At 39.1% G+C, this 72,089-nt stretch overlaps 1 pseudogene; it reads left to right on the top strand.

The window, feature by feature from the left end:
* Positions 1–12,709: 12,709 nt before the first annotated feature.
* On the top strand, positions 12,710–67,782 carry LOC113911129 (annotated as a pseudogene).
* Positions 67,783–72,089: the final 4,307 nt, after the last annotated feature.

The raw sequence follows: 72,089 nt of genomic DNA, 5'->3' as shown, positions 1-72,089 counted from the left end.
ATTTTTAAATGAGCAAAAGTGCCAAGTAAATTCTTCTCTAAGAAGCTATGTGGATGAGAAATAACCACATGAAAAAAGGTTCAACCTCACTAGCAATGTGAATTCAAGACCACAATATAATTGTGCTTGTGATTGTGATCCAAGACTGCTGTGTAGCCATTAGAATGGCAAATATAAAAAAGAAATACCACTGATGCGGATGTGGAGCAATGGGACTCATACATTACTGGTGAGAAGGAGAAATAGCACAACCACTCCGAAAACCAGTTTGACAGTTCCTTGTACAAATGCATCCTTACCATGTGACCCAGCCAACTCACACCCAGTTACGTATCCTGGAGAAATAAGAACATACAGTCACACAAAACTGTTCATGGATGTTTATAGCAACCCTATTCATAATTGTCCCAATGTCCTTCAACAGGTGAATAGATAAACAAATGTAGTAAATCCTTGTGTAGGAGAGCCAACGGCACTCTGCCCAAAATGCACCACAATGGCATATTGATCATTTTGAATTGAAGCTACTTGGGAAACAGCCAGTGCAAGGACCGTCAGACCCTCCTCTGTCCCCCTGAAGGCAGGAAACAGATCTCCCATATGAAAAATACCCTCCCTGTACTCAGAAGTAAAAGACATTCCTCGCACCAAATATAAGGACCTTACAGTCAAGAAAACCATAAAAACAAGCCTTGTTATTTTTTTTTCCTCATCTACTACCTCAGTCTAAATTCTGCTTAGAATTCCTTACGAATTAAAGCCCCCAAACACCTGTTTTCTTTATCCTGCCCATGGCTCACAAATTTATTGTCTCTGTATCTAAAATGTATAAAAACTGCACACGTTGGTTCTTTCTTTAGGTCTCATTTTAATTTGGGGGGGGCCTCCCAGCTCAGGTAATAAAACTTTCTTTTCTCCTGTTAATCTGTCTCATATAAATGTACTTTTTAGTCCAGCTGGAAGACACTGAAGAAAAGAGAATTTTTCCTTCCTTATGCATACAATGGGATACTATATCACAATAAAAAGAAATAAATCATTGATATGCTAAGCAACTTAAATGGATCTCAAAAGCATTATTCTAAGTAACACTCTATGTAATTCCATGGAGAAGAGATCCGTGGTCCACCAGGGTTAGGCATAGTCTGACTGCAAATAAGTCTCGGTGGGGACAGAGGCATTTCTGGTGGTGATGGGGCAGTTCTGTATGCTGCTCCTAATGGTAGTTACGTAAGTCTGTACATGTTTTATAATTCATAGGCTTGTACACAGAAAAGTCCATCTTACTGTATAGTAACTTAAGCAGTTTAATTTAAAAACTCCTCTTATGAAACAATCCTTTTTCTACTGTCACTTTAAGACTTCTGGATAACAATCATCTGCTGCAATTGGAAAGGTGTTCAGGCTGGAATTTTATTTATTTATTTTTTTCTAATACACTAATACCGACATTGAATTCTAACTCAGGCACCAGGCTTCTCATCTTTCGATCAAATAACTTTCCTAATCGGTGAGGTGCCCCCTCCACCATCTGCTGCTGCTTGTAACTCCCAGCACTTTATGAGAAAGCTACACAGTTGTCTTTCTTGTTAGCAGGTAATCAAACACAGAGAACCCCAGAGAAAGTCTGAGTCCTGTGCACAGAGAATCCTCAGGATGGTGGAGGTTTAGGACTGGCTGCACTCCAGAACGAACCGTTCCGCTGCACTGTCTAGGCGCTGCCCTATGGGCTGCCCTCTGCTTCCATTGGGCACGTCTCCCCCAGGTGCTCCCTTTCCCCAAGCACCAGGCCCCTGGCCCCTCTGGAGTGGTTTGCCACAGTTTCCAAAACAAAACACAACACAACACACAGCAAAACTGCTTCCTCCTGTGTCCTCTCACCTGCTCGTGGCACATCACTTCCCAAGGGTACCAGCTTCTGAGTATGGGCACCTGCAGGGGCTGACCCGGGAAATGAAGAGCAGAGGGCCCCGTGTGGAATCCCCACAGTGAAGAAATGGGGGAAGAAGTGAGCCTTACATTGCACACATTTGGGGGCTGTTTGAAAAAAATAAACAGAACTTTCACACTTCTATTAACACTCTGCTACCAGCTAGCATTTTTTTTTTTAAGAGACACAGAGAGAGAGAGAGAGAGAGCACCAAAGGGGCGGTGAGGAGGGGCAGAGGGACAGGGAGAGAGAGAGGGAGAGAATCTCATTCCCAGCAGGGACCTGATGCAGGGCTCGATCTCACCACCCTGAGAGCATGACCTCAGCTGAAATCAAGAGTCCAGGCTTAACCGACTGAGCCACCCAGGCACCCCTGCAAATTCTTAATTCCTATTATACAAACAATAAAACATAACAAAACATTTCTTCTTTCCTGACATGAATTGTATCCAAAAAGTCTATTTTCTATTATTTCTTGTCTCTGGATGGGACTTGCTTCAGGGAAAGTCAGAGAAGAGCATGGGGAGGGGGGTGATAAAAGTCACCCCCCTTCCTTTTCCTTGAAGCTACTGGAGGGTCCACATGGGTGGTGAAAGCTGATCTGGACACGCAGATGCAATTAGGGGCAGTATTTGGTGGCGATTAGGTCCGGGCTGACTCAAAAGCTGCAGCATCGAAGGCATTGTCAACAGCCTCTTTGCCGTCCATAACAATGTCCCCATAATATCCATAATTAGAAGGATCTCATTAAAATTAGACTGTATAGTGACGTGGCATCAGGGTTTTCTTCGCTGCGGAATACATCAGCTGGATGTTGTTTACTGACATCAGGAACATGCTACTTGGCACAAATGACACAGTTCCAAGTTTAGGTAAAGTTCTAGAAAAGATAAAATCAAAGCCCTACTACGATTTTGTATTTCCAAATACTCCCCTGGGCTGCCTCATTTTCCCCCTTTCTCTGATAGATCTCTTTTTTGCCCCGTGCCTCATCCTATCAGGTTTTCATTTGGCCCACCCTGTTTGCTCTATGCATCCTGTCTGCTCTACCCCTCTGCTAACGCTGTGGTTCTCGGGGGAGGTACTCCCACCTTCCGGGGTGGGGTGTGAAAGCCCGAGTGGCTGATTTAGTTTTTCTCAGTAATTGGGATGGAATTGGGCTGCTGGCTGGCATTGCTTGCGCCCATGTAAAATCACTGTACAGCCAGCAATAATACAGGCAACAGTGTGCTTATATTTGTTGTCGGAGAAAAGAGGCAGAACCGAAATAAAACAAAAGTGTTTCTTTGGGGTCTCAGAATGGCAATCCAGGAAGCACAGACAGAGGTAGTGAACCAAACTGTGTCCCACTAGGGGACAAAAGTCAGGGCTTTTTGCCATCAGAAATGATGAATACCCACCATTTGCATCAGCATGATTGGGACTGGAGATGATGCTAAGTGAAGTAAGTCAAGCAGAGAAGTCAATTATCCTATGGTTTCACTTATTTGTGAACATAAGGAACAGCATGGAGGACATTAGGAGAAGGAAGGGAAAAATGAAGGGCGGGAATCAGAGCGGGAGATGAACCATGAGAGACGATGGACTCTGAGAAACAGAATGAGGGTTCTAGAGGGGAGGGGGGTGGGGGGATGGGTGAGCCCGGTGATGGGTATTAAGGAGGGCACGTGCTGCATGGAGCACTGGGTGTTATACGAAAACAATGGATCATGGATCACTACATCAAAAACTAATGATGTAATGTATGGTGACTAACAACATAATAAAAAAATAAAAAATAAAAACTACTATCTTCTAAGAAAAAAAAGGCAGGGCTTTTTAAAGACAAAGGGGAGAATGAAGGGGGAGAAATCGGAGGGGAAGACGAACCATGAGAGACGATGGACTCTGAAAAACAAACTGGGGGTTCTAGAGGGGAGGGGGGTGGAGGGATGGGTGAGCCTGGTGATGGGTATTGAGGAGGGTACGTTCTGCGTGGAGCACTGGGTGTTATATGCAAACAATGAATCATGGAACACTACATCAAAAACTAATGATGTCATGTATGGTGATTAACATAACAATAAAAAAATCAAAGAAATAAAAGACAAAGGGGAATGTTAGTGCATGTTGTTTACAAGGAATTGTGATTGGTGTTGCTGGCAGGAAACTAATCTTGGCTACATGGAATTGGCTGCTAAGGCTCCCATGAAGCATCACTGTAGCAAATAGCAGGCGTTCCTCCAGAGTTCTTGGAATATTTTCGGTTTGGCCCAGTTCAAAAGTTCGTGGTTTCACGGGTGAGGACTTGCCTAGGACCCATTTCCTTAATGGCCTCCTGGCTCTATTTTAAAAACCTTTGACCTAGTGAATCCATTTTCTTTTTTTCTTCTTTTTAATTTTTATTTTATTTAAATTCAATTAATTGACACATAGTGTATTATTAGTTTCCGAGGTAGAGTTCAGTGGTGAATGCATTTTATTTCACCGGTCACATAATTATCCGTGTATAAAACAAAACTCTACATGTTTCTGTATCAACACAACATATCTTGCCCAATTTCAATCAACTCAGTCTTCCACGAATGCAAATACCATTTAAATTGAGGGAAGTCTGTACCTTGTTTTATTACAAAATTATAACAAGTCTTGGTCACGACGTCAGAATAAAATCACACTGCTAGCAGAAATACCTTCCACACTTCGAGCTGCCTGTCTGAACATTTGTGATGCTCTGGTGCAGTACCTGGCTTGATTCTTTGTTTACCAAATTTCATCTCCTCCTCTTCACTGTCAAACAGTTAACCTGATTTCCCAGCCTCCCCAGACTCAGGTGGGCTGTGTGGGCCTTTCTCACCAACACCTGCCTTCCCTGGGCACTGTAAAGCAGGTGTGTCTTCCCCATCTGCTCTCCCTGCTATCTCCTGGCCAGAAGCAGAACCTGCAGCTAACACTGAGGCCTGGAGATATGGAAGCCACGAGGTACAAAAGGCTCGCGAGCCTACACAACTGCATGGGGGGTCACTGACCCTAGAGAGAAACCAACCTGTATCCTTTTAAGCTACTGTGATTTAAGGAACGAGCACTTCAGCACCGTATTACTAATTCTTATTAACATAAGGAGTAAGCATCAGAATAATTCACTATGTCTTCTAGGGTAGCAACGCTTTGCAATTTGCTAGCAACGCTTTGCAATTTGCATGTAAAATTATGCACTGTTTTACTATAAATTACTTTCATATTATTTTTCCTTTGTATTAGAATCGAGTAATTATGTATTTTTAAAATTATGTATTTTTAAACTACGCTTCTACATAGTTTATATAATCTGTGATTTCATTTCAGAAAAATAAATGGGGTATTACATATATTTGTTATGAACATAGTGTGGATTAACCAGAGTCCTAAATATAGCCCTGTTTTCTCCTGTGGTAATCTCATGGCTGATTTAGATAACTATCTAATTTAGACTGGCCACTCATGTGGTTAGCAAGCAGGTGTTTGTAATACATGTCCTCCTTCAGAAACAAATATCAAAAACCCAATTTACCCTCTTGAGGAAGTAGAGCATGACTCCCCACTACTTAAATGTGGGCTGTGCCTGGCGTTTTTCTTCCAAAGAGTGAAATAAACATAAGGGTAAAATAAAGAATAACTTTGCAGTGAATAAACCTGGCAAACACTCTCTCAGCCAGATGATCAAGGTTAATGTCAACTGTAGTAAGTCATGCTGATCACGCTAGTCTTGATATGAGGTGATAAGATGACAATCTACCATGTGTGGTCTTCCACTCCCAAACCCTTAACCCCAGTGGATTCATGAGAAAAAGAAAAGACAAACCCCAGTGGAGGGACATTCAACCTAACATGTGATGTGCACTCCTCAACACTGTCAAGGTCACCAAACACAAAGAAAATCTGAGAATCTGTTACAGTTTGGAGGAGCCTAAGGGGACATGGTGACTAAATGCGATGTGGCATCTCCGATGGAATTCCAGAACAGAAAAAAGGTCATGTAATAAAAACCAAGGAAATCTGAATAAAATATGGTCTTTATTTAATAATAAGGGATCAATATTGCTGCATTACTTGTGAGAAAGTTACCATCCTAAGGTAAGGTGTTAGCTACAGGAGAAAGTGGCTGTGGGGTCATACAGGAACTCTCTTCACCAGCTTTGCAACTTTTAGGTAAAACTAAAATTACTCCAAAATTTAAAAAGTGTATTCAAAAAAATCTTACCCTTTCTCCATTTTGCGTTCCTTTATTCCGTTCCTGTTTATCTGTTAATAGTTAAATCTCTACCCAGTAAGCAGGACACTTTGGGTACACTATAAAACTTAACCTTGCCCTTCACTCTTCTCCATGGCTTGAAATTCCTGTCAAATCTATAACCACATTGTCTTTTTTTTTTTACATGCATTTCATCCTCTTTTTTCTAGTAAGAAAATATTTTCTTCTTATCTGAATGATTTCAATTTCCTTCTACCTGCTGCCTTAATCATTTTCCCACATTGGGTTAGTCTTATTAAATATTGACATGTATTGCTTCTCCTATTTAGGAGAGTCTTAATGTTTGATGCAAGCTGACTTTTCTCCCTACTGGCCCACTCTTTTCTGTGCTGTCTGCTCAAACTGATTCAATGTGAGGCCCTGCTACCCCTATGGTTCCTCATCTCGAGATTACAATTATGACAGTGTCTCTGTCGGGATCTCTTCTCTTTCTAATCCCATAGATTCTACTTCCAAAACTTCCCTTTCTGTAAAAAAAAAAAAAAAAAAAAAAAAAAAAATCCAATGTTCCTAGCAAAAAATATTTTGTATATTTCTTTTCTCATAGTGCTTATATTTTTATCATCCCTTAACATAGCAAAGTTCATATTTTCACGTTAAACTATGTTTATCAACGTCTGGTTGTCTCATACAATTTCCCAATGTACCATGCACATAATGGGTGCCTAATAAATGTTTGTTGAAAACAAATCAATAGTTAATAATTAAATAGGTTAATGGTGGAAATATGGATAAGTTATGCTTATTACTTTATAACCTCCTATATTTTGATATATTTTCCAAGAGTCTTAAATAAAAATTCATCATTTTAAAATTAGAAATAACAATAAATCTCTTGTAAATTCAGTTTTAAACTGTGTGATGTCATGCTCATCTCTTGAACTTAGGCATAGATTCTATGCTGGTGGATGGAAGACAATGAGGGGGAAAGAGGGAGATGTAATTGGAAAGTAAATGTAGAGTGAAGCATGACCAGAAACTGGGTGAATAAACCATAAAACAGATGAAAAAATGTTACCAAGTGTGTTGATACCTGAAGGTTCCTTCTCCATTACTCTTACTGAGTTATATTTTCATGGACTCTTACTGACGGTGATGGATCTGATAGAAGGCCCTAGAACACAACTCTTTGTCTCTATCGATTTTTTTCATATTATTAGAAAGCTGTAATTTGATATTATCTGATTCAAAATTCCTTCTATCAATAACCATTCATTACACACTTTGGAAAATTAGGCTCTAAGGACATAGCCAATTTCAAAGTGGAGAAATGATTTTGATGTCGGCCAAGACAACATCATAGTCCATGTTATTTTTCCAACCAAAGTAACAATTTCAAATGGATACAGAAGTTTTGTCTTCAGTTCTCTTTTTGGCAGAAATTCTCTCAGAAAACATCAAAATGCTGATGAATCATTAGGAACATTCCCAATTGTAATACTTTTGCATAAAAAGTGTTTAGGAATATTACTAATTCAAATGGAAATCCTTTGCTCAGTGAAACAGAAAATGTTCTTGATGGACCAGCATTTGGCCTGAAAACCCATGCGGGCCCCAGGAAAAGATGTGATGTGTTTCAAGTCCCCTAATGTTTGTGGTGTCAAGAGACAAATTATTTTGCCTCTTTGATCTCAGAATCTGATGGCAGTTACCTTTTCAGTATTTTGTTTGTTATTGTGCCTAACATATCTGCAATGTACTGGTTTGGGGAGTTTCAATTAATATAGATCATCTCAAACCTGACACAATCAAGGTAGCCTCACTGGAGAAATCTGCTGCCCACAGATAAAAGGGAAAAATAAAATAGGTTCCCTTTTCCATTAAAATAAAAAGTTAGGTGCATGACCGCAAATGAATTACATCCTTCTGTTTTTCTTCCAAAAGTGCACATATAAAAATCCTGCTGATTTTCAATAATTCTAGCACAACAGAGGTTCCCAAAAACTTCCAAAGAGCCTAGGCAAGTTCTAAGGGCAGGTGGGGCAATAAGCATGATTCTACTTCAGTGAACTGAGGATTCTTTCCTCGGGGCTGCCCACACCACATGAAAATCTCACTTGGAAGTTACAGTGAGTCCGTGCTGAGTTTTGGCATTAGGTGAACCTTATATCTCAAATAATGCCCCGTTTTTAAAGAACCACATTTGCTTCTGAAAGAGAAATTGGAAAATTTTGAGAGTAAGAGACTGGATATGGAATAAGAGAGTATGAATCCTGCTGCTGTAAGAAAATTGCTATGATTTCTTTCCTTAACTAGATGCTCAGAGAGAGAGTGAGAGAAAGAGAGGGGGAGGGAGAAACCTACTTCTTTACCCTTTACATAATCTGATGGAAGAGCTGGGTTACCTTACTTTGATATGCTACATGTGATCAAACATGGCACTTCGTGAAGTAGAATCTCAAAATCTCAATCTCAGAAGAATCTTAGAAAAAAAATATACCTTTGGGACAGGCATGAGTATGAAGCTGCCCATCCAATAGAGGAATATTGAGAAATAATAGGAACACAGGAGAGTGGTTTATGGCAATGGATGCAGAGCTGATGTGCAAGCACTTCTACATTCCTTCTCCCTCCCAAGCTGCTAACCCTTGTGATGGCTTGATTTAAAATCACATAAAGAGGGGCTGGTAGGTGGCTCACTTGGTTAAGCATCTGCCTTCGGCTCAGGTCATGGTTCCAGGGTCCTGGGATCGAGTCCCACATAGGGCTCCCTGCTCAGCGGGAAGCCTGCTTCTCCTTCTCCTCCCCGCTTCTACTATCTCACTGTCTTGCTTTCTCTCTCTCTCAAATAAATAAATAAAATCTTTAAAAATAAAATGACATAAAGATTTTTTTTAATTCTAAGTGTCTTGCATCATCTCCGTTTCTTCTGGAAGGATCAGATTGTCTTTCTTTCTTTCTTTCTTTCTTTCTTTCTTTCTTTCTTTCTTTCTTTCTTTCTTTCTTTCTTTCTTTTCTATCTCTCTCTCTTTCCTCCTTTCTTCTCTTTCCCTGTCTCTTTCTTTCTCTTTCTTCTCTCCCTCTCTCCCTTTTTCTATTTCTCTCTCCCTCTCCCTCATTCTTTCCTTCCTTCCCTCATTTCCTCCCTCTCTTCTTCTCTCCCTCTCCTTCTGAACTAGCTAACTTATGTGTGTGTTACCAGAAAATCTCCTTTAAATACGATTTACAATGTTGGTAATTCTATCTGCTAAGCTAAACTTAACACTGATCTAGAAAAAGGACAAAGCCCAAAGTTAGTAGAAGAAAGGAAATAACAAAGATTAGAGTAGAAATAAATGAAATAGAGACTAAAAAGACAACAGAAAAGATCAATGAAACTAAAAGCTGGTTTCTTGTGAAGATAAATTAGCAAACATTTATTTAGCCTGATTCATCAAGGAAAAGAGAGTACTGACATAAGTTAGAAACAAAAGAGGAAATATAACAGATACCACAGAAATACAAACGCAGACACTACTATGAACAATTATATGCTAACAAATTGGACAAACTAAAAGAAATGGAAAAATTTCTAGAAACATATAACCTACCAGAATTAAATTATGATGAAACAGAAAATCTGAACAGACCAATTATGAGCAAGTAGATTGAATTGGTAATCAGAAAGCTCCCAACAAGCAAAAGTCCAGGACCAGATGCCTTTACTGGTGAATTCTAACAAACATTCAAAGAATTAATACCAATCTTCCTCAAACTCTTCCAAACAGTAGAAGAGGAGGGAACTCTCTCAAACTCATTTTACAAAACCAGCCTTACCCTGATACCAAATCCAGACAAGGATGCCACAAGAAAAGAAAATTATAGGCCAATATCCCTGATGAACACAGATGCAAAAATTCTCAACAAAGTCAGCAAACCAAATTCAATACATTAAAAGGAAAATACACCATGATCAAGTGGGATTTTTTCCAAAGGAGGCAAGGACGGCCCAACAGCTGCAAATCAGTCAATGTGATATGCTGCATTAACAAAATGAAGGATAAAAATCATATGATCATCTCAATACATGCAGAAAAGGCGTCTGACAAAATTTCTGATAAAAGTTATTTTTTAAAAAAAAAATTTATTTATTTATTTGACAGAGCAAGAGAGCACAAGCAGGGGTAGCAGTAGAGGGAGAGGGAGAAGCAGGTCCCCCGCCAAGCAGGGAGCCCAATGAGGGGCTCAATCCCAGGACCCTGATATCATGACCTGAGCCGAAGGCAAGAGCTTGACCATCTGAGCCACCCAGGCACCCCTCTGATAAAAATTCTTAACAAATGGGTATAGAGGGAACATACCTCAACATAATAAAGGTCATCTATGACAAGCACACAGCTAACATCATCCTCAATAGTGAAAAGCTGAAATCTTCTCCTCTAACCTTAAGAACAAGAGAAGGATGCCCCTTCCTTCACCTTTATTCAACATACTGCTGGAAATCCGAATCAGAGCAAATAGGAAAAAGAAAAAAAAAGAAAAGAAAAAAAGAAAAGAAATCCAAATTGGAAAGGAAGAAGTACAAGTGTCACTATTTGCAGATGATATGATATTATATAGAGAGAACTCTAAAGACTGTATCAGAAACTGTTAGAATAAGCCAAATTAGTCAAGTTGCAGGATACTAAATCAGTACACAAAAATCTGTTGCATTTTTATATGCTAATAATAAACCATCAGGAAGAGAGATTAAGAAAACAATCACATTTATATTTGCATCAAAAGGAATAAAATACTTAGGAATAAATCTCATCATGTTCCCTGATTTCAAACTATATTACAAAACTCTAGCAATCAAAACAGTATGGAATTGGCATAAAAACAGACAAAAAGATCAATGGAACAGAACAGAGAGCCCAGAATTAAACCCATGCATATATAGTCAATTACGTTATGATCTCTTCAATAAATGGTGCTGGGAAAACTGGACAGCTACATACAAAACAATGAAACTGGACCACTATCTTGTACCATACACAGAATTCCATTAAAAATCACTCCAAGTTACAAAAATTAACTCAAAATGGATTAAAGACTTGGATGTAAGACCTGAAACCATAAAAATACTAAAAGTGAACATAGGTGGTAACCTCCTTAACATAGATCTTGGTAATGACTTTTTGACACTGACACCAAAAGGCAAAGCAACAAGAACACAACTAAACAAGTGGAAGCACATCAAACCAAAAAGCTTCTGAACAGCAATGGAAACCAACAGAAAAAAAAAAAAAAAAAAAACCTACTGCATGGGAGAAGATATTTGCAAAACATATCTCTGATAAGGAGTTAATATTCAAAATATATAAAGAACTCATACAACCCATAGCAAAAATACAAATGATTGATTAAAAAAGATCAGAAGATCTGAATAGACACTTTCCCAAAGATATGGATGGCCAATAGGTACATAAAAAGATGTTCAACATTACTAATCATCATAGAAATGCAAATCAAAAACACAATGGCTAGGGCGCCTGGGTGGCTCAGTTGGTTAAGCGACTGCCTTCGGCTCAGGTCATGATCCTGGAGTCCCGGGATTGAGTCCCGCATCGGGCTCCCTGCTCGGCGGGGAGCCTGCTTCTTCCTCTGACCCTCTTCCCTCTCGTGCTCTCTATCTCTCATTCTCTCTCTCTCAAATAAATAAATAAAATCTTTAAAAAAAAAACAAACACAATGGCTATTTTCACAAAGACTAAAGGTAATAAATGTGTAAGGATGTGGAGAAAAGGGAGCCCTTGTGCACTGTTGGTAGGAACGTAAATTGATACAGCCACAGTAGAAATACACAGTTTCCTCAAAAAAATGAAGAAAGAACTATCATATGATCCACTAATTCCAGTTCTGGGCATGTTCACTGAAGCATTATTTACAATAACCAAGTTATGGACACAACTGGATGTCCATTGATGAATGAATGGATAAAGAAACTGGTATACACACACACACACACACACACACACACACACACACACACACACACACACAGTGGAATACTACTTAGCCACTAAAAAAGATTGAACTCTTACTTTTAGAAGCAACATGGATGGACCTTGAGGGCTTTATGCTAAGTAAAATCAGTCAGGCAGAGCCAGATGGATACCATGTGATCTCTCTTATATGTGGAATCTAAATATATCTAAATTTAATAGATATTTTATATACATATATTATGTATATATATTTCTCAAGCTCATGATACAGACAACAGATTATTGTTTGCCATAGGCCAAGATGGGAGGTAGGAGAAATGTATGAATTTTTTTTAACTTAAATGAATTGAATTTAAAAAATACTTTTATTTTCATCCTTTCCTGGAATCTGATAGACTGTAGCAAAATCTAGACATCCATAGATTCCCAAGCAATCAATGAGTGAATGTAGAGAACAATTTCCAATGTGGTCGTGGAGGTCTCCAGCAAGAAGATGGAGCCACAGACATGGGGGCCCAGGGCTGTCAGGCAGCCTCACAGAGCTTTGGATTGTGAGGAGGAGGGTCACCATGGTGGCTGAGGGGGTGTCAAAGGCAAAAGATGGCCGAAGAAAGGTGCCTGAAAAGTCCCTTCAGTACAGTGCAGAAGTCATAAAGAAACAAATGAAAGAGAAAATAAATAAAAACTAGTCAGACATTGGCAAATGTAAGTCTGTCCTACCTATTTTGTACCAAATTATCACTAACACTTCTAAGCTGCTGACAAATTACAGGGACAACAACAGAGTATTGGTTTTAGTCTTGGAAAGTGAAAATTCCAAAGTGAGAGAAGAACAGGATGTCCTTTTACAGATGAGAAAATAATGTTACTACTTCGTACATGTCAGCTATGTATGTTTGAAAAAAATCTTACTTCGTAGTAGACAGAATAAACTTCTCAGACCCAAGGGCTTAGTGAATCCCTCTGGAGAAAACTCCAGTAGTGATTGTACTGCTAGGGATTTACTGGTCAAGGATTTTTAAGTTCCTCTTCAGGAAGCTGGCCTTCCAGGACAGGGAGAATCATTCCCAATAGAAAAGCAAATATCTGCTATTCCTCAAGATAGATTCGATTTTGCAGTTTCTAGTTCAGGTGAAGGTAGGTGTACTGATGACGATGTCTTACTTAGAACTGTATCTGACCAGGGTGCCTGGGTGGCTCAGTCAGTTAAGTGTCCGACTCTTGATTTCAGCTTAAGTCATGTTCTCAGGTTTATTGGGTCAAGCCCTGCACTGGGCTCCATGCTGGACGTGGAGCTTGCTTAGGATTCTCTCTCTCACTCTCCCTCTGCACACCCTCACCACCCAGCATGAGCTCTCTATAAAAAACAAACAAAAACAAAAAACAAAGAAAAAATGTAACTGCCCACCTCAGTTTAAAGGAAGGTTTTACCAATCTATGTAATATGCTACATTGGGTGACTCGGAGACCAATCATTAGGCAGAGGAATGTTTTGAATTGGATAAAATTAGATTTGCAGATCTGCTAGGACATAGATACTTCTTGGAAATGTAGAACAGATGTTTGTCAATGGAATGACGACCAAATTGACTAATCACCAAAGCTAATCCTCACAGGAAGGATTACTCAATCAGGTCATGTTAGAGTCTAACTCTGAACAAACTAAAACTAAGCACAGAGAGGCAAAACGAAGAAAACGAAGAAGGAAAAGCTAATAGAGAAAGGAAATTGAAGTCTATATCAAAGCATTAAGGGAGCAAAAGTGAAAATTAAACCAAACCAAACCAAACAAAACGCTATTTAAAAAAAATGGAAAGATATGTCAGTTCAAGTATTGCTAACAATTTCAATTTGACATTGGACGTTCATCTCACTCTTCTCAGGCAAAATAAAATGAGCAGGTATTCTAAAAAAGAAGAAAGCAACAACAAGTCTGAAAGGAGTGTCTATGAATCAAGTACTTTGGGAAGTGATTCCGATGACTTCTACTGGCCCTAAAAACACTACAAATACATTCAAAAATCTCACCAGCCAATCACGCAGGAGCCCAACCTCCAAGCCTTGATCTAAATGAGCATGAAAATGTATCCACTAGGGACGCTTGGGTGACTCAGTCAGTTAAGTGTCTGCCTTCTGCTCAGGTCATGATCCCAGGATCCGGTGATGAAGCCCCACATTGGGCTCCTTGCTCAGCAGGGAGCCTGCTTCTCCCTCTGCCTGCCGCTCCCCCTGCTTGTACTCTCTCTCTGACAAACAAAATAAATAGAATCTTAGAAAAGAAAAGAAAAGAAAATGTGTCCATTAAAAAGACTGCACATGGGATATTAGGCGTGATCAGTGGAGCCCTGAAGAGTGGCATTTATCAAGAAGCTCTCTACAGGACCCTACAGGATCCTACGGATGACCTATAACCCTTTAAAAATATCTTTTAAAAAGACTCAGACGTCTCTGTACTGAAGGGTTGAAAAGGCAAAAATGCAGGGCGCCTGGGTGGCTCAGTTGGTTAAGCGACTGCCTTCGGCTCAGGTCATGATCCTGGAGTCCCAGGATCGAGTCCTGCATCAGGCTTCCCGCTCAGCGAGGAGCCTGCTTCTCCCTCTGGCCCTCCCCCTTCTCATGTGCTCTCTCTCTCTCTCTCATTCTCACTCTCTCAAAATAAATAAATAAATCTTAAAAAAAAAAGAAAAGGCAAAAATGCATAAATCAGGAACAGATACATAGAGATTAAAAAGAAATTTAATTAGGAGAAATTCAAATGCTAATGAGTAAATCAGTATATTCGACAATACTTGTCCATAATGTCCATTTTGCAGCATGCCAATAAATCCCTAGAAACCTTCCTAATGAAATAACTGAACCATTCTATCTCAAAAGCATGAGAAATCACTTAGGTATATCCTATTCAAGACCAGCACTGGCTGCTTTGCTTGGAAAATCCCACAATCTGCAAGGCAATGATTGGATTTTAGCAAATCACTTTAGATACTTCACTTCCTCCAGTTTATGAAATGTGGTGTTTAGACTCTCTGAGACACACATATATTGAGATGTTGCTGTGTTGTCCAGGATATGGTCTCATCTCAGTGTCCCCAGCACAGGTTTTAGGGAAACGAGAGAGATCTGCCTTCATGAAAACAGACAAACAAACAAACAAGCAAACAGAGAGAGATGGAATGTTCCAAACAAAAAAAACCCTGCCACCCCACCACCAGACACCTCACTAGTTACCTCGTCTTTACCTAGAGGTTATCACCAAGGTCTCCTTCTCCCCTCTACTGAAAATCAGAAAATATGTTTTTCCTCCAAAAAACAATGAAGAAAATCCAGCAGTGTCTTTGCCTAAGAATAGGTCCACAGCTTGTGTGAACTAGAAGACAGAGAAGAGGAGATTCTTTTTTTTAAAGATTTTATTTATTTATTTGACAGAGAGAGACCCAGCGAGAGAGGGAACACAAGCAGGGGGAGTGGGAGAGGGAGAAGCAGGCTTCCCGCCGAGCAGGGAGCCCGATGCAGGACTCGATCCCAGGACCCTGGGATCATGACCTGAGCTGAAGGCAGACGCTTAACCAACTGAGACACCCAGGCGCCCCAAGAGGAGATTCTTTTATAGAGTTATGTTTCTTGAATTCTATTTTCAAGACGAAAAAAGACTCTAAACAGAGTTCTAAAAAAAAAAAAATTACAATGAAGCTTTTTTGTTGGATGCCATTGAAATTCATCCCACCCACCCCCCCCCCCCCATTTCTCAAAGAAGATTCTGTAAGAGAGCACAGGTGGGTCCAGTTATTGCCATACAATATTCTCTTGACTGACTTCTACAGATCATGAACATTACTTCAAAACTATACTTAAACTTGGGGCGCCTGGGTGGCTCAGTCGTTAAGCGTCTGCCTTCGGCTCAGGTCATGATTCCCGGTCCTGGGATCGAGCCCCACATCGGGCTCCGTGCTCAGCAGGAAGCGTGCTTCTCTCTCTCTCTCACTCCCCCTGCTTGTGTTCCCTCTCTCGCTGTGTCTCTCTCTGTCAAATAAATAGATAAAATCTTAAAAAAAAAAAGACTATACTTAAACAATGTTGTTTTATTTTAAACCTTTTATGGATTTAGGCTACTTTTCTTTTGAATAATAAATGTTTCCTTAAGCACTGTAATAGTTTCAATTTCTTTTAATGCTCCAAATCCTTAATTTTAACTGAAATGAATCTTCTACAACTGTTTTGGGGAAGTGATAATGATTATTAAAATGAAGATATTTTAATTATAAGCTCTTGGAATCCTTATTTTTCCCTGAAGTGGGGGAGCTAAAGCGAATGATTTTTGAAGATAGATTGAGAATCTTTTGAAACTCTGTACTGTAATATTGGGGAAAAATAAATTGTTGATTTTTACTCTTTGTGACACAAACATCACTGTGTCTAAGATTATCTGGGCTGCTATAACAAAATGCATGGACCGGGTGGCTTACACCAGAGAAACTTATTTCTCATGGTTCTGGAGGGTGAGAGTCCAAGATCAGACAGGGTTCCGGCAGCTTCGGTTCTGGTGAGACCCCTCTTCCTGGCTTCCAATGGCCATCTCCCTGCTCTGTCTTCATAAGGCAGTTCCTTGCTGTGTACTCTCACAAGCCGGGCAGGACACTCAGTATCTCTTCCCATAAGGACTCTAATCCTATTGGATCAGGGCCCCACCTTTGGCCTCATTCAACCTTAATTTCTTCCTTACACCAAAAATAACCACACTTGAAGTTGGTACTTCAATATATGCAGTTTGTGGAGGGTGGGAGTGCCAGGGGACAAAGCTTCAGTCCATAACAGAGATTCTGGTCAGAGAACTTAGCTAGGGCTTGGCAACTGGTGTAGGACCACCTCTGAACCCTAAGACTTAAGTGTCCATTATTCAAAGTGATCCCTCAGCAAAAATTATGAATTACTATACCAAAGATTTTCAAGATACTGCCCTTATGTAGTAAAAAAAAAAAAAAAAAGAAAGAAAAAAATTCCAGTATGAAAATGTTTGAATGTCAAGGACTTTTGAATTTGTTTTATATAAAGTTTTTGATCAAGTAATGATAGGGTATTCATTCAGTTTAGAAAATTGATAGCCTACATTTGTATATATCTTTTTAAACTTTTAAGCAATTATAGTCTATCCATTCTTAAAGAGTGATACAGTTCTGTATGAGATTAAACAAAATGCAAAACAAACAAACAAAAACCCAAACAGAGGTCATGCTCCACCCCATGAAGAAGTTTCCACTGTTGCCTGTGGCTTCCATTCTGTGCTCCATTTCTAGACTCTGGTGATCCAGCTCCACTTAGGATGCCTCCCATCTGCATTCTGCCTCTTCCTCTGGCTCATTTGGATTTAAACTCCCTCCCTCATGGGGCGCCTGGGTGGCTCAATCGTTAAGCCTCTGCCTTCGGCTCAGGTCATGATCCCAGGTCCTGGGCTCGAGCCCCACATTGAGTTCCCTGCCCAGCAAGGAGACTGCTTCTCCCTCTCCCTCTGCCTGCAGCTCAGCCTGCTTGTGCTCTCTTTCTCTCTGAGTCAAATAAAAATAAAATCTTTAAAAAAATAAAATAAACTCCCTCCCTCAGAATTCTCATAAGTATTTGCTGGTGGTATTATGTTCTATGATATAGAAATGCAGCCTCCTCTAAAGAATCAAACAATGCATTGTATCAGTATAAAAAGAAGAACTTGAAAAGCCTACTCTCCCTCCTCTGCACAGAAGCACGGACATTTTGTCAGGCCCTCTTTTTTTTCTTTTCAACAGCTGAGCATCTTTCAGACCTAGGGTTGACCCTGTGATTCTGAGATGGAGAGAAGACAAATCAGGCTAATATTGTTGCATGCAGCCCCATTGCCACCCCCACTCATTACAAAGACTGCAGGCGCAGCCCACCCATAGGAATGAGCCCTAGGATCACTCGTTTGCTCTAAATCTTCAGCATTTAGTGTGGTGCCTGGCCCATAATAAATATTCTAGAATTGTGGAGTAGATAAATAGATAAATGACAATAACCAAACAAAATGCCCAGTGGATCCATTTGCGCAAACTGCTTGAAAGATCAAATCAATTATAATTTTAAGCCAAGTAAACCTCCTCTTTGTTTTATTAATAACACTAAGCCAAGGGAGTTTTTTTTTAATTATTATAGCAAGCATTATTTTACAGTATTCATTAGAATAGTACAGACCATAAGTCCTTGAGATTAAGGGTAACACATTATTTTTGCCTCTTCCTCACTTAAACGCCTGCTGCTGATGTTGTGAAGCGATTTGATAGAGTAATCTTAAGCCAATTATTTAAATATAAATTTTCTTTAATGAAATATTAGTGCCCATTAATTATACTACTATTAATATAGTAAATTTTGCCAGTAGAAATGCTCCTAAATGAACTTTCATCTGTTCTTTTTACAAAATCAATCAATCAATAATAAATAAATAAACAAACAAACACAAACTTTTGTTAGTATTATACATAAGACTTTGGTGCACTTATGCCTGCAAATTTGGTTGCAGTCTTTATAATGTGCATCTGAGAATGAGAATTTCTTATTAAAAACAAACAAACAAACAAAAACAAAGAAAGAAAAGAACCTGCAAGAGGTTGAGATTTCATTGTCTAACATATGGTAATCTATCTTCAGAAAATTGTCTAGTTTATCTTATTTTTTCTCAGGTGTGCTTTTTCATTTAGCTTAATTGCACTTACATTTTTTAATCTTATTTTTCAAACTGAGATATAATTGACATATAACATTGCATTTAATTTTACAACATAATGATTTGATGTTTGTATATATTATAAAATGATTGCCATGATACATTTAGTTAACATTCGTCACCATTCACAGGTTCAAATTATTTTTTTTCTTATAATGAGAACTTTTAAGATTTACTCTCTTACCAACTTTCTTTTTTTTTTTTTTTAAGATCTAATTTATTTATTTGAGAGAGAGAGAGAGCACACAAGCGATTGGGGGCATCTGACGCAGAGGGAGAAGCAGGCTCCTGGCTGAGCAAGGAGCCGGATGAGGGACTCCATCCCAGGACCCTGGGCCGAAGGCAGACGCTTAACCAACTGAGCCACCCAGGCATCCCTCTTAACACCTTTCAAACATACAGTTTGTGTTAACTATCGGCCCCTGTGCTGTACATGACAACCGTATGACTTAGTTATCTTTTAACTGGAAGTTTGTACTTTTGACCACCTTAAGGCCTTCTAAATCATTTTGTTTTTTTGTTTCTTGGCGCTGTTTTTTACACTGAGATCATAAATATGTGTATGTGCTATTCGTGTGTGTGTTTACACAAAACAACAGAGAGAGAGAGAAAGGTAGACAGAAGAGAGAGGAAGAGAATTTTCAGATCTTTTTATTGCTACTGCTGTTCAACAATATATCGTGGTGTTTCTAAGATAATACCTATAGTTCTCTCTCATTCTGATTAGAGTTGCATAATATTCCCTCATATGGGCTCATTCTACTTTCCTTCTTTCTGGAACGGTGCATTTTAGTTACTCATCTATTATTTTCTATTATAGACAATCTTGCAAATATATTTATTTAAGTGGCTGTGCCCTCATTTGCATTTCTGTAAAATAAATCTTTGTACTTTTATTTTTTTTTAATTTTATTTATTTGTCAGAGAGAGAGTATGAGCAGGGGGAGGGGCAGAGGGAGAAGCTGGCTCCCCAGCGAGCAGGGAGCCCGATGCAGGCCTCGATCCCAGGACCCTGGGATCATGACCTGAGCCCAAGGCAGACGCTTAACGACTGAGCCACCCAGGCACCCCAGATCCTTGTACTTTTAAACACTGCTTCCTGATCACAAGCCCCCAGTGAACACCCCTTGCCCACAGTTGCCGGCACAGCTCCCCCAGTACATTTGGCCCCTCTCCTATTAATAATAGGAAAACAATTCAAAACAACGTAAAATTAACTGATGATGTGTAGGTTTGAGACTCAAAGGACAGTAATGGTGTATTTAATAATATTTAAATCACGAGATTTTTTTTTAAAGATGTTATTTATTTATTTGACAGAGAGAGACACAGCAAGAGCAGGAACACAAGCAGGAGGAGTGGGAGAGGGAGAAGCAGGCTTCCCGCAGAGCAGGGAGCTGGATGTGGGGCTCGATCCCGGGACCCTGGGATCATGACCTGAGCTGAAGGCAAATGCTTAATGATTGAACCACCCAGGCACCCCTAAATCATGAGATATTGTAAAATGAATGAAATAATGTATGGAATGACATTTGGAAGTGAATGAGAGTTAATAAACCTTATAAAATATAGGCAAATTATTTTATCAGTTATTTGGATTAAATATAATAAAGTTTCAAAAAGCAACAGGAACAAAAATGCCTTGGTGGGGCATTCCACACTTAGTCACAGACAAACTGATCTCAAGTGATTCTCAAAAATCAAAGATGGATTTGATAAGAATATTTCATAATTTTTGAAAACATAACACATCATGCAGAAATCACTGGAAAGACGAAAAATAATTTGCCTTGTATTGCTATTACAACTGCATTGAATCAGAATCTGAAAATCTTATCATTTCCATTTTAAATAAATTTCAAAGAAGGCCAGAAAGCAGAGTGAAATGTGACCCCCTCTCCTACACTGAGCAATACAAACAGCAAATGGAAAAAGGGATATTGAAGAACTCTCATGCCCATATATGAAAATCTCACACTGGAGTTTTGCAGGTAGGTATTGTTGTGTCTCTGATATGTAACTCAGAGAAGGGGAAAAAAGAAAAAGAAAAAAAAAAAAGAGAAAGTTTTCAAAAGAACAGATCCTAAATATGAAGGGACTCATTGCATTTGATGGAAAGAAAAAATGATAAAATATTTTAAAACATTCAAGGAACAGAAAGAATTAAAATAAAACAAATATTTCAAGTTGAAAGAGTTAATGAAAGAAAATGATGAGTCTCTGGAGAATGAAGTAGTATCTCAGGTATCAAGAATCATTTTACGGACGCCTGGGTGGCTCAGTTGGTTAAGCGACTGCCTTCGGCTCAGCTCATGATCCTGGAGTCCCGGGATTGAGTCCCACATCGGGCTCCCTGCTCAGCGGGGAGTCTGCTTCTCCCTCTGACCCTCTTCCCTCTCATGCTCTCTATCTCTCATTCTCTCTCTCAAATAAATTAATTAAAAAAATCTTTAAAAAAAATCATTTTACAACAAAAGCTACTTTTAAAAATCTTAAACTTCCATGTGAAGCGTTGCTATATAAATGTTTCTGTGAAAGCCTTCTGTTCATCCCTGGGGTTGAAAGACATTTTCTCCTGTATGCTAAGCATTATTTTTCTGCACAATGTCCCCTTTTTACTTACAGTCGTTCCTCTTGTGAAAATAAATATTTCTGCCCCTTTTGATTTATACACACACACACACACACACTCACATGCACAATTCAACCTATTACTACTCTTAACATTAATTAGCAAAGCATTGCATGTGATCACTTTTACAAGATTATGTGGGTGTGAGTGTAATATGAAGCTATGACTGAGAAATTTATAATGGAGTACCTTCTCTCTCTTCACTGAGACAGTGTCGCAACCTAAGCATTATCAGTGAAATTAGGCAAATGTGCAAATAGAGTTACCCGTTCATGCCCAATTTCCTCGTTTCTCACAAAAGACAAGTCCGCATCATATGAGGGCCAGAAACCCCAGTTCCAAAAGGGCGATGAGAGGAGTTCTTAGACTCACATATCCTGAAACCCAGGAGTGGGGCCTCCCAGGGATGATGAACTCATGAGCCGATTGCTCCCCATTCCCCTGCTCTGCCTTTCTGATTTGGGGGTGTCTTCCTCTTGGACAGAGAGCTTTGGCAGTTCCCAGCACACACAGGCACCCAGGACAAAGAGCCACATGTTTTAGAATAAGTCTTTATTAAGGAAGAAAATCTCTCCTAGAACCTCATCAGTAAACTTCTCCTTAAGACCGATGGACCAGGGCGGGTTAGCTGCAGGCCTCAAGAACTCCCTGGCAGGAGGGCTGGTTTAAGTTAATCCTGGTTTCCGTGCATGTTTCTTTCATTTTTTTTTTTAAGATTTTTTTTAATCCATTTATTTGACAGAGAGATAGAGAGAGCACAAGTAGGCAGAGCGGCAGGCAGAGGGAGAGGGAGAAGCAGACTCCCCGCTGAGCGGGGAGCCCGATGCAGGGCTCGATCCCAGGACCCTGGGGTCATGACCTAAGCCTAAGTCAGACACTTAACCAACTGAGCCACCCAGGCCCCTCTCCGTGCATGTTTCTTATAAGGTAAAGGATGATGGTGCTGTGGGAGGGACGCAGTGTGTGGGCAGTTTGTCCTATCTGTCACATCAAATAAACTTTAAATTTTTTTAGCAGAAGATTGTTTATGCTAAAATTTTTGTATCCCATCCCTTGGCTTCTTTGCACTCTGAAATGTATAACAGTGACTTGGTCATTTAATAAATGAATATATATCATGAGACCTAGAGATACAAATTGAAATGGGGAAGGGAGCGCCTGGGAAAGCACATCTAAATAAACTCTCAAAAATCCCTATATATCAAGGAACAGTCTATGCCTACAGTAGCCAGCTGTTAATATGTGACTAGCGTGGACCACTAATTACCGACACAAATCCAGATGCATGTCACCTACCTCCAGCCCTGCGGACTTCATGGATAAATTGCTCTATCACCCTTAAAAGCAGATACATTTTGTTCATTAAATATTTAACCTTGAAGCCAAGCCTGTTACAGTCTTTTTGCCCAAAGCATAAGAGTCTCAGATCATAAAATCCAACATTTTCTGTCCTGGAAAGGGCCCCATGCCAGGGAGGAGGGATGCAAGACATCCTTGAAACCAGCCCTTCAAGGACACATCTATGCGCACACGGCAGAAATCCAGGGGGAGACTTTCCCCCAGAAATGCTTGTTGTGAAAACACGCCATTGAGACAAATCTGTTGAATTCCACTGTCTCCAAGACAAGGTGTGAGTGGCCCCCTGAGGGGATAGTTCTGCATTTCTGTGGGGCCTACCCTCCATGTCTTAGAACCACATTTCTGATCTCACAGAGGAAGACCAAGATTCAAGCAGAAGTTCATGAGGCCTTCTTACGTTGGACCTCAAAGGTGTCGGTGCGGTTGCTATATGACTTCCCTAGGCCTCAGGGTTGCAGCCAGCCTGGGATGATTCATTTGCTTTGTCCCTCTCTGTCTGACCAGCACATCATTGAGGTTTGGAAGGGGGTTGGTTGGGTTTTAGCGGGGTCCATAAGCTAGCGGCCTCTCTCACCTGTTACCCGGGAATGTGCCCACTTACTCTTTTTGCTCGGCATTAAAGGCCTGGGGTTATAGCTGTGTTCGTGACCCTGGGCTATCCCACCAGTCTGCCCTCCCTCTTGCAGAAGTGCTCCTTCTCCAGGGTGACGAGTTAAGGGGAAACGCTATGCCTCCTTGATCCGCATCCAATCCGGAAGGGTGTAAACCCCTCACCTGCACGGGGCTTCCTCTCTGAGGAAGCTCTGCTCTTGGTCAGTTTACTGGAACAATCTCTTTCCTTGTTTATTTGTTTATTGAGAATAAGGTAAAGTGGGGTGTGGCGGTAAAGCAAATGCATGGATAATAAATCTAACTCTGGACAATGGTAGGGGTAATCAGTTATGGAGTTAGAATGAGAACATAGGTCTGTTCAATTCCGAAGCACACTGCACCAACTAGCTCACACTCTAGAGGCCTGTAAATAAAAATCCCATTTTTTTTTAATTTGTATTCTTTAATTTTAATTCCAGTATAGTTAACACACTGTGTTACCTTAGTTTCAAGTGTACAATATAGTGATTCGACAATTCTATACATTACTCAGTGCCAAATGGCTTTATTCTGGGGAAAGAATTTCTAGCTTAGTCTTAATGGACTAACATTTATTAGGAAAGCAAAGTAAAAAAGACTCTTTCCAGAAGGAAAAGAGTAGTATCAAAACACAAAGTTGTCAAAACAAAACAAAACACCTCATTTGAAGATCTCTGAGCAATTTAATATGCTGAAGAATATTATTAATGCAGGACTGTGGTAATAGGTAAGGACAGGGACATAGGAAATGGATGTCCTCCAATATGTGTATTAATCAGGTCAGGCTGACATAACAAAATACCAGAGGCTGGACAGCTTCAACAGGAGACTGGTGCTTTCTCATGGTTCTGGAGGCTAGGAGTCTAAGACCAGGGTTCTCTCCGAGGCCTCGCCTATTCGCTTACAGGTGGCTGCCTTCTCACTGTGCACAGAGCAAGCACTTGGCACCTCTTCTTACAAGGACGCTAATACTATTAAATCAGTTTCACCTTTTTTTTTAAAGATTTTCATTGATTTGACAGAGAGACACGGAGAGAGAGGAACACAAGCAGGGGGAGTGGGAGAGGGAGAAGCAGACTCCCCGCTGAGCAGAGAGCCCGACGTGGGTCTCGATCCCAGGACCCTGGGGCCATGACCCGAGCCGAAGGCAGACGCCCAACGACTGCGCCACCCAGGCGCCCCAAATTAGTTTCACCCTTATGACCTCATTTAACCTTAGTTACTTCCTGATAAGCCCTATTTCCAAATACAGTCACATGGGGGTTGGGCTTGGACATATGAATTTTGCGAGGGACACAATTCAATCTATAGGGTTCCACCCCTGCTCACCCCAATTCATGTCCTTCTCACATGTAAATACATTCATTCCATCCCAAACATCTTAACTTATTCCAGCATCAACTCTGAAGCCCAAAGTTTCATCTAAATGCTATGCATATCAGACATAGGTGAGACTCATGTCCCTGAGTGCAGAGATGACCCTCCAATGACAGCATGGGCTGAGTTTTTGACAAAGAAATGGGGAAAAAAAAAAAAAGAGCAGACAAATTTTTGAGGTCTGAAGGGAGTAGAGTTCACAAGATTTAGGGGTCAGCTGGATTTGAAGAATCAGAAGAAATGGAAGTCCACTAGGTCATCCAGGTCTCCAACTTAGATGAGTTACTACGTGGTGTAACCATTAATCACACGCAATGGGAGGAAAATAATCGTGGGGAGATAATGGATTTGGTGAGAAGGCACATGCAACTGTTGCTTTCACTTTTTCCTATAAATCTCCAAATCTAATGCATAGCTAATAGAGTACATCAATTTACTCCCTGTATTTTATCAGCCCTTTCTGACCTCACACTTTTTAGCTGCGAGAATCTCCATCTATATGGATTCATGACAAACTATATTCTGAGTCATTGAGAAAATAAATAGCACTATGTTGTAAGATCTTGTCTAGAAGTTGAAATTTGGGAATTACTCTATTGCCCTAGGTCAGAAATAGGCAAGGTGAGCTCCTAAAACTTTCATGAGGTAATTTTTAATCTCCATGTTGTTGCGACTGAGCTTCAGCTCAGGCTCCTGACCTCAAAATAGACTTCCCAAGACCAAGGAGCAGGATTAGCAGGATGACCTATTCTCTTGATTTTGAGGGGTTCATGTTTGTCCCTCCCCTTGGGATAAAGGCTGGGATTCTGTTTTAACCGAGGTGTCAATCTCTGTTGACCCTCTCAAACACATGCAAGCAGACACACAGACATATATATACACATGTGGGTTCTTCTACCAAGACACTGCTGAGCTCAGAACAACCACCATCCTGGACTCCTGTAAATCCTCTCCCTAGACAGAACCTCTTGGCTGAAGATACCACCCCATATCAATAGAGGTAGGTTTCTTTTTCCTGATTCAACACCATTATCTAAACTGCATTCCTTGGGGACATCCTTTATTGTTCAATTAGTGCCTGCAGTTGAAGTTCCTCTAATTTTCTCTCTAAGTCCAGCTTAGTCAAGGCCAAGGTTATATGGACAAACGTTATGGTAAATATTTACGTTATTTTTTTTAAAGAGTTTATTTATTTATTTGACAGAGAGAGACACAGCGGGGGAGGGAACACAAGCAGGGGGAGTGGGAGAGGGAGAAGCAGGCTTCCCCCCGAGCAGGGAGCCCAATGCGGGGCTCGATCCCAGGACCCCGGGATCATGACCTGAGCCGAAGGCAGACGCTTAATGACTGAACCACCCAGGTGCCCCTAAATATTTACTTTAAAGAAATCTTTGTTTCTAAGATGTGAGGGTTCTAAGGTTAGACTTTATTGGTATATTTGTACTTCGGTGTTTTCTTAGCCAAAAGAAAACTTTAATGATAGTGAAAAAAGTCAAGTGAGTATGCTATATTTGAAAAAAAGTCTCCATACAGATGATTTCAAATGTTATGTGAATAATAAATGGTCAAGGTATTTTGTTTTTCCTCAGGTTTGTTTTTTTTTTTATACACCATGCACCAAGTATTTTATCTAGTTTATTCTTATTTGAGCTTAAATAATAGGAACAAACAACTCTTAATTGATAGTCTATACAAATCCACCTGGAAAATAAACATATTACATTAAATATTTAAAAATAAATACTAGGAAATGTACCATTTGGTCCATATGCAGCTCAGTATGCCACTTACTGTGTCCCTGTACCCCTGACAGATTTCGTGATGGCTCTAAAACATTTATGTCTTTAGCATAAAGAGAAGTGATTATCTCATATGGAAGCATTGCTTTAAAGCAAATTTTTAATAGTTTTTTCTGCTATTTTGGACTCAGGGATATATAAAATAGGAATATTAATGAATAAAGATAAACCCTCTAGAAAAATTTCCTTTTGAATCCCAAAATAATAACTGCATTATCAGTGATAGGTACTTTCAGGTTTTAGAATAGGACTATAATGGGATATAATTTTGTTAAACATTTTTGTTATTTGGTTAAATATTTTGCCTAACAATTTTTATGTGCACCATTTTATTGTCTAATTAGAATGAAAGTGTTTAACTACTGCCATAAAATGTTAGTTCAAAACAAAGTAATACAATTCTATTAGTAAAAAAAGAGGCAAAAAAAAATTAGAAGCTAAAGGTGTGGGATAAACTACTCATAAAATAATGATAAATACACTGTGACTATAGAAACTGGAATTTTATTCATTCTTTTTCTTCTAAAGGACTTTAGAATTGTAGCAAATGTGTTGTAAACATCTTAGTTTTTGAAATACTTTATTCATGAGAAGCTTACCATGGCCGTTCCCATCCGAACACATCTTTCCAGAGAAAGCAAACATAAGAGAGAAAATGATGAGCAGATAGCTATCACGCAGGAATATTTTTAAGTTTAATATATTGATCTTTTGTTTGATTGAGGACATTCATTATATCCAGTAATACAGAACAGAAGAAGGTTAGGGAAAGAGCAAACTTTATGTTCTTCCTGCCTGCCATGCATCCTCTTTGGGTAACAGCATTCAAATCTGCCTTTGAAAACACCCCTCTGTCTCCCAGGTCTGACGCCTGAACTAGGGCTGGTTCTGTTCTGTCTAGGGGCCTGACAAGATGATGGGAATCACTTCAAGATTTGAATCTTAGCAAGGTGAAAGTATTGTACCTCCAAAAACAGTAGTCAGAAAATTTGATTCTGACAATGGTGCCCCTAAAAGACTTTACTTTAGGGTTCTCCTGGTTCCTGTTTTCTGTAAGCCTGGATTGGATTTCATCAACTATCCATTTCCTTCCAATAAAATGTTCCCTTATGTTAGGCAGAGTTGGATTCTGTTCCATGTAATCAAATAGTCATAAATACTACACAGCTATACAGAGTCATTCCTTCTGAAATGCTTGAGAGTAGATATTGGTTTCCAGAAATGATTGAAATAGAGTTAATGTAAGTGCCTCCACTATAAAAAAGGTAAGCAGGCACACAGTGAGAAAAGCAACTTCAGGGAATCTAGAATTTATGGTGATTAGAACCCGAAGCCTGGTCTCTGCTCAAATCTTGCTACACATGTGACCTTGAATCAATCATATAACCACATTCCTTACTTTTCCCAGGAGTAGGGATAAAAAAGGCCGGGTCATTTCCCTATGAACATTGTATTTACAGTGCCTTATGGTTTTGGCACACCATTTTTGCTCTGTGAAGATTTTTATTTATTTTTTGTTTTTTATTTTAAAACATTTTATTTATTTATTTATTTGACAGACAGAGTGAGCACAAGCAGGGGGAGCAGCAAGCAGAGGGAGAGGGAGAAGCAGGCTTCCTGCTGAGCAGGGAGCCGGATGCCAGGCTCGATCCCAGGACCCTGGGATCATGACCTGAGCTGAAGGCAGACGCCTAATGACTGAGCGATGCAGGGGCCCCAACTATGAAGATTTTTAAAATGATTAAAATTGTATTCTGTTTACCACTTAGTAGGTAAGAGAATTGTAGTGGATGTTTGTCATTCTCTTGCAAGCTTAATGTCTGAAACCCATGCCTTATAAACCTTGTTGATCAAAACAACCCATCAACCCACAATCGACTAAAGATTCTGAAAGTGACAGAGATAAGCTTTGAGCAACTTTTTATGAACAAGGACAAGGGAATGGGACCCCACGTTCCACCCAATCTCATGAACCCATCTTGGACCAGGGATGGGGATTGTGGGATGCAAAGAGGTGGGAACCACACACACAAAAATGTTCTGTCCAGGCAGTGCTGTTTCAGGAAAAGTGGCACCTCAGGAGAACATCGGGAGTGTGGAAAGGAACGGCAGGTGTGTGTGAAGCACATGCTCATTCCAGCCCTTGATGTGGTGGTAGGACTGGTGGTGGTTACTGAAGTCCCCATGGGATTCTACTTGTGATTTGGGTCACCGAAGCAGCTTCATAAGCCCTGAGCCTGGCTATCTGGTTCTCCTGGCATAGTTCTCAAGAGCAAATGTTCTCAAGCTTCCCTAGACTAGCAGCATCAGCATCACCTGGGAACTTGATGGAAATGTAACCTCTCAGTCTGACTTCAGACCTACTGAATCAGTAACTTTGGGAGTTGGAGGTGAGGGGGAAAGAGTGAGAGAGAAGCAACCAGTAAATTCTCATGTCCTCCAAAGAATTCTGACAAAGCTTCAAATGTGAGTATCACTAGCCGAAGAGCACAGGTTTGGGACTAGCGGAGCCTGATTTAAGTATTTATCATTTGTACACGTATGTGATATTTTTGCACATTATTTAATCTTTCCATCTTTCACTTTCTCATTGGTAAAGTAAGGATGGTAATTCCCATCTTGTAGGGTTTCATTGACACATATTAGGTACCAAATAAATATTAGTTGCTTTGACTCTATAGTCACTTAATAAATTTATACTGTGCATAAAATATCTGGAACATGTTTATTGCTTGCAACTATTACAGATGATATAAGGATCAGAAAACAAAAATATTTAACCATGGCTCTGACATCTTAGAGTTCAGAAATATTACCGCCTATGTAATTTTTGGAAGAGTTTAAAAAAGATTGGTGTTAATTCTTCTTTAAATATATATATATTTTTTAATTCACCAGTCCTGAGGTTTCCTTTTTTGAGAGGGTTTGATCACTGATTAAATTTCCTTTCTAGTTATAAATTTGTTATTTATTTTTATTCATAATTCAATTAGTAAATTGTGTGTTTCTAGGATTTTAATTTCTTCTAGGAGATCCAATTTTTGATGTAAACATAATGTCTTATAATTCTTTTTATTTCTATAAAATAAACATTGGTAGCAATGTCCCCCTCTTCATTTCTAATGTTAGCTATTTGAGTCTCCTCTCTTTTTTTCTTAATCAATCTACCTAATGGTTTGTCAAATTTGTTGATCTTTTCCAAGAACCTACTCTTGGTTTTATAGATTTTCTCTGCTTTTAAAAAAATTCTTAATTTTATTTATCTCTGTTCTAATTGTTATAATTTTCTTCTTCTGGATTTCAATTTAGTTTATTCTTTTATTGCTGGTTCATTAAGTTGTAAATTTGGGTTTTCAGTTTGAGAGCCTTTTTTTTTTCAATATAAGCATTTACAGCTATAAATGGCCCTGCTAGCAATGCTTTCACTGAATCCCATAATTTTGGCATGTTGCATCTTCAATGGCATTTTTTTAAGATATTTTATTTATTTATTTGAGAGAGAGAGCAGAGCAAGTGGGAGAGAACACGAGTCGTGGGGAAGGGCAGAGGGAGAGGGAGAAGTGGGCTCCCTGCAGGGAGCCCCATGCCAGGCTCAATCCCAGGACCCTGAGATCATGACCTGAGCCAAAGGCAGCTGCTTAACCTACTGATGCACCCAGGTGCCCCTGATGTTGACACTTCTACATTATATAATTTACTCCTCTGTTTCTTAGAACTGTTTTTACTTAAAATCTTCTCTGTCTGATATTAGTATAGCTACTGCACTACTGCTACTGTTCTTTGGTAAATATTTGCATAGAATGTAATTTCGCACGTTTGACATTCAGCCTAATTGTATGTCTAGATCTAACGTTAGTCTCTTGTAGACAGTACAAGGTTGAATCCTGGTTTTTTTAATCCATTCTTCTAATCTCTGTCTTTTGATTGAGAAGTTAAATGCATTATATTTGAAGTAACTACTGAGAGGGAAAAAATTTACTATTACCATTTTGTTTTCTATTATCTGTTTATCTTATAACTTTTTTGCCTATCAATTTACTTCCTTACTGTCTTCCATTACATTTAGTTATTTATTTATTTTTTTTGTAGTGACATGGTTTGATCCTTTGTTATTTTCTTTTATGCATGTTGCATAGATATTTTCTTTGTGGTTACCCTGGGGCTTACATAAAACATCTGAAAGTTATAACAATTTATTTTAAATGTAAAATAAATTAACTTCAAATGCATACAGAAATGCATTAAAAATGACTACTCCTTAAAACTCCACTCCCTCCACTTAATGTTATTGATGATAAATATTATATCTGTATACACTGTGTATTCATAAACATAGATTTATAATTATTTTTTATATTTTTTGTCTTTTAAATCCCACAAAATAATAAAAGAGTGGAGTTTCATACCAAAATTACAATGATGTAGGTTTTTATGTTTGTCCACATATTTACTTTTACTAGAGAATTTCATCTTTCTGTATGGCTTTGATTTACTGTCTTGTGACCTTTGGTTTTAACAGGAAAGACTCCCACTAGTATTTCTTATACGGCAGGTCTAACGGTAATGAACTGCCTCAGCTTTGTCCATTTGGGAATGTCTTCATTTCTCTTTCACCTTTGAACAACAGTTTTGTTGGATATAGAATTCTCAGTCAATATGTATTTTTAAATTTTATCTCTTTAAATATATCCTCCCACTACGTTCTGGTCTCCAAGGTTTCTCTGAAAAATCTACTTAAAATCTTATTGAAGATCCCTCATATGTGATGAGTAAATAGCTTTTGCCGCTGCTTCGAAGATCTTTGCCTTAGATTCTCAACAGTCTGGTTGTAATGTGTCTTAGCATATGTCTTTTTGGATTTATCCTATAAGGTTCATTAAGGCTCTTGTATTTGTTTATGAGCATTGTGTTGGTTTTTATGTGTCAGCTTGGTTGGTCCATAGTTTCTCCAGATATTTATCAAGCATTTTTCTGGGTATTGCTGTGAGGTGACTTTGGATGAGCTTAACATTTAAATCATATAGTAAGTAAAGCAGCCCGTCTTCCCTAATGTGGAGTTGAAGGCCTAACTTGAAGGAAAAGAAGAACCCTCTTCCCAGTAAGAGCGCATTTCTCCTGATTGAATGCCTTTGAACTGGGGCATTGACTTTTTCCTGCTTTTGGACTTGAATTGACCCCAGCTGATAATTTGCAAATGAGGGTTGTTCTCCTCCCTTTGTAGTCAGGGACTAAGATTTCACAGTCCCACAGCAGGAACACAAGCTGCTGACTACAAGTCAGCTTACAGGACAGGGAGAGGGTGTGGGGCAAAGGCAGGTGAAAAATACCACAAAGTTTCCCTAACATCTTCAAGATGCCTTTTTTTCTGGATACAACAGTCTTTGGGTTGCTGTAAACCTCTGATTATTTTCCAGAGCTCTGGCAAAGTTGGTTCTGACAATTTCTGGGTTTGTTTTTGTTTTTTGATGTTTCTGATGCGGGGCAGGCACTTGGAGCTGTATACCCTGTCATTTTGCTGATGCTATTTCTTGATCACTTTTTTTTTTTAAGATTTTATTTATTCATTCGAGACACAGAGATACAGAGAGAGAGAGAGCACGAGCAGGGGGAGAGGCAGAGGGAGAAGCAGTCTTCCCGCTGAGCCAGGAGCCGGACATGGGACGCAATCCCAGGACCCTGGGATCACGGCCCGAGCTGAAGGCAGATGCTTAACCATCTGAGCCACCCAGGAGCCCCTCTTGATCACTTTTTATAGTGACGTTTTGTGCTTCTATATGAGCATTCCTTAAGACTGGAATCTGTCTTACATTTGTGTATTTTCTAATAGCACTTGATTTAAATGCCTGTGCTTTGCTTTACTCTGTCAAATTTATGAGAAAGTGCCACCAAAAATATGTGACAAATCAAATGAATTAACAGAATCTGCTATAATAGCAATGTGTCACCTCAGAGTCAGGTGAGCTCAGAGGATAAAAAACAAATCTCTCTTGTTGTTTCTCTCTTACTTACCACATAAACCAATATTCAAGAACCACCTCACTAAGACTGAGGTCAGTAAATGCCTCTGACGTCTTTAGGAACTGAAGGGCAGGCAACAGAAGGGCTGTTCTTTCCACATTCACATCACTATCCTCTTTAGCATCATTTAGTGTCCATTTCTTTGACTATGACCGAGGAGATTTTTATTTCAAATAATTAAAGTAATATACATCTAATCAGAAATAAATGGTAGAAGTTATATGGAAACTGGGTGTTTAGTGTTGAAAGTCAATGTTCAGTGATTAACCTGAATCCGTGCCCACGGCAAAGCCGAGCTTTTAGGTCTTGAAAGTGTTTGTCCTGTTCTTTGTTCTAAAATCCTTTGCACTTTCTGAAATGACTTTTTTTGCCTTCCAAATGCTATTACTTTTTATAATATAAATGAAGGGAGTTTCAGGCAAGTAACTCACAGAAGTAACTAATTTTGGCAGGAATCAAAATCACTGGAGTTGGCCTATATACGGAAAGGAGAAACAAAAACAAACTGTGGATCAAGAACAGAGGTAGAAAAAATGACAAATAAACAGATGAATTGTTTTATGCCAACAGGGAAATTGCAAAGGAGTAATTGCAAGAGCCTACAGAGAAAATTAATATGACAGGTGATAACACGATGTCCTTGGGGATGAAAAGCGAGACAATTTGAGTGGAAAGGCTTGAAACAACTAAAGAAAGAGATTTATTTAAGGAGATATTCAGAAATTGAAATATTTTTCCAAAGAGTGTTCATGTATTTTACCCGACATCGGGCATTTCTAAACTGGAAATGGACATGGAAATTGGAGATTATCTCTAGCAATCGATACAGATCACATATGAAGAAAGTGATACAAAGGTGAAGCCTAATTAGTGGAAGAATTATACCCACAGAGCTGGCCTATAGTAGCTTTAACAGTGCTTTCAAGGATGTTTTGGTTTAAATGGGGAGCTAGGTAATACTCAAAGGCTTTAAATCTTTAGAGCCTTGCAATAGTACACATTTTGTTAAATGCAGAAATATTCAAGGTTATAAAAATTCAGTCAAAAATAACATTTTTATGTTATTCTTATAAATTTCTCACATTCTTTTTATTCTCAAAACATATGTTACCTCTTTGCTCTACTCATTTTATACAGAAGAGGCCTTAACTGACATTCCTCACACCTCAAAGTAACATTCTTTATGATGTTACTTACCCATCACTGTTTAAATATAATGTTGCCCTAAAGAAGGAATCAGTTACATAGAAGCAGAACAGGACAGCTTAAACTACAGGCACAGCACTGTCTTCCCAACAGTAATACAAACAAAACCCTGCAAAGAACACACCAGTAAAAAGTGACGCATAAGTAACAGGCTAATGAAGAAGAGGCTTCCATATTTTCAAAATGAAATTAACTAAAAGAGGGAATTAGCTTCGTAAATGTAGAAAGCAATACTTGTAAAAATAATGATAATATTTTAAGGTAACATTTCTTTCAACTAAAGATAAAACTACATCAGGAAGAACTCCTATAAATGAGATGACTAGAATCACTAAAAGGATTTACTTTAAAGGTCAATATTCAATTAATGTAATTGCTAAGATACTGACATGGGGCCTGATTTATGGGTATTTGCACGACTAAAATGTCCTGTTTTTAGAAACCAAAGCAGTTTTCATAGTTTACGTCATATACTACAATCTCATATAACCAAACTGATTAGGACTGAAAGTGCTTGTGTGATCTAGAAAGGCCAGGCTCCCGTGTGCAATGTATAATGAATTGTATCCAAAGCCACGGTGCATTTTCAGCTAAGCCCAGTAGGTATTATATACTAGGCATGACACTAATAAACAACCCATCAGTGGTCTAATATGGATTTTACATGCTACCTAAAAATGACTAGGATTTAGGTTAAGAGCTGACAGATTTGAGATGTTGAAAAGTAATGCAATTAATAGATCAATAGTGGCATATGGATGGTTGCAACTCCACAAAGCAGCTACTGTGAGTCTACTCAACATCCAGTGAATCTTTAAAAGCATCAGAACAAGAATTCTTATTTTTCCCAAATTGGTACTTATTGGCTACGATCTCCAGGATCTCAGAGTGGTCCAAGCCCCTCCCCATTTCTCAAGGTAGAACTGTAACGTTGTGGGATTCTCCAGAACAGATTTGAGTCACGGCACTAGGAGTCGGATAATTACACTATATGGAACCAACATTTTTTTGCATCAATTCCTTTTAAATGCAGACACAAATATCTATTGCACACACACACACAACATACACATATGCATATATACATGTATATGATATCTCCTCTTAGGATTACAGGTGTCAGAAATGGATGATCACAATCATGTTGTAGGGCTGCAGAAAGGAGCTAGGGAGCCTACTTTTAGCTTTGGGACAGAGGAAAATATATCTTTGAGCACATGATAATTCAAAGTGGCTGGTTACAGTAGTCGTCTCCTCAGGAATGGTGAACCAAACTTCCTATAGCAAGGCTTTTAAAACATACTGACTTGTGGGGCGCCTGGGTGGCTCAGTCGTTAATTGTCTGCCTTCAGCTCAGGTCATGATCTCTCCCCCTGGGATCGAACCCCGCAGCGGGCTCCCTGCTCTGCGGGAAGCCTGCTTCTCTCTCTCCCACTCCCCCTGCTTGTGTTCTCTCTCTCGCTGTCTCTCTCTGTCAAATAAATAAAATCTCTAAAAAAATAAAAAATAAATAAAACATACCGACTTGTGAAATAATTTATTTAAGCAACTTGGCAGTATAATACTTAGAGCAGATAAAATAGAGCTGCTCCAATTAAAGATGCTGTATGTCTCAGAACCCTATTCTTTCACTAGCTGACAATTTGGAAACAATGGGGTCTTTAATAATAACAAAGTTGTGATTATCAGAAATTCCCTGGAGCCCTGGATTGTGACAGGCAATGAGAAAAATTGTGGGACTACAGATCCTGCTTATTTTGTCCATTAGATTTCACTGCATCATTAGACAAGCAACAACCTCTCTGATCTTTGCTTTTGAGAAAATGAATGGACCAAGAACTAGTCACTAGCTAAATTTTATTTACCAGTTCTATTTTATTGAGAAAGGAATCTGACAAGTTTAGACAAGTTTGGGTTTTAGCTGCTGACAAGTGAAGAAGTCTACTATAGTGTTTATAAAAATACAGCTTCTTGTTCATTCACCAGTAATTATTGCACTTAATATGTACAAATCATCCCGTTCTAGTCCTCATTGCTAAGGATTGTCAAAAATAATAAGGATGCAGCCCTTTTTTAATCTTCAAGGAGCTTGCAATAAAGGAGTGAGAAGTACAAATAATAAACAAAGCAAGCAAAATCAAATGCACACTAAGTTAGAGGTACAAACAAATTGCTTTTACAAGAGAAAAGCAATTGTTAACACAGCAGTTAATAGCATCGGCTTGGAGGCCAGTGATGAAACTGTATATCTGAAACCTCCATAAACTTCAATTGCCTTATCTGTGAAATGGGCTAATGATTTCCTACTTAACGTGACTACTGTGAAAATCAAATGCAGTCATGCTTCTCTATGTGTGGTCCATAGCAGCTGCAAAAGTGGTGGTTCTGTTGACTGAGAAAGTCAGTTCAGACAAGGAAGAGAAGAAAATTTAGGGTTTGGGAATGTTTATTATGAGGTGTAACAAAAAATCCATATGGAACTACCCAGAAGACGTACCTGCATATTGAGGATAACCCATTTTCAAGATACTATGACATCCCTATTTTTTGTTCTGATTCATGTTCCCATAGCCATATTCTTTCTCCACTCCTGCCTGAGATACTGAGTGCGGTGAAGGAGAAGGGTGGGTAAAATCATGCATGTCTAAATATATAGAAATTCTGATTCTAACTGATTTCACTCGCTACTCTGTGAGTTTCTTATCTGTGTCTTGTTGATTCTTTCATGCATATTTAATTAATACCCTTTTACTGCCAAATTCCTATTATCTCTCCGCAGACTCTAGTTTTTCTTGCTCTGCTGGCATTTTCTCTTGCGTATACAGATTTGCACAAATATTATCAGTTTAATTCAGCATGCGATTGTTGAATGATATCTATATACTAGACGCTATGAATTAATCTGAAAATACAAAGATAAAATAAGATATAACTTTGGGCATTAACAAATTTACTGAGCATGCTTTTGATATTTGTAAGCTATGCCTTCACTTTTTCTGCCAAATAAATTCTATACCAATTTTTTCTTCCTTTTGTTAACTGATTTCCACAAATACACCTTTAATGCCATCTCAGTATGCATTGGCTGGATGGAGAGTCCTTCCTTGGGCTTTGTTGCCGGGAAGACTGCGACATCAGCGTATGTGTCATAAAGCTGGGGGGAAGACTCAGCTAGAGGTAGCAACTACCAGAGAAATTGACTAGGTGATGGAGCTGGGGAGCAAAAATCAGTGGGAAATGCCATGATGGGGTTGACATGGCCATTGGTTGGCTGGGGGACAACCTGGCCCCAACCTGCATGTGGGCAGCGCTCAAGTCTTAGTGTAAGGTGGAATCCCGATGGAAGCTAATCACTATGCAAGGCCCCTAATTCCAGCTCTCACAAATCTCTTAAACTCCTCTGGGTGATGGAGGAGCCCTGACCACTTCCCGGTGGAATACAAATACCGAAGAACTCATCAGTAACACATGGTGCTACCATCCGCGTCTTCAGGGATTTGCTTAGTGCCCTTAGAGGCTCTCATCCCACAGCCCCAAGAGCACAGCAGACCCTAACAATGCTGAGAATGGCAAAAGGCAAAGGGAACAGGTGGAAAGCAGAAAAAACGTTCACCCACACGAGAGCATTGTGGTGCTGAGGCCTGTCAGCAGGCTAGGGCATGACGAAGTCAGAGATTGGACAAGGAGAATGTGGTGACCAAGGCACAGGCAGGGTCTGTGGACAGCCATGTCTCAAGCAGAGCAGGGAGTCAAAGGTGAATCAGTTTCATCTCTCAGACTGACACCTCCTTGCTTATTCCCTCTCCCTGGCCCCACATTCTGGATTCTCCTTGCATTTAATAAAAGAGTTCTTTTTCATATCTAATGCTTTTTCAGAGATTTGGGCATCTGAGAAGCTACTTTTAAATATTGTAAAGATTGAGGTTAACAGACTAAAGGAGCTTAAATCAAAGTATCAAGTTAATTGTCCCTTGAAAATTGAGAAACTGAGTTTAGGAATATCTAATTCAGGATTAAGTACTAAAAGGAACTTCTTTTAATCATGTCAGAGGCATAAATAAAAGAATACATGACTCACCCAAAGCTTTGAATGATTAAATCTGTGGAAAGTGAGTGTGCTTACATATCTTCCATCAATTACATCGCAGATATAAATGTGTGCTGAATCTGATTCCCACTGAAGTCCCAGACGAACCCTGGCTTCTCAGCAGCTCCCTCAAAAGCCATCAGTCAGATAAGAACATTTCCTCCTCCTTCTAATCCTAGGAATGTTTGTCCAATTATCATAGCTCAAATGGAAAGAGATTAAGAGGCAGACTCAAAAGTCAGACAGTGTTAATCAAATTCTGGCTGCAACGCTTCCCAGTTTTGTGGGTATGGGGAAATAATTTCCTTTAGCCTCAAGTCTTCCTCATCTGAAAAATGGGAATAATAATGAGTCATGTATTATCTAGTCTCATATTCAGGCCTATCGGCTGGGGGCACATGGGATAGCTCTGCCTGAGGGGTCCTGTGTCCACGTCACCCTCACAGCTAGCACCTGAACAAATGGCATGGGGTGTAATGTATCCAGGTTTTAATCTTCTGACTGGTGGTGCCCCTGCCTTATGAGTTGTTAGATATTTTATTTTATTTTTTCTTAAGATTTTATTTATTTATTTGAGAGTGAGAGTGAGAGAGAGAGAGCACAAGCAGGGCAAGGGGCGGAGGCAGAAGCAGACTCCCCGCCGAGCCGGGAGCCCGATGCGGGGCTCGATCCCAGGACTCCAGGATCATGACCTGAGCCGAAGGCAGACGCTTAACTGACTGAGCCACCCAGGCGCCCCAGAATTGTTAGATATTTTAAATATTACCCCTGCCTCTTGAAAATATTAAATGGACTATTGTTTCCACAGTACTGAGCACATTATGTGGTACATAAGAAGGTAGTTTTTATTGTTAATAACAAAATATGATTTGCAATTTATGATTACTTCCTATGTCTACCCACCTCTGTTTTTGTTTTGTTTTAAGAGAGAGAGAGAGAAAGAGGTAGAGTGGGGAAGGGCAGAGCTGGAGAAGGAGAGAGAGAACCTTATAAGCCCAACATGGGGCTTGATCTGACCCTGAGATCATGACTTGAGTGGAAATCAAGAGTCAGATGCTTAACCGACTGAGCCACCCAGGCGGCCCTACCCATTTCTGTTTTATTGTGACTTCTTTTAGTGGCATATTATGTTTCATCACCTCAGTGACTGAGAGTGTTTTTCACAGAGTAGGCACACAATAAGTGAACACTGAATTAGAATAAAGAAAAAGTTATCTAATTATCCTGTGTATCTGGATATTGCAGTTCTATAAATAAATCACATTTTCAATCAGCTGTTTTCTTCAGCTGAGAGGGGTCAGCTGAACCCATAGAAGGGTCCTGACAATTTTGATCTAGCAGCCAAATTTCTGGAAGTTGGATTTTTCAGCATGAAGAGCAAGCACACTTAGAAGGAATATAGGCAAAGAAAAAATTTTGTGCCTATATCAAGTTACGTGTATACATTTAGAGAGATTTGACTGTGATAGCTAAGTAAAGCCAAACCCAATTGGAGAATTAAAAAATGTTCTACTTCAAGGAACTAAATTTACCTTGCAGAAGTATTAATCACCTTAATAAAAGTAATGATACAGTTCTCTGCAAAATCAGATGTCAACATAAGCTATGGATAATATCTAACAAACTGCCCTCAGTAACTCTATTAATAAATTTGGTTTCTACAAAAAAAAAAAAAAAAACAACACACACTCATGTGTGAGTTAGTGTCCCCACAATAATGGCTTTACTGTCTATGCAGGGTGAGGAATTGTAGAATCTTTGTGAGAAACCAGTTGTAAAATCACAGCTGTCTTGAGTCTGCCATTAAAAATGATATAATTGTTTATTTTGGTTTAAGGATTGTGAAATAAATTTAAAAATTTACAGCAACACTAGCTCATCTTGAGATGGGTCTTAGATTTGAGTTGGCTTGATAACATCAAAATACATCAGTGTGGGCTCAAACTTGTATAAACTCATGATTGCCATACAACCAGATGTAATATTTCTACTGTAGATCAATGGCCACAAACCAGAGGCTGAAATATCAACTACAGTATCAACATGTTAAATACAGAGCAATATATAATTAGCAAGTGGTTTGTATAATTACTTTCCATGACTGAAATATACTCTCTAGCAAATCTATATTGGAAGCTAACAATCAGGAAGTTGTTGAAGAAACATGAGCAGCATTATGATAAAGAACACAGAGAATCACTTTTATTGACCTCCACAATCACAATGGCCACCAATGTGAAGTCAAAGATGTCACTGCAGAGTTTTCTTCTGAACCTCTTTAGGGCAATGATGCATTAAATCCTACCCATGGGTTGCTGGATTCCAGAAGACATCATAAAAGAGAAAGATTGCTTGCACTTTATGGAAGTAATCATTGCCAGCTTCATCTGAACCATCCCTTTAACCCAATGCTGAAGCAGGATCTCTACCCCTTCTATCACACAGGCCCAACACTGACTTGGTCTTCCTCTTTGTTCTAGCTTTAATCAGCACTCCACAAATGTTCCTTCCCCATTGCTTCCCATTTGTCATTGCATGGGTAAAGCATGAGGGTTTCCCCATCTATGTGTGGGGAAGGGTCCACCCTCGCACTCAGCATTCTTTCATTGATCTTTGGTCTGAGCCTGATAACCAGAAGTCCTCACTTCTTCATTGCTCCCTTCCAAGCTTCCCCACCTAGAGCCTAGAATTGATCCTCTATTTTACTGAAAATTGTCATGCCAGAATTACACCTATCATCCTTGTAAGCACAGTTATTACAATTATTCTGTAGTAAGAGGATTTTTAGCTACCAAATTGTTTGATTTTGTTTTTTTTAAGATTTTATTTCTTTATTTGAGAGACAGAGAGAGAACAGAGGGAGAGTGAGAGGGAGAAGCAGACTCTTTGCTGAGCAGAGAGCCTGATGTGGGGCTTGATCCCGGGACCCTGAGATCATGACCTGAGCCAAAAGGCAGATGCTTAACTAACTGAGCCACCCAGGTGCCCTGCTTTTGTTTTTTATGTTGTTGTTTATATTGTTTTCTTAAGCAGAAATTAAACGTCAAAGTTTTTATTTATGATAGAAAACCAATTTCCTTGGATAAACATACCACTTTTTTTATCATTTATAACATTTTAAAATTGCTTTATTTCACAAACTAAAAATGGTATCTTCAGTGTAACAGACTATTCATAGGTACTCAACCCTGCAAGTAAATGATGCATAGTAAATGTGTAATGAAAACAGTTAACACTAATTTTTAAAATATACACATGAAGTGATTATTATGACATCAAAAATGCATGCCTTATTAAGCCGGTAGTATTTTCCATTATCCTCTATTTATTTTTCTTTGTTATACATCAATTGATTATTTAAATTGAATAATCTATGACTTTAAATAGATTTCATTGTATTAATCATTTATTAAATAAAATTCTTTAAAACTGCTACTTGCATATCTGCTTGAAACACAATGTCTTATGGTTGTTTAAGACTCTGTTCCGATTTTTTTTTTGGGTAAATATACATGTCACAGATGTTATAACAAGAGTGTGTCAGTGTTAATTAGACTTACCACAGTTGGCAATTTCTTAAGTCATTTTTGCTGCCCACATCTTTCTTGCTACATGAAACCTACTTTGTGAAAACTGCTGATTGCCATAATCTACTAAAATAGTCTGACCTCCACCTGTATCCATATTCTGCTTTCCAGCCAAACTCTAGGATTTCTGGTTTTCATTATTCATCAGTGTTGGTTCCTCCTTAATATTCTCTTCATGAGTCTCTCCAAATATTGAAATAAAAATTTTGCCCCAAAGCAAATATTCTCAACACTCCCATATTAATAAAAAAATAAAAAAAATCTAAGAAAAGGGCAGCTTCAAACTAGTGTTTAAATTTGTCTAAGCTCCTCATTTAAATCACTGAAGTTATGAAGGAAAAAACTTGCGTTTGAGCTGAAAATCAGCCATGGATACCATCATGTGATGTACATTATGCTTAAGGTTTACCAAAAGCATTTTAGGCTCTAGAAAGTCAGAAGAAGATAATGCAAGGAAAGACTTGCAAAACCTCAAGGTGTTTCTGTCTCATCTACAGACAAAGGATTTGACCAGAGTTCGAATCCAGCCAGGGTATTATGTCTCTATCAGAAGTGACACTTACACCTCTGAAATCTAAAGGATGAATTAGTATTGTAGAATTTCATCAAAAGGGATATTTTAATATTACACGGATTAAATTTGAGACCAGCCAATTGTATCTTCTTAGAAGAAAACTGTTTAACAACATTTTTCTGAGAACAGCTGTTCAAAAGTTATACCACTGTTGAATTATTGGGATTTATATATATATATATATATATATATATATATATATATATATATATATAATGATTTTTCATTCTAAGGCTCTTGAAATAAACACACGTAGACAGTAATATTTTGGACAAAGTCACAATAAACTCACCACAACAGTTTCCAGTGAGAGACTGTCACGGGGAACAAATTGAAATATGTGTCAGGTCTAGATGAGCCTAAATGTTTTGTTTTGCACATGGACATGGAGAGAGGAGGACCTTGAAGCAGCATTTCTGGGATCTTTAGTTTGTTTGGAGATCACGCTTCTACACTCCTTCATGTTTAGCCTTTACTTTGCCTCAAGCTATTTTTGGTATTAGGTATCATTTTGGGTTTTGTTTTTTTTGTTTGTGTTTTTTAGTGCAGTTTGAGTACAAGATGACCACAGGCCTAAAAAGGTTATAGAGTGGGTTCAACATGCTTTCACATCCGCTGTGACACTCTTCAAAATAGAATATGAGCATAAACCAGGGAAAGAGCTTTGATGTGACTTGTGGTTGTTTTTTGTTGTTTTGTCTTTTTTGTGATCCTAAGTTTCCAATTCTTTTAAAGATAGAAGAAGCTTCTTCTAGTGTAAACTTCCCACAAAAAGAAAACGATCACCAAACCCAGGCTTGAGTTAAAACTAAAAGTGCATCAGCCACTCTCCGCCATCTTCAAGGAATGGTCACTGCATGAACCAACCGTGCTGATGCTCCTTTGATGGTTATTACTTAGGGCAACTTGTCTCCATTGAATAACTGACAACATTTTATCACAGTATTCACAAAATCCATCATAAATTTCCCTTCAAAGTTAACAAAAGTAAAATTTCAGTTTAATTTAATAGCACAGCACTTGACAGAAACTTGAAGGACCAGTGATAGTATTTTCACCCATCTATGGACACAAACCTGAGGAGAGAAGTTTCTCAGGGCTCCGGAGGTGCTGCTTGAGGTGCCTGCCTTGTGTTTACTCGGAAAGAAGGTGAACTCTTTTACTATATATATATATATTTTTTTTTTTTCTTTCTGTTCTTCTCATATCCTGTCTTTGTCTGGGCCTCCAGTCCTCAACAATTTCCCTCAAGATTGCTCATCTCCTCCCTGAATTGTTTAAACCCCGTTGGTCTCTTCTTTGGGATGTTAGGGGCATGTCAGTCAGGTTCCCATCAGGCCAGTCTAGTGTTATGTTGTATTGTGCCTAGTGATTCAAAGTACTTTTTTTCCCTAAGAAATGATTTCTCACATTACTTTCCCCACTACCATGTATGCAGGGTTCCATTCTTTCATTGATCAGAGCAAGTGTGCGCAAATCTCCCTCATTGTTTTAGATTGCTCTGGAAAAGGAGACATCCATTTCAGAACAGGTTTTTTATGTAAACTCAAAGCAGCTACGTTGTCCCAGAGTCCTTTCAATATTTCAAAATGGGTTAAGGATGGCGAACTAGTTCTTGAAAAAAATAGATGGTAATGGGAACAATTAAACAGAGAATTAGGCCTATTTTTGTCGTAAACATAATTCTGAAAAAGATAAAAACTATTGAATAAAGGTAAGTTTGGTATGTAAATTTAAATTTCAACATTAAAGAACTGCAATTAAGAGGTAGAAGGAAAGGAAAAATACAATAATGGTAATTTTTATTGGACACCTGGGTGGCTCAGTCATTAGGCGTCTGCCTTCGGCTCAGGTCATGATCCCAGGGTCCTGGGATCGAGCCCCGCATCGGGCTCCCTGCTCCTCGGGAAGCCTGCTTCTCCCTCTCCCACTCCCTCTGCTTTTGTTCCCTCTCTCACTGTGTCTCTCTCTGTCAAATAAATAAGTAAAATCTTAGAAAAAAAACAATAATGCTAATTTTTATTAACTCCACCTTTAGAAAAGTTAACAAACATGCTTTTTTCTAAACTAGGAAATATCTTTATTATTTCTTTGATAATAAAATAACACATATCTATAAAATTGTTAAATACTACAGATGATCTATATAGTCACCTGGAAGTGTAAAACCAGACATTTTGGTAAGTTTCTTCCTGTATCTGTCTCTGTCTTTCTGTTTCTATACACAGACACCACATATATACACTGTCATATAATTTAAATAGGCTCATACCTGCAACTTATATAGAGAGATATACATATTCACTACCTAGGATATATTTTCATATAAGAAATACATAAGCCTATAAGACACATTTCAGTATTTGCAAAGAATGACATAGTTTGGATACATGCTAATTTCTGAAATAGTCATCAATAAAATTACATTGAAATTGCTTAAAAATTTTATACATTCAAATTACTGAACATCTTCACATATGCATCTTTGTGAACTTACCTGATTATCCATTTAGTTAAATTCAAAGAAATAAAATGTCTTGTGCAAAGTAACATGTACTTAATATTTTGATATAAAATTTTCTTTTGAAACCCACACAAATATAGGCACTGATTTTTGACAAAAGAGCAAGCCACTTCAACAGAGAAATGATAATTTTCAATAAGCAATGCTAGAACAATTGAGTGTCCACATACAAACCTCAGCCTAGACATAGATTTACATCTTACACAAAAAATAACTCAAACTGGATTATAGACCTAAATGTAAAATGCAAAACTATAAAACTTCTAGGAGAAACTGTCACCTTGGTTTTGCTAATGAGACTTAGATAGAATGTCAGAAGCACAATTCATGAAAGGAAATACAGACAAGGTGGACTTTGTTGATATTTAAAAAACCTTCTGGGTGAAAGGCACTCTTAAGAGAATGAAGGCTGTTTATGTGCTAAGAGAAAATGCTTGCAAAATACCTATCTGATGAAAGAATTCTATCTAAAATATTCACAATGAAGAACATTTAAGACTTAAAAAATTGACAACAAATAATTAAAAACAGGCAAACATCTAAACACACATCTCACCAAATAAAATCTACAGGTGGCAAATAAGCATTCAGGAAGATGATCAACACTATTTGTTGTGAGGGAAATGCAGATTAAGACAATGGGTTACTATTACACCTACTAGAATGGCTGAAATCCAGTTGACAATACCAGTTGATGAGGCTACAGAGCAATAGGAATTTCCACTTAATACTGGTATTCATGCAAAATGATTCAGTCCCTATGGGCTCAGCAGTATATTTACAAAGCTAAATATGCTCTTACCATAAGATCCAGCATGTGCTCTCCTTCAGATTTTGTTAACTGATTTGATTTTTGTCTGCTCAAGGATCTGCACACAAATGTTTATAGGACTTCTATTGTAATTAGAAGCAATTAGGATACCCTTCAATAGGTGAGTGGATAAACAAACTGATGCATCAGAAGAAAATACCAGGCAGAATCATGACTGAATCTTAAACGCATAGTGCTAAGTCAGAAAATTCTAAGGCCGGGTATACACACGATGAGCCTGGAGCATTTAGTTAAGTGCCAAAAATAGGGAAGTGCTCCAAGCCAACAAACACAACAAAATACAACACTGCAGGACTGTCATAGGGACCCAAGAGCCAGACGAAAAGATTTTCAGTGATGAAAGCTGAAATAGTTTGGGCAACAAATAAATAATGTGAGACTGGCATGCTAACTATAAGTAAAATCATGAGTCCATACAAATGCTTTAGTAAATTTATAAAGGGGGAATAGGAGACAAATCTCCTTTGCAGAAGAATTCTAAATAATGAATGCATATACAGTTCCTTCAAAGAGGTGGAACATTACTCCTCACCCTTAACTGTGTGCTGGGTATACTGACGTCCTTCCTAATAGCAAGGTGTGGAAAGTGTAAAAAAAGTCACTTTACAATAGAGAAACCTGACACTGTCTCAGCCAGGTGACCAAGGTCAACATCAACAGTGATAAGCTGTGTTGGTGGTATTTACCACTGATATGATATGATGTGAAGGATACTTTCCCTCTGTGGTCTTCCTCCCCCAAACCCATAACCACACTGTAATCATGAGAAAAGTGGGGGTATAAACCCCAGTTGAGGGGCATTCTACAAAATACCTGACCAGCACTGCTCAGAAATATCAAGATTATCAGTAACAGGGAGAGTCTTGCCGCAGTCTGGAGGTGCTTCCAGACATGGAGACTGAATGTGAAGGGGGCACCTGGATGAGCTACTGGGACAGAAAAACCCATCAGGTAAACATGGAGGAAATCTGAAAATGGCATAGACTTCTGTTAATAATAATACATTAATATTGGTTCATTGTTTGTTACAAATGACCATACAAATGTAGGATCTTAATAGTAGGGAAAACTGGGGGCACCTGGGTGGCTCAGTCAGTTAAACAACGGACTTTTGATTTTGGCTCAGGTCGTGATCTCAGAGTTGTGAGATTGAGCCCTTCATGGGGCTCCTCACTGAGCATGGAGCCTGCTTAAGATTCTCTCTCCCTCTCCTTCCCCTATCTATAAATAGTAAGTAAGTAAATAAATAAATGAATAAATAAAATAATAATAAAGAAACCAGGGTGTGGGCCAAATGGAAACACTCTGCGCTATCTTTAAAGATGCTCTGTAAATCTAAAATTAATCTAAAATAAAAAGCATATTAAATTATGAAAAGCAAAGGGATGATGAATATGGGTTTTCAGATGATCACCTTCTCAGATAGGGTGGTACTGGGATGGGACAACACGTCACTATGAAAACACCAGTTCCCGTTATAGCTGATGTTTTCTGATGGGTGGCTATGATATGAAAAATAGCTATATCAAAATAGAATTGAAAATAAATTATGGTGTATCTGTATAACTAAACACTATGTAATCTTCAAAAATATTTTTTCAAAATATATTCCTTGGCATCCTAGGAGGTTGTCAATCTAATAATCTAGTTGTGTGCATGCATGCATGCGTGCGTGTGTGTGTGTGTGTGTGTGTTTTACTGTGACCTTTGAGTTCTCCACGCCTGGCACTTGGCTTAATGTTGAAGACAATACGGAGAGAAAGATGCATCAATTACGTACTACATTTTGTTCTAAAGGAAGCAAATGGTTTTCACAAGCCACTTTCCTCAGATAATATCAAATGGAAGTACACGATGATATGACAACTTAAACAATTTGGAAACCATATCTGAGCTTTTCAAATAATACTTCCTTGAGGAGGTGTCATTTGACTACAGCTGTAAAAGAATAATAGGATTTAAATATTGAATAAAAGAAAGATAATTTTCAACTGAGGAAATGACAGCTCTATGGAGGACAACAATATGGACTGTCTGAGAAAGGGAAGGGAGGAAGGAAGGAAGGAAGGAAGGAAGGAAGGAAGGAAGGAAGGAAGGAAGGAAGGAAGGAAGGAAGGAAGGAAAGTGTGGGAAGTAGGAAGGAAAGAAAGGGAGGAAGGAAGAAGGGATGGAAGGAAGGGGGAAGGAGAGGGGGAGGTAGGAAGAAAAGGGCCAATGTGGAGAGAACACAGAGAATGAGTTGGAGAGTGGTAAATTGTGAAGCTGGAAGAGAAAAAGAGTTGCCATTCCTGTCTTGTAGGACACATACTGAATTTTTCTTTTTCCTGTTACCAATGGGAAGGCACTGGAAGATTTTAAAAATAATATAATAGCATCAAACTTGAACTTATAAATGATTACTCAGGCCAAAGTGTGGAGAAAGGGTGTGAAGGGTCAAGAAAGAATGTGGAGACACTGTGGAAAGGCCTAACTGAAAAACACAGAATCCCTTCCTTCTGCTTTAAACAGAAAAGGATTTTGGGATAACTTACAGACGCTGGGTTGGACATGGAATCAGGACTTAATGCTCTCGGAGGGCTCTAGCATGGTGCTTTGCAAGTTCTCTGTGTTGAAGGATACACAGATAAACTTTTGGAGAAAAATATGTATGTATATAAATATATAGACTCATGTATATCAGTAAGGAGCACATACTTTTATAAAATACAATGAAATAATTACTAGAAAACAGTATGAAAAACATAGAAAAGTACAAGTTCAAAGTCTTCATTATTAGATTCACAGACATAAATTGCATTTCAGCAAATATAATCAAAATAAATATAGCACACAGGAGCATAGAAAAAATTTCAGAACTTAAACACATTTTTTATTGGTGTTGCACATATAGACAATTAACTTAGAGAATCATTACTTTCAAGTTTTCACCAGCATATAAGTTGTTCCACTAGCATAATTTAACAAAAAGTTTTTGTTTTCTATTTTTAAAGATTTTATTTATTTATTTGACAGAGAGACACAGCGAGGAGGGAACACAAGCAGGGGGAGTGGGAGAGGGAGAAGCAGGCTTCCCGAGGAGCAGGGAGCCCGGTGCAGGGCTCCATCCCAGGACCCTGGGACCATGACCTGAGCTGAAGGCAGACGCCTAACCAACTGAGCCACCCAGGTGCACATCTTGAATGAATGCCATGCACATCAGTATTTAAGGTTTTAATGTAATGAATAATCTTGCTTCTCACTAGTTAACTTAATTACTTCACATTGGCTGATGACACTGTTCCTCTCCAAGAGTAAGATACATATCAAAGGTTTCATGTTCTATTTTAATAAAGATTATCCTAGAGAAATCAGTGCCTCACAGAGGAATATCGGAATGAAAGAAGAGATTTTAAGGCAATTTTGGCAAATGCAAAATATTCATTTATTAAGTTGATCACCACTGGAGGCAAGTGATGCTGGTTTTCAAAGTATAGCTTTAAACCTCTATCAGTTGCCATCGTCAACAACCTCATCTGTAAAGTTTTAGTTGTCTTTAGAGATTTTCCAGTGGAAGAACTTGATTTCAAATCCATTAATTTCCTGTTCATTAGTCTCCTTTGATGAAAAATAAAATTGGAAACACTTAATCAGATCGTATTGGGTATTCTGTGACAACTCTTTTCAGATGTATAATCACCTAAGATCATCACCTAATTGGGATATTTGTTGGTAAAGTATGGGATATATTACAACAAGCTGAGAGATACTACTGTTCTAAGTATCTATCTTTCACTCGTAATACTTATATTTTCTCAGATTTAGTATATTTCTTGGTTACAATTTACAAATTTATGTAAAATGCTGCACACTTTCACATGGTCGTACAAACCCTGACTAATTCACAGATCTCACCACACCGGACTCACCATGTGAGTTTGGCAAAACCCTGGTTGGTATCCTGCTCAGTTAATCACCCTCTTGGATTTGTGGTGACGTCAAGTTGCATAGAAGTGTCTCGATGTTTCCTTTCATTTTTCTGGACATACATCATCACTGAGCAGGAGCTCTCTCGGGCACTGTTCGGGTGCCGACATCACACAGGCACTGCTGTGCCACAGGAAGTGGCACATACCAGCTCAGCTGGACATCTGGCTCTTCTGTCCCCCACTGCTGCCTCTGACAGTGGCCAGTCCGTCTGTGACAGGGTGACCCCATGACATGGCTTTTCCTTCCCATCCTTCACTTTTGAAAGGAAATCTCACACTGGTTTGTATTTGACTGGCAGAGCCCAGCTCACAATCACGTATCCTAGCTGCAAAGTCTTCTGAAAACATAGTTCCTGAGTTCCCCTACATGGGAGGCAAGATACATATAGTGAAAAAACTCAGGCACCTGGGTGGCTCAGTCCATTAAGCTTCTGCCTTGAGCTCAGCTCAGGTCATGGTCCAGGGTCCTGGGATCGAGTTCTGCATTGGGCTCCCTGCTCAGTGGGGAGCCTGCTTCTCCCTCTCCCTCTGCCCCTCCCTCCCTGCTCATGCTCTCTCTCTCAAATAAATAAATAAAATATTAAAAAAAAAACAACTCTAGAAACACAAGGGATGGTTTTAAAGGGTACCATGTAATCAAAAGCTATAGAAGGCATCCAGGGAGGTGGGGTTGAAATGGAGAGGGGTAACACGAATACACGACAACTGAAGGAGAATGGGTATTAAACGGTAAAAAGGATGGATTTGACAAGGGGTAAAAGGCCAGGGAACCTCTAAAGACAATGCCATGTCCCTGGTCTATTCATCTGCATGCGCCATGGTGCCATTCAGAGGGAATTGAGGAAGAGGGGGACGGTTAGTGTTTTTGCTTTTCTGTGTCTTATTGGTATATGCCCCAGATTGTGGAGAGGGCTGGGTTCAACTGGGGCAGAATAATATAATTGAAGTGAGGAAGACTGTTTTAGTTAAAAATCTGGCTCTAAGTGTTACATTGGCATTGGATCAGTAACAACTTTTTCTTTTTTTGTTTGCTTTGTTTTATTTTGTTTTATTACCTATAGGTTTCTGCCTTCTCAGCAAAGCCTCCAGAATGTCCTTCAGAACACAAGTTGGTTTTGTTCACTGCTGCATCAATAGGTCTAGATGCCCAGTTCATTGTAGACTCTCAACAAATTCATATTTTTTTAAGATTTTATTTATTTATTTTTGAGAGAGAGAAGGAACACAAGTAGGGGGTAAGGGCAGAGGGAGAAGCAGACTCCCAACTTAGCAGGGAGCTCGAGGCAGGATTCGATCCTGGAACTCCAGGATCATGACCTGAGCCAAAGGCAGTCGTTTAACCAACTGAGCCACCCTAGGTGCACCATAAATTCATATTTTAATAAATGATTTTTCTATCTACCTCCTGCCACAAATTCCAGACTAGATTTAAGCTCAGACTTTTCAAATACTTCCCTTGAATCCATGTTTCCCTGTGTACAAAGAATAGGTATCTTACTAATCTAATTCATGCCCAGTGAAAATGGTTGTCTCTTGCCACCATAGACATCTAGAGACTAGTAGTTTCTAGAAACCAAAAATAAAATAGGTATTTAGCTTTGGTTTAATTTCATCAATACAAAAAGTCAGTTTAGGAATTGACATTCATCCCCATCAACAGAATGGAGAGCAGGTAGGGGACCAAAGGACATAATGGATGAGCCTGAGTGTGGGTTGATGCTTGTTCTTCCATTTGGCTATATCGGCCATGCAAGTTAAACATAGGTTTATTTATATGGTATGGAAATATATATTCAAGTTGCAGTTTTCAATCAAATGATTTTCTTTAACGTAGATATCCATGTATTTTACTCTCACCTTTACTCTAGATTTAATTTGGTTTTCTCTTAGGCCAACTCAGATCACCATTTGTACATTAATCAAAAGAAGAACAGGTTACTCTAATTGTTTTAATTGCAAGGCTGCCAGAGAACACCTCTGTCCAAATCTTTTCTCTGATTTGTTAAATTGCCTTTTTAAGAAAAGACAAAAGGCTTGTGTTTTATAGAGAGTAGGGCTAAAAATGGGGGCGTTTTAACCCAATCAAAGGAAGAGAGGCCTGGCTTCTCATAAGGGAAAGGAAAATCCTTTGCAGGAAGCAGCAAAGCTTTGCCCACTTCTCGGTGGTGGCTGGCTCACGCTCTCTACCAAGTTCTTTATCCTTGAGCAAAGCCTAAATTCTGCCTTCCAGAAGGAGCAAAGGAAAAGTAAGTATGAAATATCCTGTTTGGTCCTTTCCCAAAGAGTGAAAATCAAAGAGTGCAGTTGGTTGCTTTGTTATTTGATTCTAGGCTCCCTTACCTCTCTCCCCTTCTCATAGTAACGTTCAAGCCTTGATTTGTTGCTTCTTCCCTGAGTGGTGAGAGGAAACAACAGTCCACTTCCCCTCCCAGGCTTCAATGCCAGCTCTAAAAATAAACCTGCCTTAATTAAATTGCAAATGTAATCACCAGGGTCTGATTCAATAAAAATGACATGCTGGCATTCTGTAAAGTCCTCCTGAACCTGTATGGAGCCCCGGGAAGCACCCCTTGCCAACCTGCCTGTCAGGTCTGATGAATCAAGGCAAACATGTGGGTACGCAGGACAAGTGCAGAACTCCCTGAATTTAGGGGTCTTTATTTTTAGAAGTGAGGGAGAACATACCTGCAGTCCAGCACAGGGTCTAACTGTTTCCAGTGCTCCCACAAAATCACTCTAACTTCTAGAGAAAACTTTGCAAATGCTGGTGATCTCTGAGAGCCCAACACCAGCCATTCCCAGGCGTCTCTAAACAGCCGAGGCTCAGGCTGGAGCCCTGAGTGGTCACGTTCACAGCTCCAGATCCGAGGTGTAATTTGAGACACACATAATGGGTGATGAAACAGGTTGTTGATTGAAGTTAGTAATAAAAACACAAGCGAGCCCTTGCGTTAGGCTCTCAACAAATAAAACTCCTGAAAGAGGCAATAAGAGATCGGTGTGGTGAATGTTCATTTTGCGTCCCTGCAAGTTGAGACGGGTGATCTGTCTCATCCCGCTATTTGGTTAAACATTTCCTGTCCTCACATATTTTAAAAGTGAAAATGTACTTGTTTATAAGAGCCTCTCGACTCGCATCTATAATGTGAAGCCCATCAGCTTACAGGAGAATTGGAATAGTAAAACCAGGCTCCCTGGAAGAGTAAAATCAGGCAGTAGAAGGAATTAAAATGACCCTTTACTATTTTAAATGGAAATAAAGCAGATATTGGTCGTGTTACCACACAAAATGTGTACAATGGGACCCATCTGGCCTTCAAGTTGGGATATTAAAAGAGGAGGTAGGTGACAATCTTTGCTGCACAAATCGTGGAAAATCATGAGTGGGCCTGAAACAGAGACTCTAAGAGCTTATAGGAAAGGGTTTTATAGTAAAGAAAGATGATGATCTATTTATGTTCTAGAGTGGTCGATTTTTAGAGTTGTCGATCTTGAAAAGTTAAAAAAGTACATAAAGATCCATGTGTGCTTAAACACATTGCTAAATAAAATGGACATAACGGTGGAATGGAATTTATATTTGGTGCACGCATTCCCCAATTTCTCTGCTGTGTGCTGGTCTTGTCAGATCCTTGTTCAGGTGTGGGTCATTGCCAGTGGAAGCACATGAGAAGGTAGAGGAAAGATTGAAACAGGAATCAGATCCAGTCTGCATGACAGAGATTTCTAAAAACCAGGGGTGTTTATTATAAAGGGGCTGGGAGCGGGAGAACTTCTTCAAGTATGTGATTGCTCTCTTTGAGCTCAGGAAGATAGAAAGGGATTGGAGCGCTTTGGGGTCAATCCAATGGGCAGACCAAAGAAGAGGATTGTCAAGAGATAGACTCTTTTATTCATTTTCAAGAAATAATCGTGGACCATTGATAATTTTGCCAGGTATGTTTCCAGACTCTGGGGATACAAAAATAAGCAAAAGAGAAAAAAAAAAAAATCCTATCATCATGAAACTGACATTACGATGGGGAGAACAAAACGTGAGTGAAATGTATGTTCTTCCTGATTGAGAGCAGTAGGAGATCCCCGCCCCCAGCCCAAGGCCCACGGAGTGGGGTGGATAAATCACCTCCGATAGGCCAGCTAGACAGCCAATTCTGACAACCTTAGAGAGTGGCAGTTAATAGATCTTGATGTAGACGCTGCTTATGGAGCATGAAGAATTATATCCATTGTATCATCAGTATCAAAGGTCTGTTTTAGTCATCTAAATATGTTCTAATTTCTCTGGGTGTTGCTTTTTGCCTTGGTTTACCTATCATTAATCATTTTACACATCTCTATACCTTCCCATTTCTTTTGTATTTCCTTGATTTATCATCCCTACCTTGTTACATTATCCTTGTTTATTTACTTATTTCACCATAGCCTTTGCAGCCAGTTTATAGTTGGTATTTTAATTTTATTTTTTTATTTATTTTTCATTTTTTTTTAGAGAGGGAGGGGGGTGGAGGGAGAGAGAGAATCTCAAACAGCCTCCACACCCAGCACAGAGCACAACACAGGGCTTGATCTCACGACCCTGAGATCATGACCGGAGCCAAAATCAAGAGTCGGATGCTTAACAGACCGAGCCACACAGGCGCCCCTAGTTGGTACTTTTAAACTGGTCCTGGGAGTATATCTTTTGTAGGAGAATGCGGTCTTTTTTTTCCCTATCACATCGGTCCATGATTTGTTTTTTGTGTGTGTTTCTTTTGTTTTGTGGTTTCACATTTTCTGATATATGAACCCTGTCTAAGGTATTTTGTGTATGTATGTGTGTGTGTAATACTGGATGCAAGTTTATTTTCTAATCATTAACATTAGAATTAAAGAGTATCTCTAGACTCCATTATCCTGTAGTAAAATAAATAAACAACAACAAAAAAAGACGATATTCATGTAGTCTTACTGCTGGACAACCTCCCTTGGGTCAGCTTTTGAATTGTTCATGCATCCTGGGATGTTAGAGAGTATTTAAAAGAATTTAATTCCTGTATTTTTATGGTGTTGCTCCACATGTAAGAGAAGTTGTCTAAATTAGTATGTGAATTACCAAGAGGAATTCTGTGTCCCTGCAGACTCCTGGGATGATGAAGGGGTAGGAAAGGGGCCCACATGGTACTGTTTTGATATCAAAGAAGCAGTGACTCAAGAGTTTGGAGGACTTTGACTGTGCATATTTCCTCTAATTCTATTAAGGGTGGAATAAAACAAATGTGACCAAATATTACTTCAGTTTAATGAATTTATATTTGCAGTGTTGCTCCTTTTGTTTTAGAATTTTTTCATAATCCCATATTGGATGTAATTATTTATTCATTCATTTCTGTTTAGTCATTTTTGCCAGATGGAAGGTTGCTTCTCATGAACAGATTGAGATGTCTGCTCTTTCTCACTGCCTTGCTCATGCCGTCAGTATGCCCTCACTTGGAAGGCTAGTAACTCTAATTTCACATAGCCTCTTCCTCATCTAGGCAACCTGGAGGGGAACAAAGAAATGTGGGTCATCCCAGCAGAACAACTTCATCTCTGTCATCTTTCTTGTCTGTGGATGAAATGGTTACTCTAGAGGCTAAAATTTTTGTTTGTTTTGTTTCATTTTATTTAATTCAGCATTCCCTTTGCTCAGTACCCATGGAAAGAGTGCAATGTGGCTATGTATAGTCTCATTAATATGTTGCCTCATACTATAACAACAAAAAAAATCTATTCCATCTAGAACAGACTGTTCCATGTAGAAGAGAAATAGCTCTGCATCTGGGCTGTAATATCTTCATGGTTTTCTGAGAAACAGCAGCAACTTCTCACGTGGCTACTCTTAATTGTTAGAGATTGTAATTGCTAAAGCAATTTACAATCATTTTCCCCCAATATCATACATAACTCTTCAGCCCCTCAAATTGCAGGGTCCTAGGTGGCTCAGTCTGTTTGGTGTCCTACACTTGATTTCAGCTCAGGTCATGATCTCAGGGTCTTGAGATCAAGCCCCATGCTGGGCTCTGTTCTGGGCATGGAGCTTACTTAAGATTCTGTCTTTCTCTCTCCCTCTGCCCCTCCCCTCCACCACTTGTGCTCTCACTTTCTCTCTTTCTGTCTAAAACAAAACAAAACAAAAATTGCAGGGTCTTGTCTCAATTCCAGTAGACAATGTCTTCCCAGCCACTGGACAAAGAGAATCTGCAAATAAAACCTCAGTATTCTTCTGAAAGTTCTAAATACATTATTTTCACACCTAAGTAAGCAGTAATTGTTAGCCATTATTTTCATTTTTAGTCCATCAGCCTGGCCCAGATGCCTCGCTCAGAAATCTTTCCCATTTCTTGCCCATTAATGGCACTGTTCTCCAGTCTGGAGATTACAATTATATCTGGGATCTGAGCTAGAAGAGGAAGGGAAACCCCATAGGCCTCTGCTCAAGTTGCCATCATAACTAGAATGGACCGTTAAATGGGGTGTTGGGTACTAATGATAACAGTTTATTTTAGAAGCCAGTAATGGTTAAAAGATAACAGATTCTGAAGGAAAAAAAATCTCATTAAAACAAAACAAAACAGAATAGTATTGGTGGAATGCAAGGATGCTGCTTGACACATAGGTTATATTGACTGTTAGCAAATAATCTTTCAATTTTGTTAGAGTTGTATAACTCACGTAGAGAGGTATGAACTAAAAAAATAATATTGCTAATGATATGACTAAGAGCTACTAGTAAGAAAAAAATAATAATTATTAAGAATTATGTTTTGGAGTTCTATCCTTGGCTTAGACTACAAAGATATATTTATTCTCACTTTCGTAAGAGTGAAATTGCAAAAAAGAGAAAAAAATTGGATTTGATTACAATCTAAGAATGAACTGTAATGATGGAAAGTTTAGGATTTTAAATTAGATAAACAATTTGAAGAAAAGAGCAATATCTTTTGGATATTTGCCTCAAGCTCAAGATGACTCTCTTACTGAATTATGCTGGATTAAGTGAAGAAATGCTTCCCACAACCACCTTTCCTTGCATAGACTAAGATACACTAAAGATTTCTTCCCTCTTTTTCTTAAATTCAAACCCTTTTATATGTAAAGATGAGAGCAAAAAAGCAGAACCAATAAGAACAGAATGCAGAGATCTCTTTTGTACTAGCTGGAGGAGCAGGGAATTTAATGATGTATCCAATTAATCATTTGGGGCTAGATTCCCCATATCATTACTTCTACTAACCAGAGCCCTGGGCCAGAGTGAGAAATGCAGAGATTGGAAGTTGACTTCCCACAGGTAGCAGTAGGGAGAAAAGGGAATATGAATTTTTAGAATTGAGTTGGAGTCGTAAATATCTGAAACTACCAACTGATAATTGCATTGATTAAAATTTGGATATTTTAAAATTTTTCCACAAACCCCAATATACTATGAATTGTTACCCTGATTCCTATATAAGGCTGGTGGGTGATGAACTTGCATGTACCCAGCACAGAGCTTAGCATATAGTTTGTTGTGTCAAAAATAAATAAGTAAATAAATAATAAAATAAATAAATAAAATAAATGTAAGTGAAATTCCATTTCGTTAAACTAGATAACATAGTGAGTATATTGGTAAAGATAGGCTGAGTCCTATTACAAACTCCCGATTCTCAATAACAAAATGCCATTCTATTTTTCATTAAAGACATATACTTATTTAGGCAGGTCAGGAGGCTCAGGTCCACATAGTTATTCAGGGACTGAGTCTGAGAGAAATTCTAACACCTTTATTTAACCAAGAGCCCCTATGGTCCCAATGGAAGTAGAGAAGAAAGAAGGTACTGGGAAGGCACACCCTCACTTAACTGTCTGAGCCTCCTGATATTTGACATCTACTCTCATTCCATTGGTGAGTTCTAGTCACATCATCCAATCTCATTACAAGGGAGGCTGGGAAATGTAGTTCAGCTGTGTCCCAGGAAGAGGAGTTGGCCCTATTGAGGGTCTAGCCAGTCTTTGGTGTGGAGCATGTACTCCAGAAACCTTACAAAACTTTTCCTTATACAGTATTTGCAGAGCTGCATCTAGACCTGCCCTTTCTAGACCCTTTATAATACCACCCATAGTTATGGTGATCTACTGACTGATACCTTTCAATTATTTCTTAACTTTAGATAATTGTGCTAGCCCAAGAGTCAGATTTTCTTTTGCTCAAGACTGTTTAGTACTTAGAGACCCTATTTGTCCATTTAATAATTATGTGTACCAGGCAGTGTTCTAGGCTGTGGAGACATCGCATTGAAGGAAGTAGAAAATAATCTTTGCCCTTATGGAACTTAGATTCTTATTTTGATTCATAGCCTCATAGATGAGACACTGAGATGTTGATGAGGAAATGTAAAGAGGAAAGTGCAGGAAAAATAAGGTCCCGTATAAAATACATAAATATAATCTGATACACCACGTGAGGATTAATTTTGAATTTGCCATTGAAAAAGGAAAGAAGTTGGGTGCCTGGGTGGCTCAGTCATTGAGCGTCTGCCTTCGGCTCAGGTCATGATCCCAGGGTCCTGGGATCGAGCCCCACATCGGGCTCCCTGCTCCGCGGGAAGCCTGCTTCTCCCTCTCCACTCCCCCTGCTTGTGTTCCCTCTCTCCCTGTGTCTCTCTCTGTCAAATAAATAAAATCTTTTAAAAAAAGAAAGAAAGAAAAAGAAAACGTAAAGAAGTTGACCATTCTCTATGTGGACAGATCCTCTTCAGTTTGGTGTGCAGAATACCAAGGGGCACCATGAATAAGTTAACAAAGAAAGGCATGCCTTCATTCATGGCACAGGAAGACATATCTGTCTTGTTCATCGGCTGCATGGTAACTACCGTTGCCAGAAAGTTCTCGTGTATGGGCCCCAGGCACTTACTATAGATGGCCCACAAAATTGATTCAAATATTCCCTCAATATTTAAAAAGGGGAAAAAAATAAAAGAAAAAGAAAAATACAGAGAAGGAAAAACACTTTTTTAAAAAATAATCATTTCAAGAAAAGTCTTACAGTTCTTCAGAGCCATACCAGAAATGAATGTTCTTGTAGTATTCCCCAATAATTAAGACATCTTATGCTTGGGTCACCTGGGTGGCTCAGTCGTTTAGCATCTGCCTTGGGCTCAGGTCATGGTCCCAGGGTCCTGGGATCGAGCCCCGGGCTCGACAGGGCTCCCTGCTCAGCGGGAAGCCTGCCTCTCCCTCTCCCACTCCCCCTGCTTGTGTTCCCTCTCTCGCTGTGTCTCTCTCTATCAAATAAATAAACAACATCTTAAAAAAAATAAAATAAAACATCTCATGCCTATATAAAAACTCTGTGCCCATACCCTTCTCATGCCTTACATCTGTTATCTATTTAATTTTCACACAATCATATGAAGTACCAAAATTATACCCAATTTATATATGAAGTAGTAGAGACTGTGATGAAATAATTTGCCCAAGATTTTACAGTTATGAAAAGGGAGATCAGATTTGAACCTAAGCCTTATTGAGTCTGTACATGTAACCACTCTACAAACTGCCTTTTTCTTTTTTTTTTAAATTCTTTTTTTTTAATATTTTATTTATTTATTCATGAGAGACAGAGGGAGGGGGGGGGGAGAGAGAGAGAGAGAGAGAGAGAGAGAGAGAGAAGCAGGCTCCCAAGGAGCAGAGAGCCCGATGCGGGACTCGATCCCAGGACCCTGGGATCATGACCTGAGCCAAAGGCAGACGCTTAACCATCTGAGCCACCCAGGTGCCCTACAAACTGCCTTTCTCTACATAATATTCAAAATAATTCTAAAAATAGAGGGAAAAAAAGAATATCAGTATCTTTGGCCTTGATACATAAATGTCTCCCGATCAGTGTTTGTTGTACTGGCCTTGGTAGCATACTGAACCATTAAAAACTTCCATCATCTTAACTTTCTGGTTCATTCCAGAATGTGAGTCCCCTCTGCTTCTCTCCTGTTACTTACCCTTCTTCAGTATAGGAAGGAATCTTTAGATGACTGGAGGTAATTAATAGTGTGCAATTAAAAAATTTTATGGTTGTATATAAATGCATCCTATAGCAATTTTGACAAGGTAGGCAAATAATCTATGTCTCAGTCTCAATTTCTGCATATTGGGAAAACGGTACCTGATTTGTGGGATTGTTGTTTGGATACAAGGAAGTAATCAATATAAAGCTCTAAGAATACTCTTGGCATATTATAAATATATCAAAATTATGAGATATTGTGGAGAGTTTTGTTGTCTCAAGCATTTATAACAGACTTAACGGTGAATGAATAATCAAATGGGTTTACAGCATCTACAAACCTGTTCTCATTTCTTTGTTTTCTTTTCCTAAGTCTACCTCATTCACTGGCATGCAGGAGTATGTGGGTTACAAGCTCAGGAATAAAGGGTCCAACAGGAAATCTAAGAGGTAAATATGCTCAGCTCAAGGAGATGCCGGTGTAGTGACTGAGCAAGAGGAAAGTGTTACAATTTCAAACTCTAGGACCCCAGGGAAGCAGAGGCTGCTCCCTTCCCCACAGCCCACAGCCAAACGCAAACCCGTGATCCTCACTCAAAACTCAGCCATCGACATGCTCAGCTTAAGCCCATGTGGCATTTGAGCGTGTACTCCATAATTAATGTGTATATAACAAAAGAGCCCCTTGTTTACAGTAATATTTTTATTCAATTCATCTTCCCAATCTAAGAAAGTATTTAATTCCCCTTAATGATATTAGCCACCCCAGTCTTTATTACAACATAGGACATAATTACCCTGCTTTAACTTAATTTATAGACCTCATTAACACCCTTGCCTTTCTACCATGATTACAAATTTCCTAGGAATCGAGAACTCTCTGAACGGTAGGAGAATTATTGTGATTTATTGTTCACCCTGGCAGTCCCGAGCACAGACTGATTTATTGTTGTGGATTCCCACTTGGGTGAGCAGAATTTGGGGGGAGAAATGTAGGGCTGCTGGGGAAGTGAGCTTACCCTCCCTGACTCAAAGTCACAGGTTAATACAGAGACTCTCGCTTACTGCACAGAAGCATGAAGGAATCTCAGGAGGACAAAACCTCTAGCAAGAGCCAGCTTGAGAATGTCACTTCTGCCCCTGGGAAAGTAATTGTGTCCCTTTATTGGAAATAAGAAGCTAGGACAAGTCTTAAATATTCCAGCTGCTATTTATTTTGCCCACTCCACGGGGACATTTTTCACCCATGGCCTGAACAATCAAGCAGTTATGGAGAACAGAACTTGCATTCTTTTTCTGACACAAGATCACATCTCCACATTTTCCCAGGAATGATGCTTATTTGCCACATGATTCTTAGCTAAAAGATCAAAAGTACTGGCATCACAATTGCCCTGAAGGTCCAGGAGAAAGAATTGTGACTTTCAGAGCTCATGTAATCATTAACAGTGAATGCTTACAGCTACCCCACAGTTCATGGTATTATATTGTCATATCATTTTCACAATAAGATTACCATGTGAACTTTGATGGTGATGAAAGGAGACAGAAGATTTTTTTAATGCAAAATTAGAGTTAACTCCTGTCCAAATCGGGACATCTTCTAGAAGCAGAGTGACATGTCAGCGTTCTTTCGATTCTTTGAAAAGAATCATGGCATCTAGTTATAGAACCCTCAATAACACATTAGAGTCTTGCCCAGCTTGTGGGCAGGTTGCGAAGGAAACCAGGTTGTTTTGTTGTTTTGTTTTCTTTTCTTTCTGAACCAAGTAACATTTATTATCTTTTTTTCTTTATTTTTTTCTTTAAATTCAATTAACCAACGTATAGTACATCATTGGTTTCCGATATAGTGTTCAATAATTCATCAGTTGCATATAAAACTCAGTGCTCATCATAGCACATGCCCTCCTTAATGCCCATCACCAATGACCAGGTTGCTTTAGAAAAAGATCTGAGACTTTGAGGAAACAAGTCATAAGGCATGTCATATTTTTTTCCCTACACTCATTTTGATCTGCTTTCGTAGAACTGCTGTGGGGACCTCAATTTAATACGTAGATTGTTACTGACTTTTATAAACTAAGAAAAAGAATTGGAGGCATTTAATTGTTTAATGACTTTTTATTAGTTGTCAGATGCCCAAAGTTCAGAAAGAGAAAGAAAGAAAAGGTTCTTGCTCTTATTATCCCTTCGTTTTTATACCAAGGCAAAGCCATCACGACTCATTTTGGGTGAAGAGTTAATGGAGTGTGTGCTAATTGAGAATGAATCTTGCACCCACCAGGGAGCTGGAGGCTCCCTCCTTACACTCCTAGAAGCTTTGTACCTTGTTTCCAAAGCTCTTTACAAATCATCATAAAAGAGAAATGATCTCAGAAGCACTTAAAGCTTTCTCTACACCTACTTTTCCAATAAATCTCAAACACATCTTTCATTTTGATCACAGAAATGCAAATTTTCTGACAGGCAAACTAGAGCATGACTAAGTCCAAATGGAGTACAGTACATTTACTCAAGTGGAAAGAATAATGCAATGAAACATAATGCAAATCACTCGGCTTCAACTGCAAAACCACGCGTGCTTTACATTATTGGCTTATTGTTTGGTGTTGGTTTTTTCACATATTATTTTAAAATGATTAAACCAGTTAGAAAGAAAAACAATGCTTACACACCGCAGGTAACTTCATGTGCCTGTTTCTCCTTAACTGTATGTTTATTTTTTCCTATAGCTTTCATTCATAAGAAAGTTAGGTTTGATAGTAGTGAAATAATTTCAGACTAATCAGGGATACAAGTGCTAATTTTTGTTAGGCTGGATCTCATAACAGGCACAGAAATGGAAATGTGTGGTCTAGTCTCTCCTCAGTGTGCAGGGTAGTGGTTGCTAGGCAGCCTCCTGTTTGTGGAGGAGAGAAAGAATTTCTTTATCTACAGACATCTTCAACAATGCTTCATCCTCAGTATTTCTGTCAAATGTATACAGTGGGGTAGGGCTTACTGAGCTGCATTGATTTTGTGTGCAGTAAAATCTGCCCTATTTGTGAGGGATGCATTGCCGAGCAAGGGTCAAAGTGCAAACAGAAGTGGGCATTACTGAAACAGATGGCTGTTACCTGGAAAAGCCAGCCTGATAATATCTAAGAGGCTTAAAAGCAGCATTATGACCATTTTAATTGAATTTTTTGTTATCAAAGCCATATACATACAATGGCTTAAAAAGTTGAATAGTAAACTAAATGGATTATAACTGAAGGGCTCTCTGCTGCATTACTTCCCTCCCTTACATCTTCCTCTCCAAAAGCAACCACTCTCAGGTGTTTACTCTCCATAATTGCAAATAACATGGATCCGTTGCTGTCATTGGATTCATTTGTTTTAGATGCTGTCTATGGACACCTGGTTAGGGTAGGTGAGGATTTAGCTCTCTTATACTGCCAACACTTTTGTCTGCCTCCCTCATTCTCCCATTATAATTCCATTAAAATTTAGGGTTAAAGCAGCATTCAGTGTTTATATTATTAAAAAGTATCATTGTGTCATGACAGGATCACATTTACCTTTTTTCAATCTGTCCTGAAGTTAACTATTCTTTGCTTATTTGTTTGTTTAGTTTTATTTCCTTAGAATTTTTGTATGTATCACTACATCTTCTAGCATCTTCTATTATCCTCTCAGTGCAATTTTCCAAAAAATAAAAAAAAATAAATAAAAAAATCTGGGAACCGTGAATGCCAAACTTTTCTCTGGATGTCTTACTACTGGAGTCTCTTCTTCTCCTGCGTTCTCTGGGGCTGCTCCCAGCTCCCTTACCTTGGAATTCCCTTCATGGCATCCTGGGTCCCCTACCTTATTTCTTGTATGTCAAGCTTTCTTCTTTCCCGGTTTATACCACTGTCGGGTGGAGCACATCCTCCAGTAATTTCAAGTTCAAAAGACCATCCAAGGACAGAGGTGTGGTCATGACAACCCCCATCCTTTCTCCTGAATTAACCGCTCCAAACTAGACCAAGTGTCCTCCATGCCTGGCACATAGTATCTCCTTATGCTGCCTTTTCATGACCTGCTGGACATTACCTTTGCTTATCGCCTATGTTAAGACTCCACTTTTCTGTGCAGCAGGTTTTGCCCTGGTATATTCCCTCATCTGGAGGAAAACATTTTAAGTAGCTTTCCAGAAAAGGAAGCAAGAGAGGGAAGATTTTGAGACCTAACATATCAGAAAATGTCCTTATGCTAGGTCACACACACACCTGCATTTGAGTGGGGATCATCTAAGTTGGAAATCGTTTTCTTTATTTTCTGTATTTGAAGGCACTGCTCAACTGCCTTCCAGCTTCCAGCTTTTTGTTAGATGTCTGATGCATTCTGTTCCCTGGGCCTTTTGTTTGATCTTCCTTCTCCCTAGAACTTGTATCATCTTTTTAACTTCAGTGTTCTGAAATCTTGCCATGCAATATCAATATGTTTCTATTTTCTCAAATGTTTTGCTAGTCCTTGGCAATCTCAAAACTCATGATTTAGCAGATTAATGTGGGTTATAGGCATCCTTGTTTGTTTAACTCTCTAGATAAATGTGAAGAGAAGCAAGGTTCAGAAATATTGGATCTTGAACAAAGGATGAAGTAGAACAAAGACCTCTGAATCCCTTGATGTCTTCTATAAGCTTGACACTCCGTTCTCTTTTCCTTGCCTCCTATTCAGGTATATAGACATATTCTCTCTCATTTTTCCCCTTCTCCCATATCTTAAGCTATGCCTTGAGAATGACATGATTTTTTCCCATAGTTTTCAGATTTCAGTGCCCTTTATTTTAATAAGAATCAACAAGGCATCATCAATTAAGCACCTGTAGATTTGTTGTAACATTCAGTGATAACTTGGTATCACAATATTTTGCAATTGTGGAAAAAGTGGTTCAAAGAGATAAACGTAACATGAAAGATCACTCAGCAAAGAAGAGGTAAAGGCAAAGCATATGCCCAGCTTTATCTGATTTCAAGGTCTTCTGTTCTTACCATCTTTCTTTACATTTTTTTTTTTACTTTCTAGAGAACTGTAAATTTATATGCAATATGTTCGAATTACAGGATGAAAAACATCATGACTTGTTTATCAAGTTTATGAATGACATACATTTTGAAGTGTTAGTTTGTATATTCAGTAATATAATCTAGATTAAAAGTCATGTTAGAAGAATTTGCTCAGATCAGCAGTATGAGGTTCAATGTGGGTAACAGGATCCTCCACCATTTGTTTGCCTAACATCTAGTTTCATATCAGCTTCAGGGAGTTCTTTACAATATCTTTATTACTATAATTCTGGCAAAAATATCTACTAAAGAAATAGTTGAAATATTTGAAAGCACTGCTTAAACACTATTCTTTCTCAACTTAAGTTTATACTCCATATTACTTAGCTTTAGCGTATTTTTTTGTGGCTTTTAATTTTCAGATCATGATCTTTCATGCACTCAAGGCAATTCTTATTCTGGTGGGAAAGTTGCCTTAGTAATAATTTACATTTTGCAGGCACTGGTGGAGGAGATGCTTCTGCTAAAAGGAATAAAATTTGTTATCACTCTTAACTGTTTTGCAAGAAAAAGAGCTTGTTATAGAAATAAGTCAATCCGTTGCTGAAAGAATAATGCTTGGAAATATACCTGTGGACAATAAATCACCTGTTAGGGACAGGGGAAAAAAACAACTCTGTACACATTGGTGTGTGACCACTCTGCTGTTCATCCAGGAGCCTCACGTGAAGAGACAGAGAAATGCTGAGCCTCTGAAACACCTTTCTAAAACTACTTACACAAGAATCCTCTTCTCAGCCTCTCCTAAAATGAAATCAAGATCAAGCAGTTATATCATGATGTTGAGCCATATAAAATGAAATTAGAAGCAATTATATCAACTGAGACCTTAGATGTGAAGATGGGCTTCAAGTTAAATGTAAGGCATGGGCAATTTAAGAAAGGATTATTCTTTCTTCAGAACCTTAAGACTTCAAAACTAAAGGGGAAGAAAAATCTATTTATTTGATACTATATATGTGCTTTCCTTATAAGAGGCCCATAAAATGCTAACTTCCATTTTGTATACAATCTTATGAATGGACAAGAAAATTCCGATACTTTAATTAATTTTATATGTAGTGCTAAGAATTCAAAAAGTACCCTTTCTGTGAGGACATTCTTGATCCAACTTTGTCTCTACCACAGTATGAACTGAATTTGGTTTGGATGTCACGATGCCATTCTGGGTACTTGCGGAGTAATTTTCTATTTTTATTTCTCTGTTTTTTATTAGAGTTCTCAAAATGGTCATATATCATTTGAATTGCTCTTTTTCTCTTTCAACAGATCAGAATTTAGAACATGCCAGACATCAGAACACACCAACTTGTACTGATTTCTGTTTCTAATATAAATACCAATGAGTACTTAGAGAAGTCAGAGATCCACAGAAGATAGGAATTCAGGTCTTCCTCTGCAGAATGAAGAATTTGTCTACATTAGTGGTCAATCCTACTGGCATGTTAGAATCACTTGGGAAGCTTAACAACAGGTATTTTTAATCCAATACTTATCAATCCTTCCCCTTCCACTCTGCTTCATGTGGGTCTTGCATGGAGCCACAAAACAGTCATTCTTTAGAATTATTAAAATAGTCCACTGATATTTCAAATCTTAAGTGCACATAAATCCCCTGGAGAATTTTATAAAAATGCAGACTCTATTCAGTCAGTCTGGGGAAGGGGCTGAGATTTTGTTTTTCTATCCAGGTCCCAAAAAATGCTAGTGCTGCAGGTCCCAAGTGTCACTCTAATTAGTAAAGATCTAAATATTCTTTAAGACTACTTTTAAGAGAAGAAAGAAAAAAGATAGGAAGGAAGGAAGGGAAGGGGGATGGGTGGAGGGAGGGAGGGAAGGAAGGGAGGAATGAAGAAAAGAGAAAAGAAATCTGTCTTATCTAAAGAATACATTTTTTATGGATTATAAAGTCCCGGATTTGTCAGAAATACCTAAAGAACCAGACACAATTTAAATGAGATGTCATTTAATATTGTTTATAATAAAAAAATCCACTAGAAAGTTTGAGAATTATATATAAAATATATAATTCTATCTTAATAAAGTTTCCCAAACCCCTAAAATTTGTCATAAAGTTTGTTATTATGATGGTTAAGTTTGTATGTCAAATTGTAGGGTGTTCTGGATGAGATTAACGTTTAAATCAATAAACGCTGAGTAAGGTAGACAGCCTTCTTAATGTGGGTGAGTCTCATCTAATCAGTGGAAGATCTAAATAGAACAAAACGACCAGCTTTCTTGAGCAAGAGGGACTTCTCCAGGAGTGTACCTTCACACTTTATCTCCACCATCTGCTTTCTCAGTCCGAAACCTGTTGGACTTTAGGCTGAAACTATATTATAAGCTTTCCTGAGTCTGCAACCTAGGGGTAAACACAGTAGATTCTGAATTTGTCAGCTGCCATAATTATGTGAGCCAGTTTCTTATAATATCTCAATCTTTCTGTCTCTGTCTCTCTCTGTATCTCTGTCTCTCTCTCTAGCAATATATTTTGTTCTGTTTTTCTAGAGAACTTTGACTGATACAGATTTTGGTACCAAACTAGGGTGAAGCATGTCAAGATCTTTCTCTCTCTCTTTTTTTCTTTTTTAAAGATTTTATTAATTTATTTGACAGAGGGTGGGGGGAGAGCACAAGCACGGGGAGCTTGAGAGGGAGCTCCCACTGAGAAGGGAGCCCGACATGGGGCTTGATCCCATGACTCTGGGATCATGACCTGAGCCGAAGGCTTCAGATGCTTCACTGACTGAGCCACCCAGGCATCCCTCAAGATATCTCCTTAAATGTGAAGTGTACGTTGTTTTAAAAAGCCCTTACAACAGCCAGAAGAAGAAGCATAACACCTAGTGGGTCTCTTTGGAAGGAAGCAACATATTACTCATTTGAGTGTATTACTCCAACTCATTGGCCAAGTGACCCAAAAAGCTTTTAGTTTTGAGTGTGGCCCAGAACAAGAGAAGACCCTGCAACAGGTCCAGGTGGCTACACCAGTGCTTTTCCATGTGATCCAGAATTATCCAAAAGTGCTTGGAGTGACAGACTGGGATGCTGTTTGGAGCCTTGACCCTTGTAGGTGTCATAGTACAGTCCCTCAGGATTTTGGAGCAAAGACCTGCCATTCTCTACAGATGACTACCCTCCTTCCGAGACACAGCTCTGGCTCTGCAACTGTGCCTCCAGAGAGACTGAATCTTAGCCATGGGCCTCCAAATTACCACATGGCCCGAGCTGCCCATCATGAGCTGGATGTTATCTGACTCAACAAACCACACATTTGGGTGTGTACCACAGCATTCCACCATCAAATGGAAGTGGAATACATGAGATTGGGCATGAACAGACCCTAAAAGCACAAGTAAGCCACATGAAGAAATGACCCAATGGCCCATAGTCCCTATTCCTGCTACACCGCCTTCGTCTTCCCTCTCCCAGCCTGCACCCATGGCCTCATGGTGCATTCCCTGTGATCAATTGACAAAGGTAAAAGAAGACCTCAAAGTCTGGTTTATAAACAGTTCGCAATCTGCAGACACCACCCGAATGTGAACAGTAGCAGCACTATGGCCTCTGTCTAGGACATCCTTGAAAGATGTGGTGAAGGGAAATCCTCCCAGTGGGCAGGACTTGAAGCACTGTACCTAATTGCAGTCTACCAAATCATTTTGCTCAGGAGGGAAAGTGGGCAGATGTGAAGTTATATCCTGATTCATGGACTAAGGCCAATAGTTTGGCTGGTTGGTCTGGGAAACATCCATGGAAAGAACATGATTGGAAAATTAGTGACACAAAAGTCTGGGGAAGAGGTGTATCAGTATATCTCCCTGTACAGGCAAAAAAATGTGAAGATATTTAGATTCCAAGTCAGGGCTAACCAAAGGGTGACCTTAGAGGTGGAAGATTTTAACAATCAAGTGGATAGGATGACCCACTCTTTGGATACCAGTCAGCCTTTTTCCCCAGCCACCCCTGTCATTACCCTACCCATTGGGTTCATGAACACAGTGGCCATAGTGGCAGGGTTGGAGGTTATGCATAGGCTCAGCAATATGAACTTCCACTCACCAAGGTTGATAGACTACTGCTGAGTGCCCAGTCTTCCAGGTGGAGAACAACACTGACTCTCCAAGATGGCCCAGTTCCCCAGGGTAATCAGCCAGCTACCTGGTGGCAGGTTGATTACATTGGACCACTTCCCTAATAGAATGGGTGGCATTTTGTTCTTGATGGAGTAGACACTCTGCATATGAATTTACCTTTCCTGCACATAAGGCTTCCACCAAAACTACCATCTAAGCACTTACAGAATGCCTTCTCCACCATCATGATACTCCACACAGCATTGTTTCTGATCAAAGAACTAAGTTCATGGAAATGAAGTGAAGCTGTAGAACTATGCTCATGGAATTCACTGGTCTTGCCATCTTTCCCAATCTCCTGAAGTAGCTGGCTTACTAGAACAGTGAAGTGACCTTTTGAAGACTTCATTTACAATCCCAGCTAGTGGAAATACCTTGCAGAGATGGGGCAAGTTTCTTCAGGAAACTGTGTATGATCTGAATCAGCCTCCGATATATGGTATTGTTCTCCAATAGCAAGGATTCATGGATCCAGGAGACAATGTACCACTCTCTATTGCTCCTGGTGACCCTCTTGCAAAATTTTTGCTTCCTGTCCCCATTACCTTATATTCCGTTAGCCTAGAGTTCTTAGGAGACACAATAATGATTCCGTTGAACTGGAAGTTAAGACTTCCCCCTGACCACTTTGGACTCTTCATGCTTGTGAACCAGTGGGCACAAAAGGCTGTGCTGTGCTGGCTGGAATGATTGAATCTGACAACCGAGTGGAAGGGACTGCTGTTCCACAGTGGAACTAAGGAAGAGCATGTCTGGAAGACAGAAGATCCTGTAGGGTGTCTCTTAGTATTGCCATGCCCTGTGATTAAGGTCATTGGAAAACTGCAACAACCCGATCCAGGAAGGACTACTAATGACCCAGACCCTTTGAATGAAGGTTTGGGTCACCCCACCAGGCAAAGAACCATAACCAGAAGAGATACTTGTTGAAAGCAAAGGAATACAGAATGAATGATGGAAGAAGGTAATTTTAAATACCAGCTACAACCACAAGACCAGTTACAGAAATGAGGACTGTAGTTGTCATGAATATTTCTTCCTTATTTGGTTGTAAAGTGTGTGTGTGTGTGTGTGTGTGTGTGTGTGTGTGTGTGTTCAGCAAGTATCTTTGTTTTCTTCCTTCTTTATCCCTTTATCATGTAACGTAAGATACATTGACTTTATATCATAGCATTTAATTATTGTGATGTTTACAAAACAGTATTTTAGTTACAGGATCTAAAGGAGCAGAGCAAACTTCAGGCAAGGACTTTGCATCCTAGGGGCACCTGGGTGGTTCAGTCATTAAGCGTCTGCCTTCGGCTCAGGCCATGATCCCAGGGTCCTGGGATTGAGCCCCGCATCGGGCTCCCTGATCAGCAGGAAGCCTGCTTCTCCCTCTCCCACTCCTCCTGTTTGTATTCCCTCTCTCGCTGTCTCTGTCTCTCTGTCAAATAAATAAATAAAATCTTTAAAAAAAAAAAAAAGGACTTTGCATCCTCTCCTGGGGAAAGGGTTAGTGTATTTTCAGTTGTACTCAGGATAGTTGTATCATGTTAGGTGGAAGTATGAGTTCATTGTTGTCTTGGAGATGAAGTATGGTTTAAGGAGATGTGTATGGGTGCCAAGTTGACAAAGTATAAACGTGTGATGGTTAATTTTATGTGTCAAGTTGGAAGGTGTTGGGTAACATTAATTTAATTAACACTAAAATTGGTAAAATTTGAGTAAGCTTATTACCTTCTATAAAGTATGTAGGAATCACCTAACCAGCTGAAGATCTGAATAGAATAAAAAGACTGACCTCCCAAAGAAAGAGGCTATTCTCCAGATGACTGACTTCAGACATCATCTGTACCAGAGTCTCTCCTGGGTCTCTAGCCTGCTGGACCACACTGCAGATTTGAGCTTGTCCATCTCCATAATCACGTGAACCAATTTCTTATCAATAATCTCTCTCTACCCCACCCCTCTCTCTTTCATCTCTCTGTATACACACACACACACACCAATACACTCTGTAGGTTTGTTTCTCCTGAGAACCCTGACAATTAAAACTATGTATATCCACAGGAAGTATCAGTCTTTGTTATCAAGCCCCCTCCTCCAAAACTGCTCCCCAATGGGTCTTAAGTATAGTACAGACCATCAGGAGTTCATTCTCCCTTATTAGCTGGCTCACACTTCAAAATGTGGAAGCACATCTCCTTCCTTATGGATTCGCCTTCCAGCCCTTCCATAGCCAGAACTTGTAACCACTCTTCTTATGTCTGCTAATTCATTTTCCAAATCTCAGCCAGAGTGCAATTTCCAGATCATGAGTGTCCTTGTCAACACACTTAGATGGCATATGGTTTTCTTCAGGCTCAGTTCTGAGCATGGCTCATGAGATTCAGTGAGGCGGGACCTCTGGCCACGTCGTCTAACCACATTCACAGGCTTGGAACTACTTGCTGCTGGTATAGTCATTGTCCAGCAGCCCTCCGACGATGGTTCTCCTTTGAGGGTGTGCCGATCAGGGTTCTCCACAGAAACCATAACAATAGAACATATATAGATATTAAAAAGGCCTTTATTATGAGGGACTGAGTCACATAATTATGGAGGCTGAGAAGTCTCACAGTCTTCCCTCTGTAAATTGGCACCCAGGGGAGTCAATAATTCCTGTCCCAACTTGAAGACCTGAGAACCAGGAGATCCAATGATGTAAGCCCCAGGCCCAATGCTTGTCCAAAGGCCCAAGAACTAGGAACCCCAATGGCTGAGTGCAGGGGAAGATGAATATTCTGGCTCATGCAGAGAACAGATTTGACATCCCTCTGCTGTTTTGTTCTATTCAGGCCCGGGATAGATTAGATGTCGCTTGCCTGCATTGGTGAGACCTTCTTTACTCAGTCTATTGATTAGAATGCTAATATGCCTGGAAACGCTCTCACAGACATACTCAGAGATAATGTTATACTGGATATCTGGCCAAAGCTTAGCCCAGTCAAGCTGACACATAAAATTAGCCATCACAGAGGGAACATGGTAGTCCTCGATTTTGCTCACCCCTCATTTCCTGAAAAATTTCTCAAAGCTTCATAGTGGAAGAGCTCCTTGTTGTGCTCTCTGGCAAAGAATGTCTTTCATTCAGCTTTAAACTTCATAGTCAATAGTGCCTGGCATTTAGATGGTACTAACTAAACTTTTGTTTATTGAATAAGTAAGAGAATTTTATGATTTCCACTAATTATGAATAGCAAAAACAAAAACAAAAACAAAAACAAAACCTACTGTAGTCAAATGGATGCTCCCTTTTTTCTCAAATATTGAGCATGTGAGGTTCAGAAGACATAAAGAAAATATTCATTTTGGGATTCAGAAAACAGATATTTATAGTATGTTAAATAAGTCCTCAGGTCTTAGGTGTTTTTTACGTGCATTAATATGAGAAATCTTCAAATGTA

The sequence above is a fragment of the Zalophus californianus genome, chromosome 12 (genome assembly GCF_009762305.2).
Source record: "Zalophus californianus isolate mZalCal1 chromosome 12, mZalCal1.pri.v2, whole genome shotgun sequence".
NCBI classification, from domain to species: Eukaryota; Metazoa; Chordata; class Mammalia; order Carnivora; family Otariidae; genus Zalophus; species Zalophus californianus.
Note: the sequence above shows the minus strand (reverse complement) of the source record. Positions and strands in the feature narration are given on the sequence as shown.